This window comes from Citrus clementina, unplaced genomic scaffold, assembly GCF_000493195.1.
Source record: "Citrus clementina cultivar Clemenules unplaced genomic scaffold, Citrus_clementina_v1.0 scaffold_6, whole genome shotgun sequence".
NCBI classification, from domain to species: domain Eukaryota; kingdom Viridiplantae; phylum Streptophyta; class Magnoliopsida; order Sapindales; family Rutaceae; genus Citrus; species Citrus x clementina.
Genome location: NW_006262139.1, coordinates 16,702,822 through 16,768,872, shown reverse-complemented (window position 1 = coordinate 16,768,872; position 66,051 = coordinate 16,702,822). Strand labels below are relative to the sequence as shown.

Genomic DNA, 66,051 nt, shown 5'->3' with positions numbered 1-66,051 from the left:
CATGTACCTTACAACCCTCTCACATGAATAGTGAGTGGACCCACATCATTCACATGAATAGTGAATGATGTGGGTCCACTCACTATTCATGTGAGAGGGTTGTAAGGTATATGCATGTAACTTAGAAGGATCATTCATATTATGCGTTGCCATAATTAGATTTATACAGAAACTTGATTGAACGGCTGGCTGGGAATGAATGTACAAAGCCTGATCACCGATTAAATGGCATAATTAATCGCCATTTAATTACAGATAAAACCAACCTAAACATGCCGATGACTAATTTTCCTTGAGACAGGCCCCACGTACCCTAGTTTTCAGTGGACCTACTGAATTATTTGCGCCAACGTCTTCTCCGGTTTCTATCTGCCCATTAGCATTAGGTAGAAAAATAATTTTGCCACTGACCCAGCGGACTTGACCTGACTCGACTCGTAAGCAACACAATTAAATAACTCGTACGCAACTTATGCCTGGATTATATTATGAATTTTTATTTCTAATTTTTTTTTAAAATAAAACCAAAAGAAGGCCGTAACATCGGACAGCCGAACTCTTTACCTGCGAATCTAATTACTGTGTTATCAACATTAGCACTCACTTTTTAGTTTTTATGAGTGGGATTACAACTAAGGTACTTGTCGGAGTGGGAGTGAGGAGTGTGAATTCCTCTCACTCCAGCGTTTACTTGTTTAAAATGACCACGAATTGGGGAATCCCACTCCGTGGGCCCTACTCATTTTTGGAGTGGGGAGTGGGAGTGGAAATCCACTCCCACCTCTCCCCTTTTTACCCTTTCATTTTTAATTTAATTTAATATTTTATAATTAATAAAATAAAATAAATAATATTTATTTGAATAATAATATTATATTTAACTAAATAATAATTTACATTGATTCTAAGTTAAAATTATTTTAAAATAATATTATTATATTAATAGAGAATTAATAAATATAATATTATTATATTTATTTTAAAAATAATAGTACTATATTTATTTAATATTAATAATAATAAATAGTTTATTCTAAGAAAATATTAATTTTGTACTAAATAATATTATATTATTATTTTATATAATAATAAATTTAATATAATTATATTAAATAAAATAAAATAAGGTTTCATTTTATATTAAAATTAATAATTTATTGTTCATAATTAAGAATATTAATAATTATAATAAATTTACAAATATAATAAAATAAATATTATTCATTAAATATATTTTTTATTAGTTTTGTAATTAAAAACTATAATTCTTTAAATAAGGATAAAATTATAATTTGAAACTATTTACTCCCAATCCAAGACAAAGTAAACACATAAATTGGATTCTGATCTCTATTTCATGCTTCCATTCTAGTGTAAGTAAACAATCTACTCCCACTTCCACTTCACACTCCTAATCCAAGAATTCCCACTCCTCAAAATTCCCGCTCCAATCTAAAAAGTAAACGCAGCATAAAAGTAGTCTGTTGGGTCAACTAAAGAATCTATGAAGTTCAAAGTCCCATTTCCCATATTGTGAAATTTTGGCAGCCGAAAAGAGAAAGGGGATGCAAATGCAATGGGGAAGACAATGGACCTTGGTGGAAGTCCCACTTGTCTGCCACAGTTCGCAGAGTGCAATTAATACTACTAATGCACAAACTTTAGACGTTTCATTTATTTATTTATTTTTGGTGGCGCGGGAGCCTATGCTATGATCTCTATTATAAAAAAATATTGATGCTACTTCAAAGTTGATCCATGCATTCTCAGCATTATTTGCTCTTTTTTTTTTCCATTATATTTTGATTGTGATAATTAATTATTTTGAGCTCACACTAGTTACTAGAGTGTAAACATCAAGATGCATAAAAGAAAATTTCAGTTTATTAATTGATAGGCGAAGGGTTTGACAAGATACTCCAAGCTAGTTAGTGTTGTATGTCACCTCGTTGATTAGATATTATCTGACGATCATTTCGCTACACGACAAACAAGTGGGTTTATAAATTATACCAAATGGCAAACTAGGAGCTCAAATCATTTTACCGAATTCTAATCTTTCTCATTTAATCTAGATTGTATTGTTTCTTTTCATTACATGAGATTATTGCTCAAATTACACCTTATATCACTAATTTAGATTGTTTGAAATAAGCAAAATTTAGTTTTTTTTATTATATTAAACCATTAAGTATCTAAAAATTAGATTAGATCCCGACTAATTTAAATTCGAGTTGAGTAGGAACACTAGAGCATTTAAGCCGAGTAGGACCACTAGGGCAACAAAGCTCTCCCAACAAATATTTAACGCAGTTATATTCTCAAGTCTCGAATCGAGAACCTTAGTTAACTTAAAACAACCTCATGTCAATTGATATACGCGCTTGTTAGTAAATTTAGGTTTCATTAGTAGAATATAAATACCACCCAAAGTATTAAAGACAAAGAAACAACTTATTCTGAGTGTTTTTATTAAAGGATAAAAACTTTGAAATCAAGGATTTTTTTTTTTTGTGCAAGAAAGAAAAAAGAAAAAGCACTTCAAAAGTGAATTGGAGGACTTAAATTAAGGATGGAATTTGGCAAAAATTCGACAGATATTATGGCAGTAGCCATTTGTGTTTGCTCCTCTTATCAAGAGTTTCGAAACAACATATTGTAGACCCAATTCTAAAGCAAATTAGAGGTCTTCGATGCCAGAATTTGGTCAGACTTTTGGCAAACATTGCAGCAATAGCCACTGGTTTTGGTACTCTCCTCAAGAGTTAGAAAACAACCTATTGAAGACCCATTTCTAAAATTAGAGGCGTTAGAAGATGGAATCTGGCCAAAATTTCGGTGAACACTGCAGGAATACCCAATCAATTTGCTTCTTTTCTCAAGACTTTTCATGTTTAGCTTATCCGGAAAAATTTCAAGCTATATTTCTGTTTTATGATAGTGGTGCTTTTAACACCTTGTTAATATAATGATAAAAATTCTCTTCCATTAAAATTACATTCGAGGATAAACACACAAAAATTGTAATGAACAATCTATATTTTCTCCCATCTCTTTTACTTACACAGGTATACCATTTTTTTCTCTCTATTGCTGCAAAATGCAAACTCTTCATATTTATTATTAATCTATTTTGTTAATTTTTTTTCAATTTTTGACTCTAACTATTCAATCGGTTTACGAAAATTTAAAATAACGCATTTCTCTTTTTCTTTATTTTTTTGATTAATTTTTATAATTTTTGGGAAGCTATTGTTTTTTAGGTCTGTAGAGAGAGAAAGTTTGAAGAGAAAAATAAGGATAACAATTCTTTAAAAATATATCACCCCTAAAGTTATTTATGTGAAGGGTGAGGTAAGAAGATTTTAATTTATTTTTTTTAGAAGAATTTTTAGAGTGAAAAAACAGCTAAAAACTATAGAAAAAAAATAGATAGTTTAGAAAGAAAGGGTGTCGTTACTTTTCAGTATTAGAAGAAGTATAATTCTAAAATGGGTTTTAAAATGGAGTAATGATACAGCCACAAACTCTTGTACAAACTTATTTTGTACAAACTGATGTGGCATGATAAGATTGGTTGAATTAAATATCACTTGGCCCACATGATTTATTTTTATTAATTTATATTTTCATTCAACCAATGAATTAATGCCACGTCAGTTTGTACAAAATAAGTTTGTACAAGAGTTTGTGGCTGTATCATTACTCTTTAAAATGATAGTTGACGTGAGTTTTCAAATAAATAATAAAATCTCATTTAAAGAACTTTTTGGTAATATTTTAGACGTCTGTCTCTATTTCTGAGGCAAATTAACTTTATATCATTGGCCTGCTTCTAATGTAGATACTCCAAATTATGCTTTCTGCTATTGCCACCAACTCCAAAATTTTTATAAAACTGCAGGAAACAAACAAACACAGTGAGTTAAACAAATAAAACCAGTAGGTGAATTTACCGTAGCAACGCAAACAGCAATTGAAAATGACAATTGAAAAACAGACGAAAGAAAATTGCGAGTGCTCTGTGTGCGCAAAAACAGAAAAGGGAAGATGCCTTTTTATACTCATGTGGGTAGGTAACAGCAGCAGAAGAGGGAATGTGCCTTTTTATACTCATGTGGGTAGGTAACAGCAGCACAAGAATTGAATTTTGGAATTAAAATCATGCCATGCAAGCTTGGGTATTTTGGGCTGACATTCACGTACGCAGGACGTGCGGATGCACATGAGTTTAATCAAATTAATCAGGGATTCGCACCCCCCTGCGCATGCGCGTGTAGAGAGAGCTTTTATCCTTAAAATTCTTGTTTATATATGGTTAAGTGTTTATATATAAACACTAATCCCTATGCTTCTTTTTCTCATGTGGGATAAACCTCATTTCCTTTCAAATTTCCAACTTCAAAGGTGAAATTTGAGAGACAATTTCTCATTCACCCAAGCACCATTTTGAGAAAATAAACATATACTTTTGAAATATTAACGGAGTAGAATCCGAATCTCACAAGATTTCCCACTTTTGCTAAGTGTGACCCACTCAAAAGCCCTCAAAATAGCATGATATGCTATTTTTTCAACAAAAACAACACCATTTGTGCATTTCTACTTCAATCTTTAATCATATTTGCATAAAAGGACAACTACAAGTCTACAATGACAGCTATTCTCATTATATTACGATTCTCCTGCACGCCAGCCCATATATTCATAAATTTTGCTATTGTTTTACATTATTTAGAACTTATCACAAGAAATCTTAAAGCAGAGAATGGTGTTCACGATTTATGTGGATGGGAAGCCGAACATTGTGCGGATGAAAAGAATTCCAGTAAGAAGTACGAGTAGGTTTTAGTTAAAACTTGTCCATTTATGTGATTTTCGTCAATGACTAATTAATTAATTCAAAAATGGAGTTTTAGAAGGATATTGAAGGATTGTCAATACCTGTAGAATTAAATATGTGTCCCAACTCCCACGCCCAGTTAATCCTGTCGCGCAGCGTAAAGAAGAAGGCAATTGGAGAAGAAAATTGAGGGCTTTTGGTAACATGTCCATATCGAAAGTACTACCCCGAAGACTTCATTTGTTTGACAATAAGATGGGAAGACATAAAAGTCCTTTTGAAGACTTCATATGCACGCAAGTCCATATATGAATTAATGGCCTGCATCTGGTTTGGAGTACTCGAATTGGAGGTAAAGATTGTCCAAATAATATATCCTCTTCCTTGAAATTTCTTGTTAACATTGTTAAAATCAAGATAAATTATTTCACACGCAGAAACGACAGTTGATAAATCTGTTGATGAGATTGTTGTACCATTTGTTTACTCTCCTGGAAAACATTAGAGGTGCAACAACTGATCCAAAGCCTACCGCAAATCCAATTGCCATCACTATGAAAAACCAATCGATTTCATCTGTTGAAGCTGGTGCTGAAGGAAGTGCCTTGCTGGAATTTGGTGGGCAAACATTTAACGGAGCACCGCATAATCCTTCATTGCCTTCAAAAGAAGTCGGTGAAAATGATTGGAGTTGAGTACTTACTGGAATATTTCCTTCTAAGTTATTGTGTGAGAGATTCAGAACAGAAAGAAAAGTTAGGTTTGCAAGCTGTATGGGGATCTGGTCACTCAGGTGGTTCATTGAGAGATCCAAAGACTCAAGCTGTTGCAAGTTTCCAATAGTTGATGGGATGGGGCCTCCGAAAGCATTTTGCGAAAAGTTCAGACCATAAAGCGATTTGAGTCGTCCTATCTTTTCTGGTATTGGCCCGTCAAAATTGTTCCTAGAAAAGTCAATGGATGTGAATATACTTAGGATCTTCACTAATTCCATCTCTCGACCTTTCCAGGTAACTGTCACTACATCCTGATAGAAAATATCAGTCAGGAGCTCAAAATGGACGTCTTTGAAGTTTGATTGTGCTTCATCTTCATCAGACATCATTGCCTTCCAGGAAGTTATGCATTTCTGGGGGACTCTTCCGCCAAAGTTGTTCGAAGCTATGTCAACAATTTGAAGCATTGGCCAGGAGTCATCGTTCTCTCGACAAGTAATACTCCCATAAAAGCTGTTCGATCGCAAAACTAGGACGCGCAAACTTGAGATATTCTTTAGCCAGCATGGAAAGGTATCTCTGATCTTGTTATTCCCGAGGTCTAGAACCTCCAACTTTCTGCAATTGGCCAAGGATTTTGGAACTGTGCCACCTAGTTGATTTCCGTTGAGATCAAGTGTTTTTAATCCACAATTTCCTGGAAATGTAACAGATAGAGTGCCACTAAGGCTGTTTCCCCTCAAATTTAGAACACCAAGAATGTCACTCATTTTGATCAAACATGTTGGCATTTTCCCACTCAACTTGTTATTTGAGAGGTCAAGAACTAATAGATATTTTGCTCTGCAAATAGTTTCAGGGATGACTCCTGTGATGGAATTGCTTGAAAGGGAAAAAAAGATGGTGAAGTTCATGGAATTACCAATGTCACCTGGGATGGAAGAAGTAAAACTGTTGTTGGAGTAATCTACAAGGACTGCATTTCGTGGTGGGTGAGGGATGTTTCCTTGGAGCTGGTTGGAATGTAGGTCAAGGACAGTCATGAGATTGAGATCAGAAATACTATAAGGCCGTTGCAGACTGCTCAGCAGATTGTGTGACAGATTTAGATATTCTAGACCACCATTACCGATTTCCCAAACCCAATTTGGTATTTCCCCCGAAATTTGATTGTCTGAAAGGTCCAAGTTAAATAGTTTTGATTGACTTTTAAGATTAGGAATCACCTTCAGTTTGCAAGAAGCCAATCTCAGTGTTCTAACCTGTGAGGGGAAGGAAGAATCACCACTGGCATTCACTGTCAAGTTGTTGTATGAAAGCTCAAGTCTAATAAGATTGCGAAGCCTCTGAATTGCAGCTAGCTGTACAGTGCCATTGAGCTTGTTAGAAGAAAGCATAAGGATTTTAAGATTTTTGAGTTCAAAGATGGACATGGGAATAGGCCCTTCTAATCTATTGGCACTTAAATCAAGCGTATCAAGTGCAGAGTAGGATGCATTTGAAAATTCGGGAATTGGGCCACCAAATTTGTTGTTGGCAAGCAGAAGCTGCTGCAGCATTGGAATTGAAAACAGAGATCTTGGGATGCTTCCATTGAGTGCATTGTTCCTCAAGTCAACATAAACAAGATTGGAGAGGTGTTCCCAGTCTGTGGATGAGATCGCACCGGGCAGAGCGTTGTTTGAGAGGTCTAGATGGGTGAGATTTTTGGACATATGTAGAGAGGGGATTGGACCAACAAATTTGTTAGATGATAGATCCAGATAAACTAGTTGTGTGAGTTTGGCCAATGAGGTGGGAATTGATCCACTCAAGTTGCAACGTGCAAGATCTAATCTCGACAAATTTTTAAGGTTGCCTATGGAATCTGGTAGTACACCTGAGAAGTTTGCGTAACTGAGCATCAGGGTTCGAAGAGAGCTATTCTTGGGAAAATCAGGCAAAGAGCCCCGAAGTAAACTGTTGCCTGATAAGTCAAGTGTCTGAAGTGTGTGTACCTGTAAAATCGTTTCTGGGAATGTCCCGTTCAACCCACTACTACTGAGGTTCAACGACGTCAAATTAAAGAAATCAGCCAAAAACTCTGGAACTGGAGACGACAGATCATTCTGATCCAAACAAATCACTGAGAGTGACTGAAGTTTTGCAAGGGAAGGATGGATAGGGCCTGAAAGGTAACAGCTGGACAAGCTCAAAACACGCAGTTTAGGCACCAAAGATGATAAAGCCTGACACCATTCAATTCCAGGAGCTGATATATTTACACCATCAAGATACAGTGCTCTGAGCTCTGCGAGGTTCTGAAGGAGCCCACTTAAATTCGGGTTCTCAAGTTTCAAGGGACCTCCGAAGGAGTACGAACTTGACAAATCAAGAGTAACCAACCTTGTCATCGCTGAAACCTGAATTGGAATCTGCCCCGCGAAGCCAGCATTGGAGAGATTCAGATGAGTCAAATTTGTGAGGTTTCCCAATCCGGATGGAATTTCAGTGGCATTGAACATATTAAAAGCCAAATTTAGGCTCTGCAGATACTTTAGACTGAGAAGGGGACTTGAATTGTCAATTCTACCGGAGATTGATTCCTCGCTCAAGTCGAGACCAATGACGCGACCAGCCTCATCGCAATCCACACCGCACCAGGTGCAGCAATCGGTGCTTTGACTCCACTGCACCATACGGAAAGACAGAGAAGAATTGAATACTAGGCTGCTCTTCATTTGGAGCAACAAGGATTGCTGATCACTCTGACACTGGCCAGAAACCAAAACCGTATTGATTCCCCCGAAATTCGTCAACAACGGTATCAAGAAAAGCCATGACAACTGTAGAACACTCATTGGAAACAAGTTAGTAACTGAATACCCCGAATATAATTGAAACTTGAATAAAGTAATAGCACTTGTGCCGAATTTATATGTGTAAACTCATGAAAAAGTGGTTTCGCTCATGGGTTCATCGTATAATGCACGAATATTATTTTAAATTGGCACGACATGACAAGAAAATTGCAAGGTAAAAGAAGAAAGAAGAGAAGGGAGGAATTCCAGGCAATAGGATGGTCGGCTTTGTTGAAAAGTCAGCACCGAATCCAACTTTTGTTAAGCACATGCATATAGCTAGCAACTTTTTTACTACAATAGCATGAAATTTCTTGCTCTTCACAAAATTCACACCGTGAAAAATGGGTAAGATTTTTCCATGTATTCATATTGTATGCTACAACTGATTACTGAGTGATAACAAATCTTTGTGAATGTGGGCACCTCTGCGACAGGCCCCACGTACCCTAGTTTCCAGTGGACCTACTGAATTATTTGCCCCAACGTCTTCTCCGGTTTCTATCTGCTCATTAGGTAAAAAAATAATTTTTGCCGCGGACCCACCGGAGTTGACTTGACCCGTAAGCAACTCAATTAAATAACTCGTCGTACGCAACTTACGTGTGGATTATATTATAAATTTTTATTTCTAATTCTTTTTTAAATAAAACTAAAAGAAGGCCGCAGCATCGGACACCCGAACTCTTTACCTGCGAATCTAATTATTGTGTTATCAATATTAGCACTCAGTTTTTAGTTTTCATGAGTGGGATTATAACTAAAAGTAGTCCGTTATATTTTTTCATTATATTTTGATTGTGATTATTAATTATTTTGAGCTCACGCTAGTTACAAGAGTGTAAAAATTCGACAGATATTATGGCAGTAGCCATATGTGTTTGCTCCTCTTATCAAGAGTTTTGAAACAACATATTGTAGACCCAATTCTAATGCAAATTAGAGGCCTTCGATGCTAGAATTTGGTCAAAATTTTGGCAAACATTGCAGCAATAGCCACCGGTTTTGCTACTCTCCTCAAGTGTTAGAAAACAACATATTGAAGATCCAATTCTAAAATTAGAGGCGTTAGAAGATGGAATCTGACAAAAATTTTGGTGAACACTGCAGCAATACCCACTCAATTTGCTTCTCTTCTCAAGATTTTTCGTTGGTGTTTGGTTTTAAGAAAGGGGAGGAGAGGAAAAGAAAGGAGTGGAAGAAAATAGTAAAATTAAATTTCATTGTTTGGTTTGACATAAAATTTGATAGAGAAAGAAATTATAATTTTTTTCTTTAGACAAATTTATCCTTTGCCTTAAATATTAAATTATCTATATTAGTAATAAAATATAATTTAATATTAATACCAAACTTTTTTAATTTCAAAAAGTTCTAAAACAATTCATGATTTATATTTAATATAAAATATAAAATAATTTAATATACTAAACTATTTAATATAATTTAATATAAATAAAAGTCGGTCAACAGTAGGAGTCAGCATAAGTCAACGCCGGTAAACAAAGATCGGGCAATGATTTGGTGAAATTCCGGTGGAGGTCCGGCGATAGTTAATTTATATTTCTATATTTTTATATTAAATAAATAAATAAGTTTATTTATTTTATTAAATTTCTTAGATCATTCATTAAATATAATTAATATTAAATTATTTATAATATTATAAAATAATTATTATTAATAGCATTAAACAAGTAAAAATGTTTAAGGACAATTTTGGAAGCTTAGATTTTCAACATAAGAGGAATTTGAATTCTTCACTCTTTGGTATGAATTTCAAATTCTACACTATAAGGGATATTAAATTTTAATGGAAATTAAATTGTTATATATTATGTGCAACCAAACAATGGAAATAAAAATAGAATTTGAATTACTTTCCTCTCCTCCATCCTCTCCTCCCAACCAAACAATACCTTCATGTTTATCTGCAAAAATTTCAAGCAATATTTTTGTTTTCTGATAGTGGTGCTTTTAACACCTTTTTAATATAATGATAAAACTTCTCTTCCATTAAAATGACATTTAAGGATAAACACACACAAATATAATGAACAATTTATATTTTATCCCATCTCTTTTACTTACACTATTTTTTTCTCTATATTGCTGCAAAATGCAAACTCTTCATATTTATTATTAATCTATTTTGTTAATTTTTTTCAATTTTTGACTCTAACTATTCAATTGGTTTACAAAAATTTAAAATAACACATTTCTCTTTTTCTTTATTTTATTGATTAATTTTTATAATTTTTGTGAAACTATTGTTTTTTAGGTTTGTTGAGAGAGAAAGTTTGAAGAGAAGAATAAGGATAACAATGCTTTAAAAAATTTATCACCCATAAAGTTATTTATGTGAAGGGTGAGGGAAGAAGATTTTAATTTATTTATTTTTTTCGAAGAATTTTTAGAGTGAAAAAACAACTAAAAACTGTAGAAAAAAATTAAATAGTTTAGAAATAAAGGGTGTTGTTACTTTTCAGTATTAGAAGAAGTATAATTCTAAAATGAGTTTTAAAATGATAGATGATGTGATTTTTTAAATAAATAATAAAATTTCACGTAAAGAACCTTTTAGTAATGTTTTTAGAGGCCGACTCTATTTATGAGGCAAAGTAACTTTATATCGCTGGCCTATTTCTAATGTAGATACTCCAACTTATGTTTTCTGCTATTTGCCACTAACTCCAAAATTTTTATAAAACAACACCATTTTTGCATTTAAAATTCAATCTTTACCCAGATTTACATAAAAGGACAAATACTACAATGACAGCTATTCTCGTTATATTATGATTTTCCTGCACTCCAGCCCATATATTCATAAATTTTATTATTGTTTTACATTATTTAGAACTTATCACAAGAAATCTTAAAGCAGAGAATGGTGTTTACGATTTGTGTGGATGGGAAGCCGAACATTGTGCGGACGAGAAGAATTCCAGTAAGAAGTATGCGTTGGTTTTAGTTAAAACTTGTACATTTATGTGATTTTCGTCAATGATCAATTAATTAATTCAAAAATGGGGTTTTAGAAGGATATTGAAGGAGTGTCAGTACCTGCAGGATTAAATACGTGTCCAACTCTTACGCCCAATTAATCCTGTCGCGCAGCTTAAAGAAGAAGGCAATTGGAGAAGAAAATTGAGAGCTTTTGGCTACATGTCCATTTTGAAAGTAATATCCTGAAGACTTCATTTGTTTGACAATAAGATGGGAAGATATGAAAGTCCTTTTAAGGTCTTGATTGGGCTCATTTCTTTGTCATCTTCTAAAAATTTCTCTTTCTGTTGAACGTATGAAATACGACTTCCGATTCTCCAAACGAATAAATGGACGATATACTCATACACAGTAATTTTATGATAAAAGAATATTTTATTTTTTGCTAAAACAAAGGACCCCAGCAAAAGCTAAGGCTTACAAGCACGAGGAAACGCAGTTCCTAACCCAGCATTCCGAAGCCAGGTCTTGACGCCCAGTGGAGGGATAGTAAAATAGTGAATGCCAAGAGGGAGAGTAAGTGCATGGCTAGCCATGAAATCTGCCGCGAAATTAGCTTCGCGATAAACATGATGAACAGACACCTACCACTCACGGGAGAGAAGACCAAGAATATCATTAACAAGAGGCAAGGTAGCATTAAGACTTTTCCTGTTTAGCAACTGAGTAACATAGATGCTATCTATCTCCACCACCAACAATCTTATACCCATTTTCCAAGTCAATATCAGTCCCTGATACAAACCCCAAAACTCTGCAATTGTTACCGAACAAATACCAATATTCATGCAGAAGCCACCATGCCATCTACCAGTAGCATCTCTAATTAAACCCCCTGCACCCGCCAAACCGGATCCCTTCCTTGCACCATCAGAGTTTAATTTATAATACGACCATCGAGGAGGCAACCAACCAAACATATCTTGAACTCTCAGCCCGCTATCACTTTGAAAAGCCTCAGAAGTACGAAGTATCTCCTCAGCTCGTATCTTGATATCCCGAACCATGCTTTCCGCATTCACAACTTTATTTTCAAAAAGCAATTGATTCCTTGCCACCCATATACACCAGATGGCTACTCCGAATATGCAACTCCATTCTCGATTACTACCATGATTACCCATACCTTGAATATTGGCGAACATCCAATCACGGGTTGGCAACGTGAAGAAAGAACCACTCTTATGACCTGCTAACAACATATTCCAGATTCTCCTAGATGTGACACAGTCACGAAGGGCATGAGCCGTATCCTCTACAGCATAACCACATCGCATGCATATCATATCCACCCCAATATGTCTTCTATAAAGCTCGGCTTTGCATTTAATTCTTTCCTTTGCAGTAAGCCAAAGGAAAGTCCGAATTCTGTGAGGCCCTCTCCATTTCCAGATACTCTTCCATCTCACCTCCTCGTCCTGAGCAAAGTTTCCAAGAATCGAGTTAAAAGCTGTTCTTGCCGTGAACATTCCCGAATTTGATGATCCCCAATAAAACTGATCAGCCTTACTAACCGGGGTAGGAGGCGTAATAGCTGCAATCATTAAGACCACATTATGAGGGAGAAGAAAACCAAAACGGCTCCAATTCCATGAACCATCAAAACTAATGGCATCAGCTACCCAATCATGTAAAATAGCTTCAGGAATAGGAGCCACGGCAAGATGAGAGAATGGCCCAACATCCGCAACCCAAGCATTCTGCCAAAAACGAATCCGCTTACCGTCCCTCACATTCCATCGTAGCCCCTGCAAAACCTTTGGCCAAACCCGACCAATAGCCTTCCACAAATATGAGCCATATTTTGTAGGCAAGGAAGTTGACATAGTGGTAGGATCAAAGCCATACTTCGAGCAGAGAACCTGTGCCCAGTAGCTATTACTATTGACTAGCAAGCTCCAACCAAGTTTCATTAATAGTGCTTCATTCATAATCGTTAAATTCTTCAATCCCAGACCTCCTGATAGTTTCGAACGACACACCTCAGCCCAATTAATCAGATGAATCTTTTGAACCTCCGAGTTTCCACTCCAAATAAATCTACGGCATTGATGCTTAAGTTTAGTTATAATCGCTGTAGGTAGTCTCGTTGTTTGCATTGAAAAAATCGACAACGCCTGCAGCACAGTCTGTGTGAGAGTGACTCTACCAGCAAGAGATAAATGTTTAGCACTCCAACCATTTAGTTTACGCTCCACATTCTCTAATATGCCATGATATGTTGCTTTACTAACCCTCGAGTGCAAAACCAGCATACCCAAATAATTACCCAAATCCGTAGTCATAGAGAACCCAAGAGTTGTGCCAATATTACGCACATTACACGGTTTAACATTCTTAGAAAAGAAAACTTGAGACTTCTGTTTACTGACCTTCGCCTCCGAGCTCACGCAGAACGTATTAAGAACATCATTGATCATAGCAGCTTGATTGCAAGAAGCTTCAGCAAAAAGTAATAAATCATCAGCAAAAAATACATGAGTGATAGGGGTACCTCGCTTAGAAAGTCGAATTGGCCTCCAAGTGCCAGTATTAACCGCACGAAGAATTCTGTGGCTAAGTCTCTCGATACAAAGGACAAAAATATATGGAGAAATAGGGTCTCCTTGTCTAATCCCCCGTGATGGAACAAAATCCTCAGTACATTCCCCGTTCCACAAAATCTGCATAGAGGCTGAAGTGATACAATCCATTGTGATATGGATAAGATTTTACGGAAGCCCCGCTTCACATAGAGTTTCAAAGATGAAATCCTAACTCAGTCTATCATAAGCTTTCTCCAGATCCACTTTAATTAGTATCTGGCCAATCTTTCCTGACTTCCGACGCATGGTATAAATAATTTCCTGGGCAATAATAATATTCTCCCTTATGTGCCTTCCAGGGACAAAACTAGTCTGCATTGGCCCTATCAAGTCAGGGAGAATGCCCTTTAGTCTATTCGCCACAATCTTCGTAATTGCTTTGTATATGACAGGACACAGACTTATAGGTCGATATAATCGGAGGCTATCCGGATGCTCAACTTTCGGAATAAGCACAATTAGAGTTTTATTAATCTCACTAGGAATTCGCTGTCCATTAAAAATCCCCTGCACCAAATTACAAACCGAACTTCCCACAGTATCCCATTGTGTCTGATAAAATATAGCATACAGGCCATCAATCCCCGGAGCCTTAAAATGATGCATACTAAAAATTACCTCCCTAATTTTGTCCTCACATACTCCCGCATTAAGTTTGCCAATATTAATCTCATCAACTCTAGGAAATATACTCACCAGAGGGTAAGGGATATGCTCCCCAGGCTCTTTTGTATAAAGATTCTTAAAAAATGTTACAGCATGAGCTTGATAATATCCACATCCTCAATCCAATTGTCATGCTCATCATTAAGCATCACTATTTGGTTCTGTCTTCTCCTCTTGATTGTCTGGCGATGAAAATACTTAGTATTTCGATCCCCAAACTCAATCCAATCACGCCTAGATTTTTTATACCACAAAATCTCCTCCTGACTCAAAATACTCTCCAATTCCCTCTTTAGGTTCATCTCTAGATCCATCAGGTTTTTAGATCTGTGCCACTCTAGAGCACGTTGAATTCCGGCCAATCTTGCTAAGATATTATTTTTCTGTTTGTGTATGTACCCAAAGACCTCCTTGTTCCATTTCCGCACCTCCGTAATAAAATGGCCAGCCGAGTTCACATAATCTCCACTCCCTCGCCACGTCTCAAAAAAAAAGGTTTTAAACCTGCTGTCAGTGAGCCAAGACGCCAAGAAGCGGAATGGCTTAACACCACTAACTTGCCGACTTACCCTCTCAAAATTAACTAGAATAGGGCGATGGTCCGAGTTGAGTTTAGGCAAGTGCATGACTTGGGAATTTACAAATTTCTGAACCCACTCATCATTACAAAAACTTCTATCTAGGCGCTTCAGCAAGTTTCCTCTCTCCCAAGTGAATTTCGGCCCACTGAATTCAAGATCACAAAACTGATTCCGATGAAACCAATCACTAAACCGCTGACAAACACCATTTAAGCGAGTTGTTTGGGAGGGATACTGTTTGGGACAAATGCGTCGAAGGGACCAGGAATGACGAGCAGACATCTGATGGCGGAGTTCTGCGCACCGGTGTTTTCCGTTAAAGCCTGGCGCGTGGAAAAACAGGAGCAGAAACATCCTGCTCGTCCACGATGTTGTCGTCCGCGAGGCCAATTCCTATAAAAGGCATGAGGCCATTCCGGCTAGAGACCGAGAGGCGAGGAGACCCGGTCGACGGCAGTTGGCAAGACGCGCTCTCCAGCACGAGAACCTAGGCACAACAGCCACGCTTTCCCCAGAACCGCGACGTAACACGCAAGATCTCACGGAGCCATGACAGCCACACTTTCCCCAGAACCGTGGCGTAACACGCAAGGTCTCACAGAGCCGTGGCAGCCACGCTTTCCCCTGAACCGTGGCGTAACACGCTAGATCCCATGTTTTGCCCATAACGCAGCAGTTGGAGTCCCATACCGTCTCGAAAAGAGCGGAAGACTGAGATTCAGAGGAAGCCTATAAAAAGGTAGCCAACGAAGGTAAAAGGGTTAGCATTTTTAAGATAAAAGAAAAAACCACAAAAAAAAAGCCATAAGACCCGTGGCAAGCGTTCCCCGAACCTTCATATCTGACTTGAGCGTCGGAGGGTTTACGCCGGGAGAACAACCGGCGTACTCTGACTTGTCTGTGTGTGCAGGGACATCCGGAGAAGAAGCATTACTAGGAGACCTCCTGGTCGTGGTAGAGTTGATCGAGCAGGGATCCTGGTCGTAGAACGAGGAGAACCGGAATCTCGCATCAACATTTTGGCGCCGTCTGTGGGGATCCAGAGCGAAAAGCTTCTGTCGGTAGCAAGAAGAGGGGTGGAGTAAGCGAAAGTCAATGGAGATAGGAGGAAGTAGCGCACAAGGGGGTGACATAAGGCTTAACGATTCCGTGACGCTGAGGGAGGTGATCAGCGAAGCACGGGAAAAAGTCATGTTCGACCGGATGGAGCGAATGGAAAAGCAGATGGAAACTTTGACAACCATCCTGCATGAGCTGCGGAACGAGCGAAGGGTAACCCAAGAGGGAAGGGTGAGAGGCGGTGGAGCGGCACCAGGTACCGATAGTGCGGAGAGAAGTCGAACCGCTGGGAGATTTGGCGGTGAGAGAGGTAACGTACCTCTGCGGGGAGAATTTCATAGAGAAAGAGAGCAGTCCCCGGTAAGACAGACTTGTGACGGGGGCGACGGGGTGGTGAACGCAGAGGAAACAGAACTGAGGCAACACTTACATGATGCAGAGCGAGAGCGGGATCAAGCTGCAGCGCGCGACCCTGGTCGCGCAGGACAGCTGGAGGAGGAAGTGCGAAGGCTAGCGCAAATAATTGATGACATGCAAGGGAGGAACAGAGCCCCTGGTTGGAGGATAATGCTGGACGGAGAATCACCGCTCGCAGCAGAGATCATGAGGGCAGTTATTCCAAGAGATTTCCGCCTCCCCGACCTCAGATACTCGGGAAGAACTGACCCGCTGGTGCACATAGAGCGCTTCAACGACTTAACGGGGGTCCAGGGATTATCTCCATCCCAAAGGTGCAGGGTGTTCCCACTATCCCTTGAGGGACGTGCACGAGAATGGTACAGGAAACTTCCTCGGGGCAGCATAAAAACCTTCGAGCAGATGTGCCAGGAATTCGCAGAGCAGTTTAGTGGGGCAATGTCACCGGAAGATGACATGATGGAGCTGAAGAGCATGAAACAGGGGGAGCAAGAAACCCTTCGGGAATTCATCAAGAGGTTTCATCGGGCTGTCCTCGACTTGGGAGCCTTCAACCACCCTCAGGCGTTAAGGGGACTGAAAGAAGGGGTGAAGATAGGAAGGCTGTGGTACAATTTGAGAAGCCCAGCTGTTCAAACGTATGCAGCCGCATACGAACAGGCTAAAAGAGACATCGAGATTGAGGAGGAGAAGGCTGCACGGATCAAGACAGACCAGTTGGAAGGGTTAGGGAGGAAAGAGAAGAAAGCATTACCAACTAATGGACCGAACAGGAGGAGGGACCACCAGATCTCCGGTAGTGGAGCAGGAGGTAGGGTAATTGCTTACCAGCCTCATCAGAGGCCGCCACAGTATCAGCGCAGCAGGGCGCCACCTCCTCGCTCCCCAGCTAGGGAGCCTTGGAGAAGACATGATTCGGCATCCGGCGATCTTCATCAACATTCCCACGGTAGCAGGACGAGCAGACCAGAAGCACTCCCACCGCCCCCAACTCACAGTGGGGCAAACAGAGAAAGAGCAGTGCATCTGGTCGACCAGAACCAGGACTATGGGCGGTACACTCCCTTGAAGATGCCCCTGGATGAGGTGTACGAGGCCATAAAGGGTCGAGGGCTGCTGCACCTCCCTACACCAATAGCAAAGCTACCCAACAGGAGGGATAGAGGACGTTATTGTAAGTTCCATGGCACCCATGGCCATACCACAGCAGAGTGTAGAGATCTCAAGACCCAGGTCGAAGATTTGGTGAGAAATCAGTACCTGGACGAGTTTATGGATGGGACTTTCCCGATGGTGGCCACCATGGATGAAGGGGAGCAGAGTGATGGAATCTTGAGACGCGAGCCGCCCGCAGCGAGGGTGATAGCTGGGGGCCCAACGTTGGCTGGAGATTCGAACAGATCGAGAAAAAATTATGCCAGATACGCCATGACCAGTAAAGAGATACTCTTCAACACCCCAGCAGCCAAACGAGCAAGGGTCAGGCAAGTGCCAATCATGTGGACGGATGAGGATGAGGAAGGGATTCTATACCCCCACGAGGACGCTTTAGTCATCAAGGCCACGATCGCTAGCAAGAAGTTTGACCGGATACTGGTTGATACGGGGAGCTCAGTTGATGTGCTATTTAAATCAACTTTGGAAGAGATGGGAATAGCCGACCGGAAGTTGGAATACACCAACACCTCCTTGAAGGGGTTCGGAGGAGGGAAGCTGGTCCCTCTGGGCGTGGTCGAACTGCCTATCACAATCGGGAGCCCCCCGACAGAAAGAACAATGATACTGGACTTCGTCGTAGTGGACGAGGAAGGTCCTTACCAGATGATCCTGGGTCGGCCATTTTTAAGGATGAGCAAAGCGGTGCTGTCCAACCATTATCTGTCTCTAAAGTACCGGGTGAATGGGGTAGTCGGAGTGGTACGAGGAGACCAGAGGATCGCAAGAAGCTGCTACTCCTCGGCAGCAAGGGAGGCGATGCAGATAACATCCCTCGATACCCGAGTGGAAAACAAGACTGGCAGACAAGAACCCGTAGAGGACCTGGAAACAGTAAGCATGGGACCGGAGAACCCGGGAAAGACGATCAGAATCGGGTCGAGACTTGAGGGAGAGCAAAAGCAGGAGCTGGTGAAATGCTTACAGGCTCATGCCGACGTGTTTGCCTGGACACATGAGGACATGCCAGGGATTGACCCAGAGGTAGCATGTCATAGGCTGGCAATAAAGAAAGGTGCTCGGGCAGTAAGGCAGAAGAGGAGGTGCTTCAACCAGGAGAGGTATGAGGCTGTAAGTGATGAGGTGGAGAAGCTTCTGAGAGCAGGGTTCATTCGGGAAGTTAATTACCCAGAGTGGATATCGAACGTGGTGTTGGTAAAGAAGGCGAACGGCAAGTGGAGGATGTGTGTGGATTTCACAGACCTCAATAAGGCGTGCCCAAAAGACAGCTTCCCTTTACCAAAGATCGATCAGCTAGTAGATTCAACGGCTGGACATGGTCTGCTTAGCTTCATGGACGCATTCTCGGGATACAACCAGATCCCCATGTACGAGCCGGATGAGGAGAGCACGGCTTTCATCACTAACCAAGGTCTGTTCTGTTACAGGGTGATGCCATTCGGTCTCAAGAATGCTGGGGCCACCTATCAAAGGCTGGTGAATAAAGTCTTTAAGCCCTTGATCGGGAAAACCATGGAGGTGTACGTGGACGACATGATCACCAAGTCCAAAGTCCCGAAGGAACATGTCAGACATCTCGAGGAGACGTTCGAGCTTTTGAGGAAGTATAAGATGAAGCTCAACCCGGAGAAGTGTGCTTTCGGGGTCGAGTCCGGGAAATTCCTGGGATTCATGGTGAGCCATAGGGGGATTGAAGCAAATCCCGAGAAGATCCAGGCGATTGTGCAAATGACGTCTCCTCGAAACCTGAAGGAGATGCAGAGCCTCACGGGGAGGTTGGCGGCGTTGAGCAGATTCATATCCAAGGCTACAGATAAGTGTCAGCCATTCTTTCAAGTGATAAGGAGGGGAAAGAAAACGGAATGGACCCCAGAATGCGAGGAAGCCTTCCGGAACTTGAAGCATTACTTGCAGCAAGCTCCGCTACTGTCCACACCGAGGGATGGGGACAAGTTGAATCTGTATTTGGCGGTATCTGATCGGGCCGCCAGTTCCGTTCTGGTGAGAGAGGAAGAAGGAATTCAGTATCCGATATACTACACCAGCAAGGCCCTGCTCGACGCTGAGACCAGATACCCAACGATGGAGAAATGGGCACTGGCCCTTGTGGTTGCTGCTCGGAAGTTGAGGCCGTACTTTCAAGCATTCCCGGTCTCGGTAATCACCAACCAGCCATTGCGTCAAATTCTGCACAAGCCGGATGCCTCTGGTCGGCTCGTCAAATGGGCTGTAGAACTGAGCGAATTCGACTTAGACTATAAACCCCGCGCGGCGATAAAGGCCCAGGCAATGGCCGATTTCGTAGCTGAGTTCGCGGAGCCTGAAGTATGCTTGGATCAGCAAGATGCAGATATAGGCAACGACGAAACTCAAGTATGGCAGATATCTGTGGATGGGTCATCAGGAGAGCGGGGTTCAGGAGCAGGGATTGTCCTGGAAGGCCCAGAGGGGGAGGAGATCTCTTATGCTGTAAAGTTGGAATTTGCAGCCACAAATAACCAGGCAGAATATGAAGCCTTGATAGCAGGGCTGGAATTGGCTAGGGCCGTGAAAGCGGACAGAGTTAAGATCAGAACCGATTCCCAGCTGGTTGCGAATCATGTCAGTGAAAGATTCCAACCAAGAGAGGAGAAGATGGAACAGTACCTAAGGATAGTCAGGCAGATGATGGGGAAGTTCGAAGCAGTGGAGGTGATACAAATCCCCAGGGAGCAGAATAGTCGAGCAGACATTTTGGCTAGGATGGCAGCCGTCGCCGACCCAAAAATGCCAAAGTCGGTCCCCCTAGAAGTGAAGTCTCGCCCGAGTATCGAGCAAAATTTGGGGGTGTTGCGGATAGAACAAAAAAGCTCGTGGAGGGACCCGATAGTTTCATACCTTAGAGACGGGGTCTTACCACCAGATAAGCTACGGGCTCGGAAGATTAGAGCTCAGGCCTCGAGATACACGATGATCGATGGGGTACTGTATCGACGAGGATATACATTACCGTTCCTTCGGTGTTTGGACGATGACGACGCGGATTACGTGCTGAGGGAAGTGCATGAAGGAATTTGCGGAAATCATTCTGGCGGGAGGTCCCTGGCCCACAAGGTCTTAAGGCAGGGATATTTCTGGCCGACGATGCACCAGGATGCGCAAAGGAAGACCAGGAGCTGTGCAAGCTGCCAGAGTTTTGCAAATTTTTCTAACCAACCACCAGAGAAGCTCACCTCCATGGCCTCCCCTTGGCCATTCGCTCAATGGGGAATTGATCTGATCGGCCCATTGCCAAAGGGACGAGGAGCAGCAACACATGCAATAGTCGCTATAGATTACTTCACGAAGTGGATAGAGGTAGAAGCCCTTAGCAGGATCACAGAGAAGAAAACAACAGACTTCGTGTGGAGAAACCTGGTCTGTCGATACGGGATCCCATATGCCTTGGTAACGGATAATGGCAGGCAGTTCGATAATCACAGCTTCAGGGATTTCTGCCAGAACCTCGGGATAGAGCTGAAGTATTGCTCGCCTGCTCATCCTCAATCGAATGGACAAGTAGAAGCAGCCAACAAGACAGTCAAGAGGCTTCTGAAAACCAGGCTCGGAGCAAAAAAGGGTGCGTGGGTTGACGAGCTGTCAGGTGTACTATGGGCATACAGAACAACCCACAAAACCGCAACGGGGGAGACACCGTTCGCTTTGGCTTTCGGACATGAAGCGGTCGTGCCGGCTGAGGTAGGAACGACCACACACCGGACAGATCATTTCAATGAACAGGAGAACGACGAGCAGATATGTTTGAATCTTGATCTGCTAATGGAGAGGAGGGAACAAGCAGCCGAGCGATCAGTCACTTACCAACAGAGGGTTGCTCGGTATTATAACCAGAAGGTGAACATACGGCAATTCAGGGTTGGAGACTGGGTACTGAGAAGAGTGAATCAGAGCACCAAAGATTCGACTCAAGGAGTGCTGGGACCGAATTGGGAAGGGCCGTATAGAGTCAAGCAGATAGCGGGGCCCGGAGCTTACAAGCTGGTTCGCGCGGACGGCCACGAAGTGAAACGCCCATGGAACGCAGCACACCTCCGAAAATACTTCCAGTAAGACCTGCTCACATTTTAAAGCAATTTCTGCTCATGCTGTCTATCTTTTATTTTTATGTTTTATGTCCGGACAATTTCATGTAAGTCAAATCCTGCCATTAATGTAACGTCGACGAATTTATTTCGCTTGAAACCGAAAAAAAAAAAAAAATCCTAAGGCATGCAAAGGCTCGCCAAGTCTCAGAGCCTGTCTTATGGCGAGACAGAAGCCAAGCATGCCAGGATCTGCTCGGCCACGAGAAGGCAGCAGAATCCAAATCGTTTGAAGAAAATCCTAAGGCATGCAAAGGCTCGCCAAGTCTCAGAGCCTGTCTTATGGCGAGACAGAAGCCAAGCATGCCAGGATCTGCTCGGCCACGAGAAGGCAGCAGAATCCAAATCGTTTGAAGAAAATCCTAAGGCATGCAAAGGCTCGCCAAGTCTCAGAGCCTGTCTTATGGCGAGACAGAAGCCAAGCATGCCAGGATCTGCTCGGCCACGAGAAGGCAGCAGAATCCAAATCGTTTGAAGAAAATCCTAAGGCATGCAAAGGCTCGCCAAGTCTCAGAGCCTGTCTTATGGCGAGACAGAAGCCAAGCATGCCAGGATCTGCTCGGCCACGAGAAGGCAGCAGAATCCAAATCGTTTGAAGAAAATCCTGAGGCATGCAAAGGCTCGCCAAGTCTCAGAGCCTGTCTTATGGCGAGACAGAAGCCAAGCATGCCAGGATCTGCTCGGCCACGAGAAGGCAGCAGAATCCAAATCGTTTGAAGAAAATCCTGAGGCATGCAAAGGCTCGCCAAGTCTCAGAGCCTGTCTTATGGCGAGACAGAAGCCAAGCATGCCAGGATCTGCTCGGCCACGAGAAGGCAGCAGAATCCAAATCGTTTGAAGAAAATCCTGAGGCATGCAAAGGCTCGCCAAGTCTCAGAGCCTGTCTTATGGCGAGACAGAAGCCAAGCATGCCAGGATATGCTCGGCCACGAGAAGGCAGCAGAATCCAAATCGTTTGAAGAAAATCCTGAGGCATGCAAAGGCTCGCCAAGTCTCAGAGCCTGTCTTATGGCGAGACAGAAGCCAAGCATGCCAGGATCTGCTCGGCCACGAGAAGGCAGCAGAATCCAAATCGTTTGAAGAAAATCCTGAGGCATGCAAAGGCTCGCCAAGTCTCAGAGCCTGTCTTATGGCGAGACAGAAGCCAAGCATGCCAGGATCTGCTCGGCCACGAGAAGGCAGCAGAATCCAAATCGTTTGAAGAAAATCCTGAGGCATGCAAAGGCTCGCCAAGTCTCAGAGCCTGTCTTATGGCGAGACAGAAGCCAAGCATGCCAGGATCTGCTCGGCCACGAGAAGGCAGCAGAATCCCAATCGTTTGAAGAAAATCCTAAGGCATGCAAAGGCTCGCCAAGTCTCAGAGCCTGTCTTATGGCGAGACAGAAGCCAAGCATGCCAGGATCTGCTCGGCCACGAGAAGGCAGCAGAATCCAAATCGTTTGAAGAAAATCCTAAGGCATGCAAAGGCTCGCCAAGTCTCAGAGCCTGTCTTATGGCGAGACAGAAGCCAAGCATGCCAGGATCTGCTCGGCCACGAGAAGGCAGCAGAATCCAAATCGTTTGAAGAAAATCCTAAGGCATGCAAAGGCTCGCCAAGTCTCAGAGCCTGTCTTACGGCGAGACAGAAGCCAAGCATGCCAGGATCTGCTCGGCCACGAGAAGGCAGCAGAATCCAAATCGTTTGAAGAAAATCCTGAGGCATGCAAAGGCTCGCCAAGTCTCAGAGCCTGTCTTATGGCGGGACAGAAGCCAAGCATGCCAGGATCTGCTCGGCCACGAGAAGGCAGCAGAATCCAAATCGTTTGAAGAAAATCCTAAGGCATGCAAAGGCTCGCCAAGTCTCAGAGCCTGTCTTATGGCGAGACAGAAGCCAAGCATGCCAGGATCTGCTCGGCCACGAGAAGGCAGCAGAATCCAAATCGTTTGAAGAAAATCCTAAGGCATGCAAAGGCTCGCCAAGTCTCAGAGCCTGTCTTATGGCGAGACAGAAGCCAAGCATGCCAGGATCTGCTCGGCCACGAGAAGGCAGCAGAATCCAAATCGTTTGAAGAAAATCCTAAGGCATGCAAAGGCTCGCCAAGTCTCAGAGCCTGTCTTATGGCGAGACAGAAGCCAAGCATGCCAGGATCTGCTCGGCCACGAGAAGGCAGCAGAATCCCAATCGTTTGAAGAAAATCCTAAGGCATGCAAAGGCTCGCCAAGTCTCAGAGCCTGTCTTATGGCGAGACAGAAGCCAAGCATGCCAGGATCTGCTCGGCCACGAGAAGGCAGCAGAATCCAAATCGTTTGAAGAAAATCCTAAGGCATGCAAAGGCTCGCCAAGTCTCAGAGCCTGTCTTATGGCGAGACAGAAGCCAAGCATGCCAGGATCTGCTCGGCCACGAGAAGGCAGCAGAATCCAAATCGTTTGAAGAAAATCCTAAGGCATGCAAAGGCTCGCCAAGTCTCAGAGCCTGTCTTATGGCGAGACAGAAGCCAAGCATGCCAGGATCTGCTCGGCCACGAGAAGGCAGCAGAATCCAAATCGTTTGAAGAAAATCCTAAGGCATGCAAAGGCTCGCCAAGTCTCAGAGCCTGTCTTATGGCGAGACAGAAGCCAAGCATGCCAGGATCTGCTCGGCCACGAGAAGGCAGCAGAATCCAAATCGTTTGAAGAAAATCCTAAGGCATGCAAAGGCTCGCCAAGTCTCAGAGCCTGTCTTATGGCGAGACAGAAGCCAAGCATGCCAGGATCTGCTCGGCCACGAGAAGGCAGCAGAATCCAAATCGTTTGAAGAAAATCCTAAGGCATGCAAAGGCTCGCCAAGTCTCAGAGCCTGTCTTATGGCGAGACAGAAGCCAAGCATGCCAGGATCTGCTCGGCCACGAGAAGGCAGCAGAATCCAAATCGTTTGAAGAAAATCCTAAGGCATGCGAAGGCTCGACAAAGTCTCAAAGCCTGTCTTAGGGCCAGACAAAAGCCCAGCATGCAAGGATCTGCTCGCTCGCGAGAAGGCGAGCAGGCTCCAAAGCATTTGGAAAGTTTTCTACGGCACGCAAAGGCCTCACCAAGTCTCAAAGCCTGTCTTACGGCGAGACAGAAGCGATCAGCGTTTCAGACGAAAATTAATTCATGAGTACGACACGAGATAGTAATCAACAACATTTTTATTAATGGCTAACAGAGGGGATAAATTTCATAAACGTTGTTCATTACAATACAAGAAGAAATATATCAAAAAGATGGTGGGTCAGTGAGCCGAGCAGCATCGGTTGGCTGGACCTCCTCGGGTGCGGGAGGGGTATCACCAGTTGCGTCCGGGGGGGTGCTCGCCTCGCCAATATCAGCAGGGACTGCACGAGGAGGAGAGTTACCCTCCTCAATCACGATCGGCTCTAACCCCTCGGCATCTTCCTTGGCCGCCTCCTCGTCCATATGTTGAGCAACACCAGCTGCAAGGTCATCCATCTTCAGATCAGGGTGTTGCTTCCCGAGGACGGCCATGATACAACGATACGAATGCCGAAGTCCCTGGTCGTACTGGTTGTCGGCCTCCCTCTCCAAGTTCTCTACATGAGCTCGGTGGGAATCGCGGAGAGATTCGAGCTGAGCCTCATACATAGCCCTCTGCCCTTGGAGGTCCTCCTTAACCTTGGTCAGCTCCTCCTCGAGTGTAATGGCTTTTGCTTGAGCAAGGGACTCTTGCTCTATCAGCTTGAGGTTCTCAACGTTTAGCTCCCTCGCCTTTTTCTCGGCAACGTCAGCTCTGGTCGTCGCCGATTGAATGTCCTCCTTCATCTTCCTGTCGTAACGGCCAACCTTGGCCTTATAGTAGGTGGCCATGCAGCTGAGATGGAAAGCACTGTACTGCATGGCTCCCACCAGCTCGCCCAGGGTACAACCGTCAAAGCCCTCCAGGTCCTTCTTGCTCACGAGTTTAGACAACTCATTGAGATAGGGAACCAAGTGTTCTGGTCGGCTGTCGGGTAAGCGGGACCGAGGCACAACAGGTGGAGAAGAGGAAGCAGGATCAGTGGCCGCTCTACTGGATTCCCCGACTCTAGCAGAGGCAGGAGGGAGAGCCTGCAAGGGAGGAACCTGCTGCACGATGTTCTTTCGCTTCGCAGCGGGAGCATCTTTGTCCTGGTCCCTATCGGTTGTTGGAGGCCGAGAGCGTTTCCTGGTCAGAGCTCCAATCACTGCGTCCTCCATCTTATGGCCAGGAAGTATCAACCGAGACTCGAGGAAGTTGTATGTAGATAGCAGTTCTCGGCTCGAGCAGGAATTGGCCAATACAGTCTCGACCCGTTTAAGCAGACCAGGTCGGAGCGGGAAGTGAACACCCCAGGAAACTACAGCACAAACAGACACTTGGTTAGAGACAAACCAATACAGCAGGAACAATTATGGATACAAGACATCTAAAGCGAGCAGGCAACCTGGGACCGTGAAACGGGGTGGGACGCGACAATCCTTCCCGTCTATTTGTGCAACTTGACCCCAGGGACCCCCAGCAAAAAAGAATTTCCTCTTCCAAGTCCCACCACCACCAGTTGGAAGATCAGTTATGGGTTTCCTGCTCTTGGTACCAGATTGGAAGTAGTACCAGCCGGCATCTTTAGGGCTGCTCTTCAGCTGGTACAGATGCTTCACCTCATCAACCGTGGGCTCGCTTTGGCAACATCTGTCCCACAATATGAACAGACCAGAGAGCACTCTCCACCCGTTGGGGTTCAGCTGACCAGGAGCCAGATTTAGCCCGTTAAGTATCCGGGCAAAGTAAGGCTGCAAAGGACACCTCAGCCCATACTTAAAGCTCTCCAGATACAGGGTAACGTATCCCCTGGGAGGCCGGCTAGGTGTATCCTTTTTTCCTGGGATCCTAAGAGGTATCTCACCAGGAATACTATACCTAAGTCGGAGGTCATTGAGCTCGTCAAACGTGGTCGTACACGACATGTAGTCAATGGCATAATCACGCGACAAGGCTCTACCCCCTACTGTACCCCGTTCTTCTGGTCGTGATGCTCCTGATGGGGACGCCTCACTAGAATCATCCCCTTGACCCTCACTCAAAGTGTTCTCCGATCCAGAAGACCCTTCTTCATCGCTACTGTCGCTCGAGGAGGTTGTTTGGGGAGACATCCTCCTAGCGCTAGTACCAACACTAGACCTAATGGGCTCTAAGGGGATCCCGGGATCAAAAGCAAAATCAGCGGGCAGACTAGGCAAAAAACCTAGTTCGTCGTCACCGACCTCAACGACCTTCTCCTTACCCTTCGACATATCCTAAGTTCTAACCAAAACACCACCGCCAACTACAACCTCAAGCAAAGCAGAGAGAAAGGAGATTACCTACAACTAACCGATACCGAAAAAAAAAAAAAAAATAGAAAAAATACCTGAAGCAGGGACTCGGTCAGAGAGAGACAGGGATGACAGCTTTGGCGCCGAGGTTCATTCGCCGGAGAGACAAGAATGGAGAAAATGACGAGTTCGTGTTTGAAGATTTTGGGTTTCCTTACTGAGAAGCAAACTCTTGGGCTGCCAGCATTTAATGACGCATATTCCGAGAATCCCGTAACCGTCGGTTTGAAATTCAAATGGAGGGGGGGATTTCTGCCACGTCACCTCGTCCGCAATTAAATGCGACATGACTCCTGGCAGCCTTTTCCAAACCCACGCGAGCGAGTACTATCGAGTTTCTACTGCTGGTCCACTACATTACCCAACACCAGAAACTGGGGGACCGGTGTTTGGGAGGGATACTGTTTGGGACAAATGCGTCGAAGGGACCAGGAATGACGAGCAGACATCTGATGGCGGAGTTCTGCGCACCGGTGTTTTCCGTTAAAGCCTGGCGCGTGGAAGAACAGGAGCAGAAACATCCTGCTCGTCCACGATGTTGTCGTCCGCGAGGCCAATTCCTATAAAAGGCATGAGGCCATTCCGGCTAGAGACCGAGAGGCGAGGAGACCCGGTCGACGGCAGTTGGCAAGACGCGCTCTCCAGCACGAGAACCTAGGCACAACAGCCACGCTTTCCCCAGAACCGCGACGTAACACGCAAGATCTCACGGAGCCATGACAGCCACACTTTCCCCAGAACCGTGGCGTAACACGCAAGGTCTCACAGAGCCGTGGCAGCCACGCTTTCCCCTGAACCGTGGCGTAACACGCTAGATCCCATGTTTTGCCCATAACGCAGCAGTTGGAGTCCCATACCGTCTCGAAAAGAGCGGAAGACTGAGATTCAGAGGAAGCCTATAAAAAGGTAGCCAACGAAGGTAAAAGGGTTAGCATTTTTAAGATAAAAGAGAAAACCACAAAAAAGCCATAAGACCTGTGGCAAGCGTTCCCCGAACCTTCATATCTGACTTGAGCGTCGGAGGGTTTGCGCCGGGAGAACAACCGGCGTACTCTGACTTGTCTGTGTGTGCAGGGACATCCGGAGAAGAAGCATTACTAGGAGACCTCCTGGTCGTGGTAGAGTTGATCGAGCAGGGATCCTGGTCGTAGAACGAGGAGAACCGGAATCTCGCATCAACACGAGTCGAACCACCTCTCCTCTCTGAGGGATGTAAAATAGTATTAAAATCACCTCCAAGGAGCCAAGGTCCCGGCACATTACGAGCCACTGCTTCAAGGTCCTTCCATAGAAGGTTCCTAATATGTTTATTTGGACTTGCATAAACTGCAGTAACCCAAGAGATGAAACCAATATCATTAGCAATACGAAAATGAATGAACTGCTTATGGTTTATGATCACCTCCACTTTAACACAGTCTTTCCACATTAACCAAATACCTCCGGAGAAACCTTCGGCCTCAATTCTATGCGACCGCTCAAATCCACTTCGAAAAATAAACTCATCAGCCTTTTTCCCACTTATCCTTGGTTCAAACAATGCAACCATGGAAGGATTATACTTCTGAATAAGGGCTTTGAAAGTCCTTTGAAATTCAGGGGCAAGTGCACCTTGGCAATTCTAAAACATAATGGAAAAAATCATTAAACAAAAAGATTGGAGAAAAGAACCAAAACCCTTACTGACGAAGGGTGTGAGCTTGAAGCTCCAACTCCATATCTGTCTCTTCCTCTAGAGACCCTTCAGATTCTGAATCATCTCAGGACTCGTCAACACCACATCGAGCCACATAAGTGCTTCCTTCCGATTCCTCATCTTCACCAATCCCATTCCATCCCCCATTATCAGGTGGTTCACCCATGGGATTGTTACTATTATCCTTTGTCATATTGGCAAAAAGAGGGTTCGCTCTAGCAAACTGAGTCAGCATGTCCACACCATCAGGGGGATTAGCAAAGGAGTACACCGAATGTTTAAGAGGATCAAGGGAAGTACTTGCGAGGTGGGGTTGGTTGGCTCTGGTAGTGGCTGACTGATTCTGTAATGTGGCAAGGGCTGGGTTAATATTGTGTATGTCTGGTGATAAGAGTTTGTTTTGGTCTGCATGGTTTGCATGGGGAGGGCGGGGACGTAACTGGACCAGGCTAGGGCTGGGAGGATGAGCAACGTTGCCACGGTTTGACCTTTGATTGTGTTTACGTAAGGAATATCTATGGTTATGTTGCATGGGCTGATTGCTATTTTGGTTTTCATCTTGCAAGTCCAGGCTGATCTCAAGTGCATGATTGCTAGGAATCCTTTCATTGATTTTGCGCTCATTATCCATATTATCTTTAGCATTGAGGAGCGAAAAACGGGAACCAGATCGAACATTACCATTCTGGGCTTGATTATAATTTCCTTGGATCGTACATTCCTTAGCCTTCCGTGGCCTTCCTTTTTTTAGCAACAATCATCGAAGGACCAAAAAGCGAATTATTCGGGTTATCAACGGTTGCAAGATCCATCGTTACTCCCGTCGCTTCACCCTCCGGTTGATATACTCCGTCGCAGCCTTGCCCTCTCGGCACCCCCTGTTTGCTTTGACAGGTATCAGTTGTGTGCCCATACTTGCCACACTCAAAACATATAGTGGGGAGCCCCTCATATTCAATCCTTTGAATCTTGCCATTCAACTGAAATTGTGAGACTAAAGGCTTATTCAAACAGATTTCAACAGCAACTCAAGCAAATTTTCCACGTTTTGCAGCCTCCGTATTGTAATCTATCCTTATAACACGACCAACCACTTCCCCCAGGATTCGAAGGACCCTTTTATGATAGTAATGCAATGGCATGCCTGGAAGTCTGATCCACGCCACTATGGTTTCAATCTTATCGGATAAGCAATCAAAGGATGGAGACCACTTTTGAACAGTTAAGTAATGCCCAAAGATAGTCCAAGGGCCTTGCGTGAGAGCAAATTCCACATCCTCCTCTGCTCCGAAGCGAACAAGATAATAGTCATTTTCTAAGTCATAAACTTTTTATTTTATTTTATTTAAATAAAGGAAAAGTTTAAAAAAATTAAAATTTAGATCTTTTTTATGGTTCCTTATTTTAGTAAAATGAAGAATTCTCTTATTTTAAAATTACTCTAAAAATTAAGCACCCAAATAAATATGAAACCGGTAGCTATTTCCTACGTCTATTCGATAGTCAAGTTATATTAATTTATTTATAGTTGTAGCAATAATCATTTGTCTCATATTACATGCATGCATGTCTATATATGAATTAACGGCCTACATCTGGTTTGGAGTACTCGAACTAGAGGTAAAGATTGTCAAAATAATGTATCCTCTTACTTGAAATTTCTTGTTAACAAATGGTATCGTTTCTCATCAAATGGTATAAACAAATGGTATAACAATCTCATCAACAGATTTATCAACTATCGTTTCTGCGCGTGAAATAATTTATATCATCTTTGAAAACATTAGAGGTGCAACAACTGATCCAAAGCCTACCACAAATCCAATTGCCATCGCTATGAAAAACCAATCGATTTCATCTGTTGAAGCTGCTGCTGAAGGAAGTGCCTTGCTGGAATTTGTTTGGCAAACATTCAACGGAGGACCGCATAAGCCGTCGTTACCTTCGAAAGAATTTGGCAAAAATGATTGAAGTTGAGTACCTGTTGGAATCTCTCCCACTAGGTCATTGTGTGAAAGATTCAGGAAGGATAGAAAAGATATGTTTGCAAGCGATGTGAGGATCTGCCCACTCAGATGATTCATTGAGAGGTCTAAAGACCCAAGCTGTTGCAAGTTTCCAATAGCTGATGGGATGGGGCCCGTAAAAGCATTTTGTGACAAGTTCAGACCGTAAATCGATTTGAGTCGTCCTATCTCTTCTGGTATTGGCCCTTCAAAATTGTTCATTGAAAAGTCAATGGATGTGAATATACTTAGGATCTTCACTAATTCCATCTCTCGACTTTTGCTGGTAACTGTCACCACATCCTGATAGTACATTTTACTTAACTTCAGGAACTCAAAATGGAGGTGTTTGAAGTTTGATTGTGCTTCATCTTCATCAGACATCATTGCCTTCCAGGTGGTTATGCATTTCTGGCGTACTCTTCCACCAAAGTTGTTCGAAGCTATGTCAACAATTTGAAGCATTGGCCAGGAGTCATCGTTCTCTCGACAAGTAATACTCCCATAAAAGCTGTTCGATCGCAAAACTAGGACACGCAAACTTGAGATATTCTTTAGCCAGCATGGAAAGGTATCTCTGATCTTGTTATTCCCGAGGTCTAGAACCTCCAACTTTCTGCAATTGGCCAAGGATTTTGGAACTGTTCCACCTAGTTGATTTTCGTTGAGATCAAGTGTTTGTAATCCACAATTTCCCGGAAATGTGACAGATAGAGTGCCACTGAGGCTGTTTCCCCTCAAATTTAGAACACCAAGAATCTCACTCATTTTGATCAAACAAGTTGGCATTTTTCCACTCAACTTATTCTTTGACAGGTCAAGAACTAATAGATTTTTTGCTCTGCAAATAGTTTCCGGGATGACTCCTGTGATGGAATTGCTTGAAAGGGAAAAAAAGCCAGTGAAGTTCATGGAATTACCAATGTCATCTGGGATGGAAGAAGTAAAATTATTGTTGGAGTAATCTACAAGGGCTGCATATGGTGGTGGTTAAGGTATGTTTCCTTGGAGCTGGTTGGAATGTAGGTCTAGGACAGTCATGCAAGTGAGATCAGAAATATTATAAGGTCTTTGCAGACTGGCCAGGAGATTGTGTGAAAGATTTAGATGTACAAGATTACCATTCCCAATTTCCCAAACCCAATTTGGTATTTCCCCATATATTTGATTGTCTGAAAGATCCAAGTAAGATAGTTTTGATTGATTCTTAAGATCAGGAATCACCCTCAGTTTGCAAGAAGCCAATCTCAGTCTGCTAACCTGTGAGGGGAAGGAAGAATCACTACTGGCATTCACTGTCAAGTTGTTGTATGAAAGCTCGAGTCTAGTAAGATTCCCAAGCCTCTGAATTGCAGCTAGCTGTACAGTGCCATTGAGCTTGTTAGGAGAAAGCATAAGGATTTTAAGATTTTTGAGTTCAAATATGGACATGGGAATAGGCCCTTCTCATCTATTGGCACTTAAATCAAGCGTACTAAGTGCAGAGTATGATGCATTTGAAAATTCGGGAATTGGGCCACCAAATTTGTTGTTGGCAAGCTGAAGCTGCTGTAGCATTGGAAGTGAAAACAGAGATCTTGGGATGCTTCCATTGAGTGAATTGTTCCTCAAGTCAACATAAACAAGATTGGAGAGATGTTCCCAGTCTGTGGATGAGATCGCACCGGGCAGAGCGTTGCATGAGAGGTCTAGATGGGTGAGATTTTTGGACATATGTAGAGATGGGATTGGACCAACAAATTCGTTAAATGATAGGTCCAGATAAACTAGTTGGGTGAGATTGGCCAATGAGGTGGGAATTAATCCACTGAAGTTGCAACGTACTAGATCTAATCTCGACAAATTTTTAAGGTTGCCTATGGAATCTGGTAGTACACCTGAGAAGTTTGTGTTACTGAGCACCAGGGTTCGAAGAGAGCTATTCTTGGGAAAATCAGGGAAAGAGCCCTGAAGTAAACTGTTGCCTGATAGGTCAAGTGTCTCAAGTGTGTGTACCTGTAATATCTTTTCTGGGAATGTCCCGTTCAACCCACTATGACTCAGGCGCAAGGACGTCAAATTAAAGAAATCAGCCAAAAACTCTGGAACTGGAGACGACAGATCATTCTGATCCAAACAAATCACTGAGAGTGACTGAAGTTTTGCAAGGGAAGGATGGATAGGGCCTGAAAGGTAACAGCTGGACAAGCTCAAAACACGCAGTTTAGGCACCAAAGATGATAAAGCCTGACACCATTCAATTCCAGGAGCTGATATATTTACACCATCAAGATACAGTGCTCTGAGCTCTGCGAGGTTCTGAAGGAGCCCACTTAAATTCGGGTTCTCAAGTTTCAAGGGACCTCCGAAGCGGTGCAGACTTGACAAATCAAGAGTAACCAACCTTGTCATCCCCGAAACCTGAATTGGAATCTGCCCCGCGAAGCCAGCATTGGAGACATTCAGATAAGTCAGATTTGTAAGGTTTCCCAATCCGGAAGGGATTTGACTTCCATTGAAGCTATTGTAAGCCAAATTTAGGCTCTGCAGATACTTTAAACTGAAAAGGGAACTTGAATTGTCAATTCCAGCGGAGATTGATTCCTCGCTCAAGTCGAGACCAATGACGCGACCAGCCTCATCGCAATCCACACCGCTCCACGTACAGCAATCGTTGCTTTGACTCCACTGCACCATACGGAAAGACAGAGAAGAATTGAATACTAGTGTTGAAGATAGCAGCCATGACCATGACAAATCATCAGCTGAGCTCAGTGACACATTGGCATGCCACCTAAGCTACACCTATTTACCAGCTAATGCAACTTCAATGAGGTGGCAAAACTGCTACACAGAGAAATACCAGCACATGGAATAAATGGATGAAGATTCTGGAAGCATCATATCATTGGCTAATGATTGCTGGATTATTTTGTGTTATCTGAGTTTGTTATTTTTAGCTAGTTGTCACTTTTGTTTTCTTATGTATAAATAGATGATGGTCTGTAAACAGAATTCAATTCAAGTTTATTTTCAATATAAGTTTCTGGTTTCTTGTGCTCTGCTTGCCAAAGAAAGCAATTCCTAAGGAATTCAAGTTGGTATCAGAGCCATCTTCAAAGCTATGGCAAGCAGCAGCAGCACACAAGCAAATGTGAACCAAAACGATCAGATGGAAAACTTGAATCAAAATGAAAACCAAAACACCCCTCAAAACATTGAACAAAACTCAAGTCACAACTCACCTTCACCCACTCAACACATTACCAACAGCACATATATGTTCACAACTCCCATTAAGCTAAATCAAAACAATTTCATGCTCTGGAGATCACAAGTGATTTCCAGCATTAGAGCAAATGAACTTGAGGGGTTCATAGATGGCAGCCATGTCTGCCCTCCTAGAGTTTTCATAAACCTTGGACAAGATCAAACAATAATCACCACACCTAACCCAAATTACCAAGTCTGGAAAAAGCAGGACCACATTCTCCCAAGTTGGTTGTTATCTTCACTTAGTGAGGATGTGCTGGGCACTGTGGTGGATTGTTCCACCTCCTTTGAGGTGTGGACAACTCTTTCCAATCAATTTGGTGCAAGATCTAGAGCTAGAATCCTACATCTCAGAACACAAATCCAGACCATCAAAAAGGGCTCACTAACCATTCATGAGTATTACTCTAGAATGAAGTCTATATTAAATACTCTTAGGGCTGCAGGGAGTAATATGAGTGATGATGACTTTATCATGTGTGTATTTGCTGGTTTGGGATCAGAATATGATTCAGTAATTGCTAGCATAAATTCAATGCAGGAAAGTCCCTCACATTCTGAAGTCTATGGCATGCTTCTTAGCCAAGAAAACAGAACTGAACACAACCTAAGCTCAGGAAATATAGAAGCAAACTACACACAAATGAGAAATGTGAGAAGGAATTGGAACAACCAGAACAGGGCTGGAAATCAATATCAACCTGGCATAGTCTTCAGAACCCTTGGCAATGGATCTGGTAATGGTCAAGGAAATCAGAACTCTCATGACAAAGGGAAGGGCAAAGCTGTAAGTGATGATGATGGTGCAAATCCAAAGGGGCCTTGTCAAATTTGCTGGAAAATGGGACACACGGCTGCTAATTGCTGGCACAGATTCAAAAAGAATTATGTGCCACAACCAAGCCAAAGGAGGGAACCAAGAGGTGCATATGTGGCTGCAACTGATGGCCAAAGCAGTGGAGCCTGGTACTTGGACAGTGGTGCTACAAACCATGTGATAAATGCCCTTAGCAACATAAACACCAACTCTGAGTATCAAGGTAATGAAAAGCTAACTGTTGGAAATGGTGAAAAACTCCTGATTTCTCATATTGGTAACTCTATGCTTTCCACTTCAAATCCACATAAACACATCACTTTGAATGACATATTATTTGTGCCAAGCATCACTAAAAATCTCATTAGCATTTCCAGATTACTGCATGATAATGACATTGATATCGAATTTCAAAAATCTGTGTGTTTTATCAAGGACAAGAGACATGGGAAAATTATGGTGAAATGAGTGGCTAGAGAGGGGCTTTATGAACTGTTGTGCTTACCTACTCACCTGAGTGGGAACAAAATTCCTTATGCTGCTGTCTTATCTTCTTCCTTCATGCCTGAGTCAATAAATTGCATCAGCAATCCAGTGTCTATGTTGTCATTTAATTTGAGTAGTGTCAAGTTAGCAAATGTTTGTGTTGAGTCCTCTGAAACTGATAGATCAAGCAATAATGCTTTGAAAGACATTGATCTCTGGCATCTCAGACTAGGGCACCCAAATGAGTCTGCTCTGAAAAGCACCTTGTTGTCTTGCAATCAGTTCAAAATAAACAAGAATTTTGTTCCTTCATTTTGTTGTGCATGTCAGTATGGAAAACAATCTAAACAAAACTTTAAAAGCACAGAAACTAAAACCAGCAAGGCCTTAGAATTAATTCATGCTGACTTATGGGGACCATCACCAATTCCCTCAAGTCATGGACATAGATATTATATATCTTTTGTGGATGATATGACAAGATACACCTGGCTATTTCCCTTGACAACAAAATCCCAAGCTCTCAATACATTCATCACCTTTAAAAGCCAAATTGAAAATCAATTGAATCTAAAAATTAAAGCATTACAGACAGACATGGGAGGAGAATTTAAACCATTCAAAGCATTTCTTGACAAAGAGGGGATAGCATTGAGACAATCATGTCCATATCTACATGAACAAAATGGCAAGGTTGAGAGAAAACACAGACATGTGGTAGAAACTGGACTCACATTGCTGGCACAAGCTAAAATGCCATTAAAATTCTGGCAAGAAGCTTTCACTTATGCCACCTACATTATCAACATATTAGCCTCACCTGTCATTGGAAATAAAACCCCCTTTGAATTGCTTTACCATTGCAAACCAAATTACTCACAAATCAGAGTATTTGGATGTGAATGCTATCCATTTTTGAGGCCATATAACAAACACAAGTTTGATTTCCATACTGTCAAATGCACATTGCTAGGAATAAGCATAATTCACAAGGGATATGTTTGCATGCATCACTCAGGTAGAACATATATCTCTGCAAGTGTCAGATTCAATGAAAGCTCATTTCCTTTCTCTAATGATACCAAGTTCAGTAGACAAGAGTCCACAAGTCAAAGTGATTTTATTACTCTCTTAGAAAAATTTCAGGTCGTGTCATTCTCTTTTGATACTCCTCAAAACACTCAGACAGCAGTTGATCAAGGCCACTCTCTGGAAGCCCCTGAAGCTTCAGAACAATTCCAGAACCTTGACCAAGGTAAGACACAACAGAACTTGAGCACTGATATGATGTCAAATAATCAAATGTCTTCTCCTCATACAAATCACCAGCCTCAAGAAAATGACCAACCTTCATCCCCTATCATAGCTCCAAACACAAAAGAAGCCATACCATCACATCCTATGGTAACAAGATCTAAGGCAGGGATCTTTAAACCAAAATTATACCAAGTTTCTACTCAACCACAGACTGCATTACCCTTAAACACTTCAAAAGCCTTAAAAGAACCAAACTGGAAAGAGGCAATGGAAGATGAATACAATGCCTTACTGAAAAATGAAACATGGACCTTGGTACCAAGTAACTCAAGTTGTAAGTTGATTGGAAATAAATAGGTGTACAGAGTCAAAGAGAATCCAGATGGAACCATAAACAAATATAAGGCCAGACTAGTGGTGAAGAGATTTTTGCAGATTCCAGGCATTGATTTTACATAAACTTTTAGCCCTGTTGTTAAGGCTGCAACAATCAGAATCATCCTCACATTGGCAGTAAACAATGACTGGAGTTTGAGGTAAGTAGACATAAATAATGCCTTCTTGAATGGTGAGCTGACAGAAATGGTTTACATGCCACAGCCTGAAGGTTTTGTGGACAAAAGTAAGCCTAATCACATATACAGATTAAAGAAAGCATTGTATGGTTTGAGACAAACTCCCAGGGCATGGTTTGACAAACTAAAGGGTGCTTTGAACTCTTGGGGATTTGAAAACTCCAAGTGTGATACCTCACTATTCTACAGAAGAACAAAATCTGAGATAGTTATACTGCTGATTTATGTTAACAACATCATCATTACAGGTGACAATAGTGGCAGTATTGAAGAGCTGGTCAGTAATTTAAATGGAGCATTTGCTTTAAAAGACTTGGGGGAGCTGAATTTCTTTCTGGGGATTCAGGTGAACAGAAACCAAAATGCCATTATGTTATCTCAGACCAAGTACATACAAGATCTGCTTGCCAGAACAGAGATGAGTGACTGTAAAGGAATTGAGTCACCTTTTAGTACTACAGAGAAACTAAAGAAAAATGGAGGAGAAAATTTTTATGATCCCACATTGTATCGAAGTGTTATAGGTAGCCTGCAGTATGCAATACTCACAAGACCTGAGCTTGCTTATTCAGTGAACAAGCTTAGCCAATACATGTCTGATCCTAGGCAACCTCACTGGATAGCATGCAAAAGAGTGTTGAGGTATCTCAAGAGCACCATGAACATGTGTCTGAAATTCAAAAGATCAGAGTACTTTGATCTAATAGCTTACACGGATGCAGATTGGGCAAATGACTTGGATGACAGGAGATCTATCAGTGGTTATTGTGTATTCTTGGGTGGAAACCTCATTGCTTGGAGTTCAAGAAAGCAAGGCTTAGTTGCTAGATCTACGGCTGAATCAGAATACAGAGCAATGGCTCTTTGCACTACAGAACTCACATGGATTGGTTCTCTGCTAAGTGAGCTGAAAATAGAAATACAAAGAACACTAACAATCCTAAGTGATAGCACAAGTGCAGCTGCAATAGCAACCAATCCTGTATTTCACTCTAAAACTAAGCATTTCGAGATAGATCTACACTTTATCAGAGACATGGTAGCTAGAGGAGAGTTGGAAATCAGTTTTGTTGCAGGCAGAGACCAAATAGCTGATGTTCTAACCAAGCCATTACCTTACTATAAATTCAGCTGCTTCATAAGCAAACTCAAGGTGTTTGACAAAACCTTGTGTTTAAGAGAGGGTGTTGAAGATAGCAGCCATGACCATGACAAATCATCAGCTGAGCTCAGTGACACATTGGCATGCCACCTAAGCTACACCTATTTACCAGCTGATGCAACTTCAATGAGGTGGCAAAACTGCTACACAGAGAAATACCAGCACATTGAATAAATGGATGAAAATTCTGGAAGCATCATATCATTGGCTAATGATTGCTGGATTATTTTTTTTATCTGAGTTTGTTATTTTTAGCTACCTGTCACTTTTGTTTTCTTATGTATAAATAGACGATGGTCTGTAAACAGAATTCAATTCAAGTTTATTTTCAATACAAGTTTCTGGTTTCTTGTGCTCTGCTTGCCAAAGAAAGCAATTCCTAAGGAATTTAAGTCTAGGCTGCTCTTCATTTGGAGCAACAAGGATTGCTGATCACTCTGACACTGACCAGAAACCAAAACCATGTTGATTCCCCCGAAATTTGTCAACAACGTTATCAAGAAAAGCCATGATAACTGTAAAACACTCATTGGAAACAAGTCAATAACTGAATACCCCGGATATAATTGAAACTTGAATAAAGTAATAGCATTGGTGCCGACGTTATATGTGTAAACTCATGAAAAAGTGGTTTCGGTTCATGGGTTCATCTTGTAATTATAGCTGGTAAAATTTAACATGACCCGATCGTCCGACACGAATAAATAGGTATGGGTCATCGAATTTAACACGATTATTAAATGGATAGGGTCCGGGTTGACACGATTTTTTTCTTTGTCGGGTTAGGTTAAAATATTTGACTCATTTACCCAATCAACGACACGATTATATTTTCTATTTTAAAATAATTTGCAGGTTTTTATCATCAAAAATAAAAAATTAAATATGTTTCTCTTTTATTTTTATTTTTTAAAAGGATGAATATAAACATAGTGTTTTATTCATAAACTTTTATATACATTTAGAGGTTCAATAGTGTAAATGTGTAAAATATTGATAGACATATATTTTATAATATCGATATATAATATTATTTATATATATAATTAAATCTTTAATAGTGTAAATATGTAATATTTTGGTAGATATATATATATTTTATAATATCGATAAATTATGTATGAATGCATGTATGTACGTACGTACGTACGTACGTATGTATGTATGTATGTATGACAATGTGTAAATGTTTTATGTAAATTTTGTTTAATATATAGATATTAAGTGGGTTATTAGATAGCTTGATTATTTTTTCGCGTCAAGTTTGGGTCTCAATATTTTAACACGATTATTAAATGGGTCGGGTTTGGGTTGACCTAAATTTGACACGACACGAAACTGACACGACACGAACATGACTCGATTACCCATTTTACTAGCCCTACTTGTAATATACGAATATTATTTCAAATTGGCACTGCATGACCTAGAAATTGGGTCTCAATATTTTAACACGATTATTAAATGGGTCGGGTTTGGGTTGACCTAAATTTGACACGACACGAACATGACTCGATTACCCATTTTACCAGCCCTACTTGTAATATACGAATATTATTTCAAATTGGCACTGTATGACCTAGAAATTGCAAGGTAGAAGAAAAAAGAAGAGAATGGAGGAATTCCAGGGAATAGGATGGTCAGCTGATGAGGGCAATCAAAGTAAACTGCAACTAATTATTAGTAGACGCATGTTTTTCATTCTGCTAAGTGTATGATTACAATCAATAGTCTTACAATGAGTGTTTTACCTATTTTATACACTGAAAAAGGACGAAATTATTGAAAAAGGGAAAATTGAATTATTAATAGAATAAAATTTTAGCAATTGAAAAAAATAAAAAAAATACATACAACTGAAATTATAACCCAAAAAGATACAAAGGTCATATCTTACATCTTGTCTGAGCTTTTCTTATTTTAGATACTGAAAAATTTATGTTCAAAGGATGAATCAGCGGAAGAGGAGCCTCTTTCAACTATACAATTCCACAGTAGTAAATTAGTAATTATACGGTTTGGACTTCGGATCACTTGGGTTTTCCGAGTTAGCTCACCTTGTCAAGTCATTTCATTGCAAGACAACTTAGCTTAGATTTGTAATAAACTAATTCTTAAAAAGGAAAAAGAAAAAAATAGTTGTTTAATTAAGCTTGGGTTCTATCATCCACCGAGAGAAATCAGATCATCCCTTTGCAAATTCTTCCTTAAAACTGTAAATCATGATTCAGTATTGGATAGATGTTAACGATCTCGAGTGAAGCCAGCATCGTTTTACTTGCAGTTACTGCTTTTGCCGTTTAGATTGAGCGTTGTCTTGCTGTTTATGTCAAATTTTGGCATCAAAGAACAAATTTATATCGGCGGGGAGTCGGTACTCCGCTTGTCGTCGCTAATTGCCATCAATTGGCATCAATCTATTGATTAATCCGAACTCATTATTCAAACAAAGAAGATGTAGGGGGGTCGGTGACCTCAGATAAAAGAGCATGCTCTTAATTCAAATCGACAGCGGTGTAATCGAATAAAATTATTAATCTCGTCCGAATATAGAGTTATCTTAAAGGGTTAATTTCATTTTTCTCCTAATTAATTATCTTCAAAATATGGATAGTCGAAATTAAATTTTGCTTTGTTAAATTCCTGTCCTACGTGCAATTATTTCCCCGTAAAAAAAACTTTATTGACCACCGCCAAAAAAGAATCTTATAATATGCTAATCACCAGCATAAAGAAGGCAACACTAGTCAACAGCAGCAAGACTTGGAAGGACTTTATGGCAGAAGAAAATTGAGAGTTTTTGTTAAGGCAAACACTAAGGTGGCGTTTGTTTTTTTATCTGAAATCTGAATAGACCTGAATTAGTCTAAATTCTGAATAGGTCTGAATGTCTGAATCTGAATAATATGTTTATTTTTTCGTCTGAATCTCGAAAAATAAGTATTAAGTTGTTGTTTTTTTCAACTTAAAAAGCTAAAAATATGTACTTTTACATTTGTATCCTTATTAAATTTGAATGTCAAATAAATAATATATTAAATACCACAATATTTTAACATTTATAAGCAAAACTATATTCAAGTGAATACATAATTATTTTAGAATTTTAATATATAAAATACCATAAATTTCAAATTTTATCATATATAATATAAGAAAAAAAACATGAATATTTTTATGTGGGGTAAATATCTATGGGTGAGTTTTGGGATAGACATAACAAATAAATTATAAAACAGGGATATTTTTGACATTAGCAAGTAATTGACTTAATTCAGATTTCTCCATTAAGTAAAAAGCTAAAAAAATTAGCTTATTTTATTAAGTCAAAATTATTTAAAAAGCCTCATTAAGTTATAAAAACAAACACCTCTAATTAACTTAATTAATTAAGTTAAGTCACTTTAAGTCATTAAGTTAAAAAACAAACGCCACCTAAGTTATATTTCATATAACTTACACCCACACACATGAACAACGTGTGAGCCCCTCTTACGTGCAATTATTTCCCTATAAAAAAACTTTATTGACCACTAGCAAAAAAGAATCTTATAATATGCCGGTCACCAGCGTAAAGAAGAAGGCAACACTAGTCGACAGCAGAAAGACTTGGAAGGACTTTATGGCAGAAGAAAATTGAGAGTTTTTGTTAAGACAAACACTAAGTTACATTTCATGTAACTTACACCCACACACACGAACAGCGTGTGAGCCTCTCTTATGTGCAATTATTTCCCTGTAAAAAAAAACTTTATTGACCACCAGCAAAAAAGAATCTTTTAATATGCTGGTCACTGGTGTAAAGAAGAAGGCAACACTAGTCCACAACAGTAAGACTTGAAAGGACTTTATGGCAGAAGAAAATTGAGAGTTTTCGCTAAGGCAAACACTTAAGTTAGGGCTCCCTTTGGTTAAATATCTTTTGTAAAAAAAACTACACTAGCTCATAGACTTTGTCGTCATTAAGGTAGCCGAATTTATTAACAATAGGAAAATTATCAATAATATACTTTAAGCTATCATATTATAAAAAATACTATAAAAATTAAAATTTGTTTCATTTTTTACTATCCACCAAATGTTACTGTTGTTGGAATTTTTAATGAAATCTATAGAGATGACCACTTTACATTTGAATTCAAGGAAAACTATCAATCATCCATCTTAAATTTATCCTACTATAAAAAATAATGCAAAAATTTGAATTTATTCAATTTTCCACATTAAGTATGTAATTTGTGTCAACATTCTACAAAATATTAATACTGTTAGAATATTTTACAAAATCTAAATAAAATGACCATTTTACTCTTGAATTCAAGGGCATTTCCACTTTGCACCATAAATAATAAAATTAAATTAAAAAAGAAAAACAAAAATAAAATATCAAAATCAAGCAAGCCAGCACTCTTTGTTACAAAACACAATCCACCAATGATTTTGATCCCTAAATATAATTGTCATCAAATCCTTCATCAAGAAAAAATAAAATAAAATATATCTAACAATCTTTTTCCATATCTTCTCTCTTTATTAATTTATAGAGTTAAAAAAATCAACATTAAAACTGTATCAAATCCTTAATCACTGAATTCTTCAACTATTTGCGATAATTCACAAAAATTTGCATTGGGCTATGAAGACCGACCATTGAAGAGTGTTGTAGTGATTGCAACTATCCATGAGGCCGGACGAAGTAGCAACGACAGTGGCGATCAATGGTGGTAGTCGCTATGACACTGTAAATTGGGTTTGATTAGGTGTTTATGAAATTGAATTTAAGGATTTGATTGATTGGTTGTTTATGAATTGGCGCTTAGGGTACTTTGTGGATCAATTTGATGTTTTGGCGGACGATTGATATAAATAGAAAACATAGGGTGGAAAATTAAACAAATTCAAACTTTTATAATATTTTTAATAACAAGGTAAACTTGTGGCGAATGACTAATAATTTTTCAATATTAAACATATTTAATGTCTAAATTACCCTTATAATGTCATTATTTATGAATGATAATTAATTTTTTGGTGGTCAGTTGATATAAATTGCCAACTTAAGGTGAAAAAATCAAAGAAATTCAAAATTGTATAGGATTTTTGATAATATATATGGTAAACTTAAGGTATATGATTGATAATTTTCCTTAATAATAAAATCACTTATGTGAAGACACAGAAGTTCTTTCAAGTCTTGATTGGGCTCATATCTTATAAAAATAATTATCGTCTTCTAAATTCTCATTTCTACTTATCAAACTTGTAAAATGGAATACGATTCCCAATTCTTCAAATGATTAAATGATGAACATCTTTTAACAACCACTAAAATTTCGTACCCTCTAATTTGCACCTCATTGTATATTCAATTATTACGGAAAAGCAAAAATTTTGAGTTCAACATGTGATGCTATCTTAAAGAAAAGGAGAAAATATATATGATGCTCAATTGCTCATATTATCTAAACCACTTACCATCCTTCTGTCTATGTAACAGTCCACCCATACCGAATTAATTTATAGTTGTAGCGATAGTCATTTGTCTCATTTTAAGTGCAAGTCTATCTATAATTAATTGCTTGTATTTATGTAGCTTGAAGTGTTCGATTTAGAGGTAAAGATTGTCAAAATAATAGTTATATGACAAAAAAAAGGAAAATCTCCAACAACAAATTCATATCGAAAATATGAAGCTCCATGATTTTTCTAGATGATATAAATAACTTCACACGCAGAACCGCCGGTTTAGAAATCTGTTGATGATGTTGTTATACCATCTGTTTACATTCCTAGAAAACATTAGGGGTGCAACAACTGTTCTAAATCCTATCGCAAATCAAGTTGCCATGATTATGAAAAACCAATCCATTTCATCTCTTGAAGCAGGTGGTGCTGATGATGCCAACTTGCTGGAATTTGTCTGGCAATTATTCATCAAAGGGGGGTTCGCATAATCCTTGGTTACCTTCAAAAGCAGTTGGTAAAAATTATTACATTTGAGTACCTATTGGAACCTTCCCTCCAATTGATTATATGAGAGATTCAGGTAAGAAAGAAAATATAAACTTGCAAGCTGTGAAGGGATTGCCCTGCTCAGGTTGTTCATTGAGAGATCTAGGGACTCCAGCCGTTTCAAGTTCCCAAAAGATGATGGGATGGAGCCTGTCAGAGCATTATGCGACAAGTTCAAACCATAGAGTGATTTGAGTAGTCCTACATCTTCTAGTATCGGCCCTTTAAAATTGTTGGTTGAAAAGTCAATGGAGGTGAATATATTTAGGATCTTCTGTAGCTTGATGTCTAGACCTTTAATTGTAACTGTAACTGTAACTGTAACTTGGTAGTACTTGTTTTCTTTTAACTCATATCGTAGGTCGATAATTTTAGCTCTGCTTGGGATTTGCCTTCATCACCCATTATCGCCTCCAAGTTTAGTAACCATTCTTTTTTTATATTCTTCCACTAAATTTGTTCGAAGCCAGGTCGATAATCTGAAGCATCGGCCAGGAGACATTATTTTTTGGGCAACTGATGCATCCTAAAAAGTTGTTGGACCGTAAAGCTAGAACATGCTGTAAGAGGAAAATTAGTTTTTTTTTTTAATTTTTATAAAAACTTTTAGAATCAATCTCATATAATATATATAAATTCATAATCTATAAAATCATATCTTGACAATCCGACTTTACTTTTTCGCTGAAATAATCTGGGCTCCCAAATCACGATCTATCGCCACCATTCTCATTAAATCACAATCCGTCACCACCACTCTTATTAAATCACAATCCATTACCACTAATCTTGTTAGATCACGATCCGCCACCAATAATCTTCCAAGTTATGGCTCAAGATTGATCTGCACTTGACGTATAGGCATCTTTATCACCACTAAAAGCAATTAGCAGGAGAAAATATTTCTTTTAAAATTTAGAGAGAAAAAAACTTTTTCTCTGATATGTATAATATGGCTCACTCTTCTTTTTGGGAGAAAATAATTCATTTTATATCTCTATCTTAGTGAAAACCCTAGACTCCATATTTTTATATTTTTAATTTTATTAAATCAAATTTGATTTAAATTAAAAATAATAAAATTAAAAGTAACATTACTTCTTCTTGTCAAAGGGGTCCACCTTATAAAATAACACAAGACCTCTTAGACACAAGTACATTATGTGGAGCTTCTCACTAAATAATATATTTAGGCTTTTAACCAAAATAGCTAGTTATCTTGCTTTTTAATCCAGTAGCAGCGCAATCAATTAAATGAGCTAACCCGAGGATCATATGGGTACATACAATAGTGGCTACAATAATTAGACCTGTAATTAAACTAGCCCAATTATTTAATTCCAAATCTACTTCACTAAAAGATTAGAATTGACCTCCATAATTGTATGCTATCTAAGATAGTGTACTCAGAATAATAATTCGACCTATGCCACATTGATTTCTTTACTACATAATCCTTCATACCACATTGTTAATTAAATCGATATCTCAAATGTCCAATCAATTTAATTACATCTTGTTCCTTAATACTTACTGGTTTTCTCTAATAATCATTTTCAACATACTAAATATGTTGACACACTCTAGGCAGAGAATTCTATGATCAAATGCCGAAAACATATCAAGAGATGTGTTGTACAAATTCTATATTGTTAATCTATAATTCTAATACTCATAATTGTTCTCACCAAGATACCGTGTAATTTTGACTACAAGTGTGTGTTGTGCCCATTAATAACTCAAATAAAATAACAATTACAATCATAAAATCATAACTAACTCAAGATTAAGATCACAGTAAAATCAATGCTTATAAGATTTAATAAGTCTGACAGTTATTACAAAGTTAATTAAATCTCATATGTGATCTTGTTCAATGTAGTTATGCTACATTAATAAATTCATATATAATTAAGACAAATCATTCAATGAATTTATTATAGTGTAAACATAAATAGAGCGTCCAACTCTATTTATCAACTGCGAACTTAATTTATTTAATTATAAAATAATTTATATTTATGTGTTCTGTAAATCTATATGGTGATCAGATAAATACATATAATATGATTAAACGGATCTTATTCAAAATATTTATGCAATTAAAAATATTTCAAATATTTTATTAATCAGAAAATAAATAAATTAATATGTTTTAAAGAGCATATAATCCCAACGCATGCAAACTAGGGGCATCATATAACGAGCATGGGAATTTGTCACTAAACTGGTTGTTCCCAAGGTTTAAAACCTCCAGCATTTTGCATTTGGCAATGGATTTTGGGACCGTTCCTTGTGGTCGATTTCCATTGAGATCCAGAGTTTGTAGCAAACAATTTCTAGGAAACGTGTCAGGAAGTGTGCCATTGACTCATTGAGGTTGTTACTCTGTAAATTTAAAACAAATAGAGTGTCACTCTTCTTCATAAAACTGTTGTTTGACAAGTCAAGAAGTGAAAGAGTTGTAGCATTGCATAAAGATGCAGGGATGATTCCTGTGAGACCATTGTTAGCAGCGCAAAAGTATCTTAATCTAGGCATGAAATTACCAGTGTCAGCTGGGATGGAAGAAGTAAAATTATTGTTAGAGAAATCTATATAAATAGGATTGTTAGGTAGTTGATGAATATTTCCTCGGAGCTGGTTGGAAATTAGGTCTATGAAGCGAAGTGCAGGGATTGAGTAAGGTGCCTGGAAACCCACCAGGAAATTGTGTGAAAGATTAAGACAGTGAAGACCGACAACACTTACTCGCCAAATCCAATTAGGGATTTCCCTGGAAATTTGGTTTTCTGAAAGGTATAAATATTGCAGTTGCGATTGGTTCTTCAGATTAGGAATCTCCCTCAGTTTGCAAGAAGCCAAATTCAAAAGCTCCAGCATTGGAGAGAATGAATAATTTCTGCTGCTTTCATCCACTGCCAAGCTATTGTATGAAAGATCAAGTTTTGCAAGGTTGCCAAGACTGAGAATCTTATCCAGCTGCACAGTGCCATTGAGGTTGTTTGAAGAAAGCAAAAGGGGAGTAAGTTTTTGAGTTCGAAGACCGAGACAGGAATAGACCCTCTTAATCTGTTGCCACTTAAATCAAGGGTGTCTAGTGCAGAGGAGGATGCATTTGAAAATCTAGGAATTGAGCCGCCAAATTGGTTGTTGGCAAGTTGAAGCTGCTGTAACATCGGAAATTCAAACATTGACCGGGGGATACTTCCATCAAGGGAATTATCGCTTAAGACAGCACAAACAAGATTCAAAAGATGTTCCCAGCGAATAGATGAGATCGAACCAGAGAATTGGTTAAATGAAAAATCAAGAGCAACCAACCTTGCCATGCGTGAAATCTGAACTGGAATCTGCCCAGCAAAGCCAGCATCAGAAAGATTCAGATAAGTCAAACTTGAGATGTTGGCCAACTTGGATGAGATTTGTGTTCCATTGAAGCTAGTGCGAGCCAAGTTTAGGCTCCGCAGATAATGGAGACTGAAAAGAATAGCTGCGTTCTCAATACCGCCGGAGATCGATTCCGTGCTTAAGTCAAGACCAATAACATGACCAGCCTCATCACAATCTACACCGCTCCAATCACAACAATCAGTGCTTTGACGCCACTGCATCAGTTTTACAGATGAAGAGGGATCGAATGTGAGGCTGCTCTTCAATTGCAGTAACAATGTTTGCTGATCGCTTTGACATTGGCCAGAGACAAAAGCTATATTGATGGCAAAGAAGTAGCCTAAAGAAGACATCAAGAAAAGCCATGATAAGAGTAGAATTCACATTTGAATCTTGGAGATAGCGATAGTACTTGCAATGGCTGTATAATTGTTGGGAAAGTATCGAAGAAAAATCTTAGGTGAATCTTGTATCGAGTGACCAGCAATTAGCCAATTACTGCATAAATGAGTGGATACGGCAAAGCTATTAAACATGTGATTAAAAAGACGTTTGTGATTAAATTGAGCAATAACTGTAGCTTCAAATACTACTTGACTATGCAGCTGGTAAGTATGGCGTTGCATATTATTTTATATTATTATGTTCCTGTAGTCTAAATAAAATTTAATAATTAGCGTTATTATCCATTTTATAATTTGTGTTTTGTGAAAATATAATAGTGAACTATTATTATTTTTATATTTTTATCTTCTTCAAATTAATACTATTTATTTATTATAATCTTTTCATAAATATTTTTCATATAAAAACATCATGAAGAAAAATAAAATTGATTAACATATACTAATTTAGAATATAAAAAATTATATTCAATTAAGCATAATCTATGTTATATAATTTATTATTTTATTTAAGTTCTTTGTGACATTTACTTTGTTTAATGTTTATAATTTTTAAGGATATAAGTGTAGAAATACTAATTTTCAATTTTTTTATGTAAAAAAACAACTTAATATATCTTTTGAGCTATTTCGATAAAAAAATAATAATAATAAACATACCATTCAGATTCTGATTTTTAGTTCTATTCATATTTAAAATAAAAAAACAAATGTCACATGGAAAATTATGGGTGATATTCAAAGGATTGATGTTGAAAAGTGGAAAAATAAATAAATAAAAGAAAATTCATAAATCACTGTGTCGTTTATAACTAGAATTAAAGAGTGACTTGTCATTGGTGTTTTCTATTTAGAAGACAAGTCGTCCATAAAAACTAACGAAAACTGAGGGGAAAAAATGATGAACCGGAGCTTCCGGCCTGAAAGGAAAGCATATCGGCCCGGTTCATTCCCCTTTCTTGCTAGGGTTTAAGTATAAATAAATGCAAACCCAACACATTTTCTTCCGTTTTACCTAGGCTTTCGAAGGCCACCGAGAGAGAATCTGTTAGTCTTTGCAAGCCAGTCACCATGAGAGCCAAGGTAACCTCTTAAATTATTGTTATCTTAACGAAGCCATTCATTTTAGTTTCTCCGTTAGTTTCAATTTCTTTTTTAATTTAATTATCTTGATGAATAATTATTATTTCAGTGGAAGAAGAAGCGCATGAGGAGATTGAAGAGAAAGCGCCGAAAGATGAGACAGAGATCTAAGTAGAAGAAGAATAAAACACCTCCCTTCCTCTTTCTCTCTCTTCAGAGGTTTTCACATTTTGTCGATCTTGTTGAAGTCTAATGTCGTGCGTTTTTTTGTTTTCGAGTCAGTTGAATCAGACAGTGTATTCTGAAATGTTTTGATGACTTTCATAGATTTTAATCTAATGGATATTATTAGTTTTGGATCTATTTTTCGTTTGACTGTGATTATTTTTTTATACTGCGCAACTCCTTATGATTTACTGTGGCTATTACTGTCTTTTATTTACTTCTAATGGAAGCTGAATATGTTGATTTATCCATCTTTTATGTATTTCGGGAGCTATTAAAAAATCCAAAGTGCTCAGATGGTCCGGTTAGTTTCTACTTTCTAGATACTTCCCTCCATTTGCTTGTTTTTGGAATCATCTGGTTTTACTTTTATGTGAGATATGATTCCTATGTTGGATTACAGTTACTTTTAATGTTATTTGTCTTTGAATTTGAAGTGAATTGGGAAATTGACCAAATAGTTAGTTCTCAATAGCCTTAAAACTTAAAGGATAGATATATATGAACTCCCAAATCTTCTTGATAAAGTATCATGCAACCAAATGTGAATAAATTTGGTTTCATTGAATGTTGCAAATTTCTTGTAGGGATGAGGGACCTTGGTACTTGGTTTGATTGTGCAACTACTTTGTTGCATCGCTAGATTTCAAGGTTTTGTTTTGTTAACCAATGGATCAGGAGTTGTTATATTACCTTGCAGGTCATCAGTCTTTAGCCTAATTTTGTGGAATGATGGTTCTACAATTGCCCTGTTGAAAGCTATTCTGCTTGAGTTTCCATATCCTAGTCCCCTTGTAGACCTTATTTTTGAATGTGTTGATAGAGCCAAAGCTATTTCCAGCAAGTTTAGTGTTGGATCTATATCATATGTTTTGCTGTGAGAAAATTCATTCAACCCCACAAGATGATGGGTGAACTTCCTTTGTGCGGCCATGCTTACTGCATTTGGCTGGAATAATGAGTGAGCCTCTGGACAAATCAGATTTGTTGTCCACTCAAATGAAATGCCAAGGTCCAACTCTGGACCGGAAGATGAGAAACAGTGTTTGGTAGGTTTCCCTGTCATTTTAGTCCATCGATTGGTGTTGAGTTGTGGGTGCCCTTATAAAAATTGCACTGTTGAAATGATTGATTATGATATTTGTTTAAACATGAAGTAAACCAGGCAGTTGTATCATAATGAAATTTCAGGCATTTCTCCCCGTGAAGAAATCCTTTGGGGTGATTTCTTGCTTTGAACTTTGTTTTTGTGCTCTGGAATTTGTATGTTCCGACATTCATTCAGTACTGAATGAGCTCCTGTATCAGTAGATAAGCATTCAATGGTGCAAGTTGGGAGTCGGTGATGATGCTGCAAATCTGCAAAGGTCTGCAATGAAGGGGCTCAATTTCATTGGTATACTCAACCTGAATCTGTCTTTTAAGAATCAAAGGAAATCATTTCAGGAGAAAAATTACTGTAACAGACAAATTTCTACCTGAAATAGGGGGGTATTGCAAACTGCGGCAGGGGTGATCAACAATCTTGACGTTTTTCGTTATTACTTTCATTGTTGCCACTACTCTCTGAAGATTATTAACGGATTTCTAGCAGATTGTTAAATCATGTCAATTGCATCAGTGAATTGATGAAGAGTTGCAATAAATTTGAATTGGCACTGCAATGAATTTTTTTTTTGAATTACATAAAAAAATTGTTCAAATTATTACATGAGACTGACAGTGATACATTTACAAGCTGACCAATTATTTGGATTAGTTTTACTTTAAATCTTTTATATATTTACTCTATTCATATTTCAAAAGAGAAAAGATTTATTTTACTTAATTAATTTATATAATTAAGAAAAGAATTAATTCCTCACCATGTTTTGTAAGGGCAGCGGCTCTAGCCGAGTGTTTCCACAGAATAAAAAGAAGGAAAAAGGTTCAGCACCTTGTTACCTTGAATTTTGGGGACAGAATAGAGCTAGCATTCGCTAATAGTACAAATGTCAAGGACATTGTTATTAGTATCTTCCCATAGAAGGGAGAGTTTTAGTTTACTATTAATGTTCCCCAAGACAGACAAGCACTCAATTAAAATCTTTGGGCCGAAGTCCATTTATTTATATACACACCCAAGCACCGGCTTGCAGAAAAAAAAAAAAAAACCCTCCGGCATATTTCCCGAGTCATAGAGCCTTGTAAGAGCTCCGAATCTCAGACAAAAAATGGATATGGAAATTGACGATACTTGCAAAGCCAAAGGTGTGTGTGCATCTATATATATATATAGACCTATCTGATGATTATCGAGTCTAATTAATTTGATAATTGCTCTTTAATAACGTTTCAAATGTCTACGCTGTTTGCTTGATTTTAAAGACGAAGAAAAGAAGTGGAAGCAAATCCTGGTGATAATGGTGGGTGCGCCCGGCAGCGGCAAGTCAACGTTCTGTGAGCACGTCATGCGTTCTTCTGCCCGACCCTGGGCACGTATTTGCCAGGTTTCTTGTTCTTTTTCCCCGTCGTTTTTTTTTTTTCACTTAAATGATCTCCGTCGCTCATGTTTGATGAAATGCTTTACTGAATTTCATCTCAGAAACTGGTGAAATTTGTGTTGTGAGTGTTATTTTATTACAAAATAATGGGAGTTGGACGTTGTTTTCTTCATTGCATTTTCGAAAGTCACATTGTTTTAGGTGTATTTGTAGCTATAGTACTTGTACTTATGCTTACACTCTCACTTGGTAGCTTACATTTATTAATTACCCACCGGCTTATATATGATAGTAGCTTACATTTATTAATTACCCACCAGCTTATATATGATAGCTTGTATTTCATTTTATAGCTACTGTTGGTTAAAGACGCAACACCTCAATTCCGAATGTATTCCTATGGAAGTGGTTGTATTAATAATAGAATTTCTTTCGTTTCATTTAATGATTTAGCTTTCGGAAAGAAATGGCGTAAACTCATGCTAAACTTGCTAAGTTTACTGCATAAACAGTAAGCCTTTGAGTATCAAAAAAATTTCTCAGTGGTTTGGCATATTCTATTTCATTTGTTACTGTAGGACACTATTAATAAAGGAAAATCTGGAACAAAGGTTCAGTGCCTGACGAGTGCATCAAGTGCATTGAAGGAGGGAAAAAGTGTATTTATAGACAGGTGCAACCTAGAGAGAGAACAGCGCACAGATTTTGTTAAGCTTGGAGGCCCAGAAGTAGATGTGCATGCTGTGGTGCTTGATCTTCCAGCCAAGCTTTGTATATCTCGATCTGTTAAACGTATTGAGCATGAAGGGAAATTGCAAGGTGGAAAAGCTGCAGCAGTGGTGAACAGAATGCTTCAAAAGAAAGAATTGCCTAAGCTGAGTGAAGGGTTCTCTCGAATTACGTTATGCCAGAATGAGAATGATGTTCAAGCTGCACTTGATACGTACAGTGGACTTGGTCCATTAGATACCCTCCCACATGGTTCTTTTGGCCAGAAGAATCCAGATGCCAAAATTCAACTTGGTATAATGAAATTCTTGAAGAAAGTAGATGCTCCTTCTAATACAGGGTCTAATGCAAGCAGCACTCAGGATCCTGTGCCTCCTCAAATTACTGAAGAAAAGAATAGCTGCCTTGAAGGACAAGAAATTACTTCTTTGTTATCAGATGCTGCGGGGGAAGAGGTAAAGCGAATTGAAAACCCAGAGGTGGCCTCTGTCAACCAGAATGGTTCTTCAAGTGATGTTCCAACTCTGGCATTTCCGTCTCTTTCAACATCAGATTTTCAATTCAATAATGACAAGGCCTCTGATGTAATCATTGAAAAAGTTGAGGAATACGTAAACAAGCTTGGAAATGCCAGGCTAGTATTAGTGGATTTGACTCATGGATCAAAGATTTTGTCTTTGGTTAGGGCCAAAGCTGCACAAAAACACATCAACCCTAAAAAGTTCTTCACGTTTGTTGGAGATATTACTCGACTTTATACAGGAGGAGGTTTATGCTGCAATGTAATAGCTAATGCTGCCAACTGGTAAGCTTGTATGATTTTATAATATGCAGAGAGTTCTGTTAGGTGTTAAATGTGTCACTGGAAATATTTTATTAGGGAAATTCTTGAGGAACTCCTGCCATTGAAACCATGCATGGGACCTCCTTTTACTTGCACCGTTTAGCCTCTGGAATGGCAGATATTTGTTGGTGGTCTTGAAACAATCAGAGATCAGCTGGTTGCTTCATTTCTTTAGATATTGAGACAACATGTTGACTCTGCTCTGTTGAACCATCATTATATCTGGGAAAATAATGATAATGGTTTAAACCTGTCATTGCAATTTTATTCTCTTATTAAGAAGATTAACTGACAAATCACCTATGCAGGCGACTAAAACCTGGAGGTGGAGGTGTGAATGCTGCAATTTTCAGTGCTGCAGGGCCTGCTCTAGAGGTTGCAACTGCAGAACGGGCTAAATCTCTTTACCCTGGGAATTCTGTTATTGTTCCTCTCCCTTCAACTTCTCCCTTGTGTGATAGGGAAGGTGTGACCCATGTTATACATGTTCTTGGACCTAATATGAACCCACGTAGACCAAATTGTCTTCATGGTGACTATGTTAAAGGCTGTGAAATTCTTCGTAAGGCTTACACCTCACTTTTTGAAGGTTTTTTATCCATAGTGAGGTCCCAAGAGAAGTTATCCAAGGGATGCAATGAAGACATTCGGTTAGAGCCTTCAGTTTCACAAGATCACTCTGAGGATGTCCATGGAAATTATATTTCGACTGGTGATAAAATTAAAAGAGATGGTGGCCATGAATATGAACGAAGTAAGAAATGTAAGGGAGCTCAAAATGAAGTTGGAACTGATATTAATCTTTCTAGGGCTGCAAACTTAAATGCAGACAATGAGAAGATTGGTGTAAGCACTTCTAAGGCCTGGGGCTCTTGGGCTCAAGTTCTTTATCGCACGGCCATGCATCCTGAAAGGCATAAAGATGATCTGCTTGAGATATCAGATGATGTTGTTGTACTAAATGATCTTTATCCAAAGGTACATCCATCAGACAACCTTCCCCCAGGAACCCTACTTTGCATTTACTTGAGCTCAATTAATAAGTGTGTGGAGTTTTCATTCCTTATTATAGGCTCAGAAACACATTTTGGTGCTGTCACGATTCGATGGTCTTGATCGCTTGGCAGATGTACGAAATGAACATCTGCAAATTTTACAAACGATGCATACTGTGGGTATGAAGTGGGCTGAGAAGTTCTTGCATGAAGATGCATCATTGGCCTTCCGTCTTGGATATCATTCGGTATAGAATACTACTCATTTTTATTTTTATTTTTTGTTTTCCTTTTTCTATCAGTTGAGGAATCTCATACCATAAGGCCTTTTACATGGTCTGGGGCCAAACTAGAGTAAAATGCATTTAGAATTGGAAGAATCCAAAAATCAGAGACTAGATGCTGCCAACAGAACTTGAGATGTGATATGTTTAAACACTCAGAATACCATAGGTTGCAGTATTTAAGTAAGAATAATGATTTTAAGGAAAAAGTGTGGTATAATGAGTGTATTGGATGATCTGAAATTCTGTGTACTGTTTAGTTGTACCTTTCCATTGCTGCAGCCTTTTTTTTATTTTCTTTTTCTTTTCTGTTTTTCTTTGTTTTTGTTTAGGTTTATATTATGACCTGGACTACTGCAAAACTGCTTAGTGATCACTATAGACAGATTTGGTGAAATTTGAAAAATGTCGGTTTCCGCAAATCATTTGGGACTCTTTTCTTGCAGGCTCCATCTATGCGCCAACTACACCTACATGTTATTAGCCAAGATTTTAACTCCAAGCATCTTAAGAATAAGAAGCACTGGAACTCTTTCAATACTGCATTTTTTTGCAATTCGGTTGATGTACTTGAAGAAATCATTAATCACGGCAAAGCAACATTAAAAGATGATGATAGTTTGTTATCGATGGAGTTGCGATGCCACCGGTGTAGAAGTGCACATCCTAGCATACCCAGGTTGAAATCACATATTAGCAGCTGTCGAGCTCCCTTTCCTAGCAGCCTACTTGAAAATGGTCGTCTCGTGCTTGCTCCAAGAAACAGTGCCAAACCGTAGATCTGTTTTGTCAAACATCTATTGTACATAGTTCTCCGTTGATGCAGATTTTTGCTTGCCCCAGGCACTCGGGCACTAAATGATATCTGTGTATAATCTTCAGAAATTACTTTCGGATTTTGCCCCTTCATGGATATAGTTTATGCGTAGCAAATTTATCGTGAGGTGAATTGTGTGGGCACAGCAGGTGAAAGCAAACAAAATTTGGATGGACACAATCCAAGATGTCATGAAACATGATATTCCAATCTTTTGAACTTTAGAAATAAACCATAGATTTCCAAGCCTCCAAAGATGACTGTTAAAATGCAGGTCACATCTTCCTTCATAAATGATGTAACTTGTCTCTTGGTCTTGGTCTACGGATGATTAAGATGCTTGCTAATATTACTAGAATCCTAGCAAAGCTGTATGGATGATAATGTGAGTGGATCGCTTTTAAGTCCATGACATGTTGTCTGGTACAGCCGACCGACTTGTAGTTTCAATTTGTATTTTGTTGGACGACATGTCGTAACTTTGAACCAACGACCTGAGCTAGCTCCTGAGTCAACGAACCGTGCATAATCCAACTTGTGTTGTGCTTTTCGCGTCTGGAAGAAGAATACCGTGTTCTACTCTTTCAAAACAAGCTCTAAAGTAAATATTGGTTGGACTAGTAAAAATATTAAAAAAATTGTGCAAAAATTTTGAAATTCAAACTCCACACAATAAAATTGAAGAAGAGCTTGCTCCACACTTTGAGATTGAGCAACAGGTGTCATATTCTTGGAGGAGGATGGATGACAAAGCTCAAAGCATGTCTCTCGAATCAAATGCCCTTAATTTTTTATTCGGAGGCTCAAAATATATAATTTTATAACCTTACCACCCCTTCGGCTTAAAACATCATTTTTTTTTTCATGTAACTAATATGAAAGTTATAACATTTGGAAATTTCAATATGTCACTGTCGTGGCTCCCGTACTTATCGTACGTGTCAATTATTGCATCTATATGTATCAATATGACTAGTGAAATTGAAGCAATGGAGAGGATTTAGTAGATATTAAATTTTAAAATGAATTTACATTAGAAACCAGCAAATAGTTCAAAATACCCAAAACTTAGTGAAGTAACCACAGAAAAGACATGCGCGCATTTAATTTGGCTATAAATGGTAGTAGAGTGCAATTTGCAATATGAGCCGCCTCATATCTACTGAGGATTTGGTGGGCGGCTATTGGCAGCGGAGACCCTGGAGCCCCATTCCAAAAGCTCTTTGCTTGTATCATCCTTGTGAACAAGTACTTCAATGAAGCACAAGCAATCCTTCTTGGGTCCAGTAGCGTTCTCAATGGCTTCGATGAGCTCCTCCTCGCAGAAGACCTGCAACAACAGATACGAAGGACAACTTCAGGGTGAGCACTTCTCAATGCTAGAAAGGATGGGTTAAAGAAAAATGAGATAAATAAGCAAAACTGACCTTGGTTGTCCAGCACTTGCCTTCGCCATTGTGGATTGCATCAACCAACCCGGTGTAGTTCCAGTTCTTGATCACATTGTACGGTCCATCATGGATCTCAACTTCAATGGTGTAACCACCATTGTTAATCAGGAAGATTATAGTCTTCTGCCCACATCGCAGCATTGTTGACACATCTTGTGCAGTTACCTGAGGCAGTCACCAACAAAGATAAAAACACTGATGACGTAAAAGACCAATGCTTTACAGGATATCATTGACTATGCAAGAAATTTGAAGCGTTTAGGTAAAACAAACAGATCAGATTCAGATTATTTGTGTCGTATTATCATTTTAACAGTGTCTTTCATGGTTGGTTTTCCAAATAAAAGATAATTAACATAGACGAATATCGCTGGCTCATACCTGGAAGCTACCATCACCTATGCAAGCAATGACACGCTTCTCTGGCACAGACTGTGCATATCCAAGAGTAGCACCAACAGACCAACCAATTGATCCATATTGCATTTGGAACTCATACCTGCAAAACCAAATTCTCATTATTTGGTAAATTTTATAGAAGGTTTAGAACCAGCAAACATGAAGAATCAGATTTTCTTATGCTCACCCGCATCCCTTAGGCAATTTCAGTTTCTGGCAGTTAAACCAAGAGTCCCCTGTCTCAGCAATCACAGCAGTTTCACTAGACAGCATCTTCTGTATATGTTGGAACAGAACATTCACTCTCAAGGGCTCTTTGGGTTCACACTTCGGAGGTTGCCCCTCAGGAACATAAATCCTGTGGTAATTCTCATAAGCAGTAGTGTTGCTTTTGAGCCGCTTTGAAAGTGCTTTGAGGAAATCCTTCATCAAAACACAACCAAATGCCGGTCCATTAGCAATCACCACACGATCAGGCTGCAGAATGACTGCCTTCTCCTTCTTGAGAAGAAGAGAGTACCCAACCGAGCTATAGTCATTAAATATAGGTCCAGCAAACAAATAAGCATCAGCAGATTCCACAATTTCAGCACAAAAAGCAGTGCTCACGGCACCCCAATAAGTTCCAATAAAATGGGGATGGTGCTCTGGTACTAGCCCTTTCGCTGATGGCATCACCGCAACGGCGTAGCCACAAGCATCAGCAAGCTCAACGAAAGCATTGCAAGCCTTGGCCACTCTCATTTTGGGCCCAGCAACCAACACTGGTTTCACCGCCTTGTTCAAGAACTCTGCTGCTGCCTCAACTGCAGCCTCCAAGCCCATCTCATTACTCAACCTACCCCGCCAAAACAAAAATTGCCACTAATCAGTCAAAAACCTGAAAGTAAGTCAAATAAATCCCTGATGATAAAGAGAACGAGCTGAAAATCTTACTTGGGAGAAAGCGAAAATGGAACGGGCTCTCGGCTAAAAGTAGGATGAGGAATCGCAGGCAAGTTACAAGCAACGCTGATATAAACAGGCTTGCTTTCTTTCAAAGCAGTTGATACTGCCGTATCAATCAACTCATGTGCATCCTCCAAGTTATTCACCACAGCCTATCAAAAATATCATACCCATCATCAAAAACCAGTCAAGCTTATATATTAATAATATCAATGCTTGATCTTTTTTTTAAAAACAAAAAAAAGGAAACTTTTCAGTTATTAAGTTATAAAAATAAAGAAAGAAAGCTTTTTTTTTAAATAAATTATTACTATCGTTACCTGATAACAGGTGACAGTCTGAAAGCATCTGAGTTCTTGGCTAAAATCAGGCAAGCCAATGGTATGATGAAGGATCCTGTTGGTTCCGTAATCATTGGAGTTTGGGCCACCAACGATGCAAATCAACGGCAGATTTTCACTGTAAGCACCGGCGATAGCGTTAAGCACGCTAAGCCCACCAACGGTGAAGGTCACGACACAGGCGCCGACCCCACGCGAGCGAGCGTACCCATCGGCAGCGTATCCGGCATTCAGCTCGTTACAGCAACCGATCAAGTTGAGCCCGGGCTCGGCTATCAGGTGGTCGAGAAGCGTCAAGTTGAAGTCGCCGGGGACCGAGAAGACGTCGGTGGCGCCGATTTGGACGAGCCGGCGAGCGAGGTGGCGGCCGAGGGTCGACTCGGACGGGTTGACGAGTGGAGTAGCGGGAACGGAGGATTGGATTGTTGAAACGGCACCGTTTGGCGGGCTGGCTAAGTCGCTGCATGGGGGCTTGCAGGTGTCGAGTGATCCAATTTTAGTGTCCATGATTGATTGAAGGGCCGGAGACGAAGAATTGTCCGTTTGTTAATGTGTTTCCGAAAAGTGTCTTTGAGAAATGTTTTTTTTTTTTTTTGAACTTCTAGAGTGTGACAAGTGTTCGATGAACGAATGAAATTGGCGTTTGCCAGAGAGATTTTATAGTGAGTTTGTGACTGGGAGCAAGCAACGGAATGTTACTGCTATGAATCTATGTATCATGAAACCAGGGGCGGTTTCGAGGGAAAGATTTTGTTTGGGGAATAAGAAATTGATAATTGAGGCCCTAGATATTTACGCTTTTGCAAATAGTTTATTCATTTTCGTATCATAGGTCCTATTATCTTTTTACCGGGCTCCACTAATGCGATTTTGTGAAGGGCAATAAATTAGGGGGGTGTAAGTGTTATTTTATCCTAGTCAATGGTTTTCTCCTGTACGAGGAAAGTTTTTTTTAAAAAAAATTATTATTTTTTAAGGGTTTACTAGAAAGTGAGCATGTTGGATTCGAATGGGAAGTACTAGAAAATTATTAAAACTTCAAAAAAACTATTTTGGTAGGCCCTATAAGAAAATATTTTAATTAATTAAAATTAAATGGAATCGAGCTATTACCATAAAATTCGACTTTTATTACCTCACATGTATCATAAACTTTCTCTTATATATATATATAAGGTTCCTGTATCCTCTACGTCATTCCATTTTTGGCACAATTTTTTTTTTCCTTGGGTCTCAAGTTTGACTACAACTTCATAAAAAAAAATTAGAAGCTATTCTTGCGATTCAAAATTGCAAAGATTCTTGCCAAAACCAAATGCAAATAGAATACATCAACCAATAAATCATCATTATTTGATTACAACTTGATCAATAATTAGAAGCTATTCTTGCGGTTCAAAATTGTAAAGATTCTAGCGAAAACCAAATGCAAATAGAAAAGGGTCCAAGTCAAACGCGTCAACAGTCGAGATGTACCATGGTTTTTGAACCTCGTTTCGTGATTTGAATAAATAAATAAATAAATAAATAAATAACAATCCCATTTGGCCATTTGCCCAATAAAGCTCTTAACGTCGCCGTTCGAAGTCAGAAGCAAGTTGTAAGTTTAGACCACTGATTTTGATTTTGGTTTTGCTGATGGTAAGTTAAGATCCCGATCCCAAAATTATAATTTTCTGACATAGAGGGGGCAGAACGAACCATGCGCCATGTGGGTTGCATGCACACGAAGCCCGTAATTGTCGGTGAGGATCGCCGCTACAAAACCACTGCTGCCGAAATTACTAATTAGGACAAGTCAAGAGACAAGAAATAAGGCTGCTTTCCTTTGACTCGCGCCCAACGCTAACCGTACGGCCCAATGCCATGCTTCGGTCAACAAGCTCTCCTACGATCTCTTTTCTTCAAGAGTAAAATGTAAAACTCAAAAAATGTAAACGACTGGATAAACAATCCAACGATTCAATTGGTCAGATGAAGATTAGTAAATCTGAAGCTATCATTATTTGGGGTTTTTTTTTTTTTTAATTTATCAATGCTGCTGCTGCTGCTGGTTATAAGCTCGTGGGAGTAGAAACTACCATGCCATTTTTATCGATCTTATTTGGCTATATATATGTGTGTGTGAAATTATGTTTATGACCTTTCTCGTAAAGGGTAGTTTAATTGATTGAAGGTTTGGGATCTGACACTTTATTGTATTGAGATTTTAAGTTTAATTTTTCTCGCGAGCCTAAAAATTTTACTCTTTATCGTCGTACGAGTAATGGGGTTGGTGCGCCTGACCGACCTCTTAATTTAGGGTCTGACTAAAACAAACTCTTTATTGAAATATGCGATAAACAACTTAAAAATTTTAACGAAAAATTAATAATATGCAACCAAAAAAAAAAAGGTGGTAAAATGTCAAATAAAACTACTGTAAGCTTAGACGGACCGGAACACCCTAATTGAAAATTGAAATATAAAACTTTTTTATTTTATTTTTTTGGATTAGTTTATTTAACATTTTCTCGGTAATGCGTGGCAGCAAAGCTCTCACAAATGTAATCACAAGCACAAAGGACTTGAAAGTAAGAGCCAATCAGCCAAAGAGGTGGTCGAATTTCAAATAGCACACGTCACGCCGCTTGGGGAAAAAAAGGTCAAATCGGAAGGTGTTAAAAATGATAAAGGTGTTTCCGCTTTCCATGATGTTGACGGTGATGCTCTTACGATGAAATCACGTGTCGATTATGCATTCAAGATCTAAACCCAAACCAAACGAGATCTCTGTTGGATTCCCCACTCACGATCTTGTGGGTGGTATAAATTGTATTACACATCGGGACCCACATGCGTGAAACACCTGATGGGAAATGTGAAATATAAAATGGAAAGTGCTCCGAAGAAATTCGAAAGTACTAGGATATGCGCTTTCATTGGTCATTTTCGAGAATTTTAATGGTTTACAACAAATTCTTCAAAGGGCTCAAGATTCATTGATACTGATTTCCTCAAGAACTATTTGTTTAGGAAGCGAGAAAAGGATCATCAAAGTATTATTATGGAATGTGTTTTGATACGATACAATTCATATTAGGATTTATAAAAACTCAATTCGTATAAATTAGATCTAAATATGAACTCAAAAATATGAAGAGCACATAGATTGAACTTGATTAAGAGTCTAAGTCTTTTTAATTTATAAATAAAAAATAAATTAAGTTAAAAAAAGCTCAAAATAGTAAATTAATATACTTTTTACATTAATATTTATAATTTATTATGTTATGTTATTAATATTTTTTGCATTAAATTATTATTCTATTATGTATTGAATAATTATTTTTCATTCAATTTTTTTAATTTTACTAAAAGTTTATTTTAAAATTAATAGAAAGCCTAGCTCAAGCACTGCCCAAATCCGTCTAAATTTAAATGAACTTTTAAAAAACCTAAACCTTGCTATCAATAACTGGACATGGGATGCCAACTTTGAGTTTATTTGGGAGCTTAACACGACACATTTTTTTTCCTTGTATTTCTCATCATTATTGGTTGAATGAAAATTAAAAGTTGAACAATTGCCTGGCCTCTAGCCTCTAGCCTCTAGAACAAAGGAGATACTACCAAACGAAGAAGCATTATTAAGCATGTTTGACGATTCAAAACCGGCATATGAATTAAATTGGGATGATGATGGAGTGGATGTTGGGCATATTGAAGGCGGTGAAGAAGTGGATTGTGAAGATAGTGAAGAAGGAGATAGAATTCTTTCCAATTGTGAGTCAGAAGATAGAGAACATGGCCTGCTTTCAGAATCTGAAGATGAGCTTTCATTTCATTATTCAAGATTTAACCTATAATGAAATGATTGGAATTATTGTTGGGCAAGAGTTTGACAATGTCCAACATTTCAGAAGAGTACTTCAAAACTATGTTCTTAAGCATGGGTTTGATCTTAACAAGATCAAGAATGAGAAGAGAATGTTTAGAGCAAAGTGCTCGAATGAGGGTTATCTGTGGTTTATTTATGCAGCACAAGTAGAATCTGGGATAAAATTCAAAATTCAAAAGCTGAATGATGTACATGAGTGTCATGGAGTGTTAGAGAGCAAAGAGGCATCATATAAATGGATAGCCTCTCAGTTTGAGGGAACTTTGAAGAATAACCCAAAAATGCCTGTGAAGGCAATTAAAGATGTTGATTTCCAATTTCGGGATTAAAGCAAGCATGAAGAAATTGTATAGGGCCAAAAAAAGAGCAATGGATAAATTAAATGGGAACTATGTACATTCTTATCCGAGGCTAAGGGATTATGCCCAAATACTTAAACAGAGAAATCTCGATGTGTTAGTAAAGATGAAATTTGTGCCTAGTTTTGATAAAGATAGAAGACCCGCTTTGAAGTTTCAGAGGTTTATGTTTAGCTTTGCTGGTTTGAAGAATGGATTCATCAATGGATGTAGGTGGTTTATTGGATTGGATGGTTGTCATTTAAAAGGGCCTTTTGGAGGTGTGCTATTGTCAGCTGTGGCATTAGATGCAAACAGTGGAATTTTTCCAATTATTGTTTGTATTTGCAAATCAGAATGTGCTAGAAGTTGGAAATGGTTTTTTGGCAATATTGAGTGAGTGTTTGAACATAGAGAATTAGAGTCAAGTGACGTTTATGACAGATAGGCAAAAAGGAATATTGGTAGGCTTAGAAGCATATTGGCATGGTGCAACAGTGAGGCATTGTGCCAGACATATATTTGCTAACTTAAGAAGTAATCATCCTGATATCATCTACAGAAACCTATTTTGGGCAGCAGCAAGAGCCACTAGTGCAGATGAATGGGAAGACAACATGAATAAAATAAAAACAGCTAAAAAAGACACACAAGCTGCTTATGATTATTTGATCAAGATTGACAAGAAACAGTGGGCCAGACATGCATTTCTTGATGATGTAAAAGTTGATCATGTAACCAACAACTTATTTGAGTCATGGAACGGCTGGTTAAATGAATGCAGAGGCAAGCTTGTGTTGACACTTATGGAATTCATTAGGAAGAAAGTTATGAAAAGATTGTATAAAAGGCATTCTAATGCAAGAAAATAGATTGGGAAGCTACCTCCAATCGTGAGGAGAAAGTTGAATGTTTCTAGGTAAGAAGGAAGATTTGTAAGGGTGATTATGGCTAGTGAGTATGAATTTGAGGTAATGGATGTGAATAATAAAACATTTTTAGTTAATTTGTAGAATAAAACTTGTGATTGTGGTGTCTATTAAATTTGTGGGATACTATGTAAACATATCATGCCATGTATTGCTCAAATACATGAGGATCCTGCTGATTATATGGACAAAAAACTGACAGTGGCAGCATATTTGGCCACATATGCAAGTATCATACATCCACTTCCAGATCAAAGTCCATGGGCTGTTGTTGAAGGTTTAAAAGTGTTACTTCCATATGTCAAAACAAGAGTTGGTAGGCCTAAAATAGTAAGAAGAAGAGAGCCAGGGGAACAAGGGGAAAGAAAGACCAAGCAAAGATGTGGTAATTGTACCAATTTCGGCCATAATAAAAGAGTATGCAAAAATGTGCCACTGGATTCCACTCAACACCCCTCAGGTAATCCTACTTTTTTATCTTTTGGTTGTTATATGAAAAAATAAAGTTTATATACTAATATTTATATATTAATTGTGCAGCAACAACCACACAAGTTATGAGAGGAAGTCCACAGGCTAATAGTCAGAGTTGTCATACAAATTTGTGAACAGATTTTTTTTATAGATATTATGGTTATTATTGTAATGCTTATTAGTCCAATTTGATACAATATTTACTACTATTAAGATTTTGTGATTATTGTTGTAACCATTTTTTTTTTCGGTTGACATGTGGAGAATTATTATTTTTATGGCATATGACTCGTGTTATTTATTTTTATTTTTGAGTATTGATTAAATTTATTTGATTTGAAGAAAAAATTTAACAAAAAAATAAATTTATTTATTTTTATTCTTTGAGTAATGATTAAATTTACCGATGCATGGAAATAAGTCAGATTCTTCAACTAATCATGTTATTATACAATATATGGAAACAATAAATTACTCTATATGCAATTGTGGAAAATAATAATGAAATTATTATTTTTTATGGCATTAATAACTAATAATTAAATTTATTTAATTTGAAGAATACATTTGACAAAAATTTAAACTTATTTATTTTTATTCTTGAATAATAATTAAATTTGTTTGTTTTGAAGAGAAATTTTGACAATTTAAATAGAAGAATTGGACAATAAGGATATGTTTGTAATTTTATTAACAATATATGGGTAAAATGGACAATCAATAATTATTTTTATATGCTATAAGGGTATAATGGTAATTATACATTAAAATTACTATTTCCGTTAAAAGTAATGGTTTCCGTTAGTGAATGGGGGTGTAAATATCTTTTTTGAAACTTTAGGGGAGTTTTTATCCCTTTGTCTAAACGTTGGGGGGTGTGTTTGTCCTTTTTCTTTTTTTTTTTAGGTATAGGATACAAGTTATTCTATTGGATACATTTCATGTATCATTTTTGTAGTAGATATTTCTTATAAATGTATAATTGACGTTTAGTTTTTTTTTTAAATAAAAAATGTCGTAATTATTACATTGACTAAAATTAATTATAGCATACTTAAAAAAAAAAAAATCTTGGCTTCGCCTCGGTAGAATTTATCATGATCTAAACTCAAGAGAATTGAGGGGCAGAAACAAAAAAAAAAAAAAAAAAGTTTTCCAATTTAGAGGGGCAGCTTGCTTATTATATGCGCATGCTGGTTGGCAATGGCTAATTGGGCCAATTGGGCTCTCCTAGGGTGGGCTTCGTATTTTCCTTGAGTAAACTGAAAATAGTGGAGCTTTTAACACTCCCAAAAAGCCTTATATCGTCCCTTTTGATTTTATTCCCTAAAGTATTCTCAGCTTAATTTATAAAATACTATTCCATAAACTAAAATCATTAATCTTTTCATTAAATTTCACCTTGAAAATA

At 39.3% G+C, this 66,051-nt stretch overlaps 5 protein-coding genes, 1 long non-coding RNA gene and 1 pseudogene across 7 annotated transcripts; 2 read left to right on the top strand and 5 right to left on the bottom strand.

The window, feature by feature from the left end:
* Positions 1 to 5,270: 5,270 nt before the first annotated feature.
* On the bottom strand, positions 5,271 to 8,565 carry LOC18039595 (receptor-like protein 9DC3). Its single transcript, XM_006429383.2, has one exon. It carries the CDS (start codon positions 8,397 to 8,399, stop codon positions 5,271 to 5,273), a length of 3,129 nt encoding a protein of 1,042 aa, XP_006429446.1. The 5' UTR covers positions 8,400 to 8,565.
* Positions 8,566 to 25,227: 16,662 nt separating this feature from the next.
* On the bottom strand, positions 25,228 to 28,093 carry LOC112097387. The gene is made up of 2 exons (XM_024182593.1): positions 27,396 to 28,093; positions 25,228 to 26,345 (listed from the first exon to the last, which is right to left on the bottom strand). The coding sequence occupies exon 2, from the start codon at positions 26,203 to 26,205 to the stop codon at positions 25,228 to 25,230; it is 978 nt and encodes a 325-aa protein (XP_024038361.1). The 5' UTR covers positions 26,206 to 26,345; positions 27,396 to 28,093.
* A 1,685-nt stretch (positions 28,094 to 29,778) lies between these two features.
* Positions 29,779 to 39,075, bottom strand: LOC112097386 (annotated as a pseudogene).
* Positions 39,076 to 46,867: 7,792 nt separating this feature from the next.
* On the bottom strand, positions 46,868 to 48,369 carry LOC18039731 (LRR receptor-like serine/threonine-protein kinase FLS2). The gene is made up of 2 exons (XM_024182592.1): positions 47,671 to 48,369; positions 46,868 to 47,605 (listed from the first exon to the last, which is right to left on the bottom strand). The coding sequence occupies exons 1-2, from the start codon at positions 48,367 to 48,369 to the stop codon at positions 46,868 to 46,870; spliced, it is 1,437 nt and encodes a 478-aa protein (XP_024038360.1).
* Positions 48,370 to 49,400: 1,031 nt separating this feature from the next.
* On the top strand, positions 49,401 to 49,866 carry LOC112097266. Its single transcript, XR_002904927.1, has 2 exons — positions 49,401 to 49,503; positions 49,613 to 49,866. It is a non-coding gene; the product is annotated as an uncharacterized LOC112097266 (long non-coding RNA).
* A 1,898-nt stretch (positions 49,867 to 51,764) lies between these two features.
* On the top strand, positions 51,765 to 56,797 carry LOC18039391 (transcription factor bHLH140). Of its 2 annotated transcripts, none has more exons than XM_024181526.1 (6): positions 51,765 to 51,978; positions 52,096 to 52,217; positions 52,790 to 53,745; positions 54,093 to 54,762; positions 54,857 to 55,027; positions 55,396 to 55,600. In XM_024181526.1, the coding sequence occupies exons 1-6, from the start codon at positions 51,942 to 51,944 to the stop codon at positions 55,456 to 55,458; spliced, it is 2,019 nt and encodes a 672-aa protein (XP_024037294.1). In that variant the 5' UTR covers positions 51,765 to 51,941; the 3' UTR covers positions 55,459 to 55,600. The 2 variants fall into 2 exon arrangements, with proteins under 2 accessions (XP_024037294.1, XP_006429443.1); XM_006429380.2 differs by having other exon boundaries at positions 51,770 to 51,978; positions 55,510 to 56,797.
* A 64-nt stretch (positions 56,798 to 56,861) lies between these two features.
* On the bottom strand, positions 56,862 to 59,736 carry LOC18038162 (pyruvate decarboxylase 2). Its single transcript, XM_006429377.2, has 6 exons — positions 58,999 to 59,736; positions 58,667 to 58,830; positions 57,918 to 58,568; positions 57,713 to 57,830; positions 57,308 to 57,496; positions 56,862 to 57,210 (listed from the first exon to the last, which is right to left on the bottom strand). Exons 1-6 carry the CDS (start codon positions 59,524 to 59,526, stop codon positions 57,040 to 57,042), a joined length of 1,821 nt encoding a protein of 606 aa, XP_006429440.1. The 5' UTR covers positions 59,527 to 59,736; the 3' UTR covers positions 56,862 to 57,039.
* Positions 59,737 to 66,051: the final 6,315 nt, after the last annotated feature.

Excerpts from the sequence above, each read along its gene's own strand:
- LOC112097387 (XM_024182593.1), bottom strand. The coding sequence starts at position 26,205 with ATGGAGGACGCAGTGATTGGAGCTCTGACCAGGAAACGCTCTCGGCCT.
- LOC18039595 (XM_006429383.2), bottom strand. The coding sequence starts at position 8,399 with ATGAGTGTTCTACAGTTGTCATGGCTTTTCTTGATACCGTTGTTGACG.
- LOC18039391 (XM_006429380.2), top strand. The coding sequence starts at position 51,942 with ATGGATATGGAAATTGACGATACTTGCAAAGCCAAAG. Across the intron at positions 53,746-54,092 it reads ATAGCTAATGCTGCCAACTG|GCGACTAAAACCTGGAGGTG; the intron begins GTAAGCTTGTAT and ends TCACCTATGCAG. Across the intron at positions 55,028-55,509 it reads TCCGTCTTGGATATCATTCG|GCTCCATCTATGCGCCAACT; the intron begins GTATAGAATACT and ends CTTTTCTTGCAG.
- LOC18038162 (XM_006429377.2), bottom strand. The coding sequence starts at position 59,526 with ATGGACACTAAAATTGGATCACTCGACACCTGCAAGCCCCCATGCAGC. Across the intron at positions 57,831-57,917 it reads AAATTGCCTAAGGGATGCGG|GTATGAGTTCCAAATGCAAT; the intron begins GTGAGCATAAGA and ends TTGGTTTTGCAG. Across the intron at positions 57,497-57,712 it reads TAGGTGATGGTAGCTTCCAG|GTAACTGCACAAGATGTGTC; the intron begins GTATGAGCCAGC and ends TGACTGCCTCAG.
- LOC18039731 (XM_024182592.1), bottom strand. The coding sequence starts at position 48,369 with ATGTCTTCTTTAGGCTACTTCTTTGCCATCAATATAGCTTTTGTCTCT. Across the intron at positions 47,606-47,670 it reads GAGGGTCTATTCCTGTCTCG|CTGGATAAGATTCTCAGTCT; the intron begins GTCTTCGAACTC and ends GGCACTGTGCAG.